Genomic DNA, 72,089 nt, shown 5'->3' on the forward strand with positions numbered 1-72,089 from the left:
ATATACAAATAAATTACATTTTGAACCCTCTGTTTTTTGTGTTGGTGGTCATTTCCTTGTCAATATTTCATTTAGCTGCTTCACATTAAGGGTTGTAGTATTGTGCATGTTGGCTCACACTGTCATAGCTCACTGGGACACTTGAATCAAATGGTGCCATTGTTAATGTTTATAGTAAGACCTGTGCTTTAAATGACTCCATTATATCCATTATAGGGCTCATGAACTGGGAGTGATCCTGTACTGTGCTCCGCCACCATTGTTCCTCATCAATATGTTGCAGACCGAGAGAAAACCAGATTGAAAAATAGATAAAGATTCGGTGTCGGGAAATCTATTTGTAAGACATGTTGAGTCAGGAAGGAGCTTTTTTTGTAAACCACATAGCTGTCTTGAACAACATACGTCAACCTTACTTTATTTTTACCCCTTGTTCCCCTTCACTCAACAAAGTCTGAACTTTGCCACTGTACCTGATATCTTCATTATTTTGTATCAGTCATCACCAGTGCCTCCAGTGTTCCCAAAATGAGGTTGCCAGATATTATGGAGAATATCCACTCACCAGATAGTAGATGGATGGAGTACTTACTGTGTACAATGTTTACTGATAATAACAGGAACAAGATACCATGTGACGACATGCAATATTTACTTCATCAGCCAACTTGTGTGATACAACTGCCTTGCTTAAGAGGAGGCAAGATTGTAACAGTTGCTATTGCATATTAACTAAGATATAGGTGGTAGAGTGCTGTACAGAAGTCTGCCAGTGTCATTGGTTCATGTTGTTTTGTCTGACATTATAAACATATTATATTTCATAAATTCTGGACATATATAATTTAACATACAAAACATTGGGTATGAATAGCTAAAACACGAAAATCATCAGAAGGAACAATACAAACAGTGTATTTGTTGAAATGTTGTATTTCTTCTTGTTTCTTGCAAATGGATTTCTAACATTTCTGTTCGATAAAATACAAGTGGTTATATTGTGCTTGTGGATTTCTATTAAGAGAATACAGTAACCATATGAAATGCTAAATATATTAATAGAGTTGGATATTTAATCGTCTTATTCCACCAAGTGCAGCTGAATAAAACAGTTTGAAATCCATCAAAATCCATCTGTTTCATATATGTCCCTCACCCAGAGGTTATATCCTAAAAGTGATGTGGACGTGATGCACAGCTCTGTGGTTACCATAAAGCAAAAAACTGTTCAACGGGTAAATATTAAAAAAAGAAAATTTTGCTTCCTGTATTTCAGTTATTTCAAAAATGTTACTTCTGTACTTTCTAAATAATTTTGCTCTCATTTAAGATCTTTTCTTTTAAATGTATTTACTGGACTTCATACCCAGTCTACAGTAAAATATATTAGGGAAGTATGCTCTAGTTGCATAGATATGTATTTAGATAATGTAACTAACCAATGAAAGGCAACTTCCTTACAGAGGAAGACAGAATTGAACTGTTGCATTTGCATTTGTGAAATGTGGGAAGTAGACAATCAGTCTTGCAGTGCGCTGGTTCATGTTGATTTGCCTGATCACTCACCAACATGGCTGTTCATCTTAGCTTTCTTCTCATCCTCACTGGACTCACAGGTCAGTGACTGGAATCATTTTATAATTGAATGTATATTGTATTCTTCTAATGGTGATGTCAGAAGATGATAAGAATGATAACTGTCAGTTAGACAAGTAATAATCTCCAGTTTTGCATTTGATTGATTTTTAAGATATAAATGACCTAATATGTAAAACAATAGATCATTTTAACATCTACAACATGCAGGTCATATGAAGGAAGATTATTGTCAGTAAATACAACCATTACAATGCTTTGTTTGTTCTTGTTGCAGGAATTCACAGCATAACTACAGTCAGTAGAGTGTCAGTGAAGGCTGGACATTCAATCTCCATCCCATGTCTCTATGGCTCACAATATGTAAACCATGTGAAATACTTGTGTAAAGGAAGGTATTGGTACAACTGTGATTATGCAATTAAAACAAAACCCAAAGAATCTTCACTGTGACTGTAAATGATCTGACGGATAAAGACACTCATTACTGGTGTATTGTGGAGATTAATTCAGGGGGAGATGACGGAGTGCTTTTTCACCTGTCAGTCACCAGAGGTAAGAGTCCATAAAGTCTTTTCAGCACATTTCCAATCCTTTACACTTAAACTTAGAGGGGAAAAAATAAGCAGGGTCTCACTGTTTGCTTTGGAGACTGATTGTTATGAGGCTACCCACAATTTTCTATCGATTTCCCTTAAGGTACACCCAGTCTCACTGTGGCTCATCAGGAGATTACAGGCTTTAAAGGACACAATATGACCATCAATTGCAACTACAGTAACACTGGAGAAATGAAGTGGTGCAGGCTGGGCAGGCCTTGTGTGACAACATCTTCTGGATCAATCGATGGAACAACCATCAATGCAAGTGGCCCCAATGTTTTCACTGTGACTATGAGTGGACTGAAGATAGAGAGCAGCGGCTGGTATCAGTGTGTTAAGGGAGACGTACAGATGCCTGTGCATGTACCGGTAACTGTTACTGAGCAATCTATGACCGTATCTTTCTCAGGTAAGTCATTTGTCATTTTTCTTTAGTTAATATTCTTTATTTAGAAGAGATATTTGGATTCATTAATGTAATTTTACTCGAGTATTAATTATCTTGTTTTGGGTTGTATTCATAATTACAACAAAAAGCAATTAATTACCTTATCACTCACTCATGAGCCTGTGCATCTTTTTGCAGAAAGAACACCGACCACAGTTCAGGGTGAACAGCACAGGGAAAGTCTTATTTTGAATTCCTGCATCATGTGCTTTAAATGTATGCTGCAGTGTTTCAGTTGACCGAAAGGGCACCATCATCCGTGTGAGTTTGCTGATCTTTGTTGTGATGGTGACATTGTTCATCTGGTTTATGTTCAAAAGACACAGTAAGTTCATGCAGCATTTTGAAGAATCCAATTTATGCCAAAACTGTTTTATTATTTGTAAATAGTTTACCCTAATTGTAGAATATTGTGCATTATTGTCATTTAGCATTGATAGTCTTCATTGGATTTTTCATTGCTTCACTTTTAGAACAGAACAAAGCAGAGGCATCAGCCACAACAATGGTACAGTAAGATATGTTGATTCATTTCCCAGTACAATTCTTTTACAAAGAAGGAGACACACTATCATGGCCATTTGCTTAATTTAACACTGCAGTGATACCAAGTGCAATAAATAGTGGACATTGTAGAGACAATACTGCATTGTTTGATAGGAGAGCATTGAGAGAAACTTAATTGAGCACATTTGTGATCACAAATATAGTAATAGGTTTAATGAAGAAACCAATTGTGATTATTGGTTCGTACTTGCCATGAATGTTATGTCCTCTGCTCCTCAAACACAGACTAAAGAGGAAGTAGCATACTGTACTATTAAGAAAAAGAGAAAAACTGTGTATGTTCCTTTTTTCTTTTTAGCAAGATCCTCCTCAAGATTATTAATATTTATTTTACTGTGACTATTTATAGAATACGGTTTTAGTAAACTCTTCTGGTAATTCGTCTGATCATGTGTTTCCCTTAAAAAGGAATTATTTATATAAATGGTTCTATTTAAAAAAAGATCATGTTGAAGTTATCGAATCTGATCTAGTCATAAAAAATGATGTATTGCCTTTATTTAAGTAACATTTGGTTTGTTCTTTCATCAGGTTGAAGAGGAGGTGACGTAATGCAATGCACATCAGAAAAACTTCAGATGAGGTAGCCGTGAACCAAGTAGACCACAAGTACCCTCAAATAGCATTTATTTTTTTCATTATATACACTTGTATTTGAATGAAGCAAAAATAGCAAAAAAAAGTTTGTTCAATTGATCTGTTTCACGTTTGTCTCTTCTCTCTTACCCAGTGATGTCGATGTGATGTACAACTCTGTGGTCACTGTAGAACGGCAAACTTTACAAAGGGTCAAATTTAAGAGATCCAAAACCAGCCTCACATTGTTTCTCACATACACACAGTGATGCTTTTTCCCACATTTTATGGATGTCAATGTCTGTCTGACAGTCGCACCACCACTTTATCAGAACAGCTATTGGATTGAATATTACAATATTTAGTACAGACATGGTGTCCAGAGGATGTACCCAAACAACAGTTGTTGATCCCTTTACTTTCAATCTAGCGCCATTATCATGTTAAACATTATTTGTTTTTATGACCAAACACCTGCAAAGTTTATCTTTGATCATTTTTCCTAATTGCCATTTTTTCTTCTGTTCTGCAACAGCTTGAAGTTGAAGGAGATTTCATTGTTTTTATTCATTTAAGTTTGCATTTGTATCATGAACGTTTATGATGTTTAAGTGACTTTTAATGGAAAATAAATGATATTGTTTCAATTCCAAAATAAGAAAATCTAATTAAGCTAACACACACAAATACATTTAACAATCTATCTTTGCATATCTTTTGTTATTATCCTCCTTCCCTGTCTTATATTCATCTCTCCTGGCTGAAATGCCACTTTCTTGATGTTATTTTTGCAGGTTCCATATCTTCTCTTTCTTCATATTTATGGTGCCACAGCATGCGCATAGGTTTGATATAGAACGTGTGCATTCAGGAAGACGACAGTCAATGTGTAATTTAGGGTTTAATATGTGTTTAAGAGTGACGTCTGCCTGGAGCAGCAGGTAAACCGTGTGTCTCCTCTGTGGTTATTGAAAGCACTTTTGAGTAGTGCAGAGATGGCATACTGTGTGACATTAGTTTCCAAATGAATACGCTTCAAATTGCTGATATAACCACAGATACTTTAAGCACAATTACAGCAATAAAAAAAATAACAAAAAAATGTCATTATACTCAATTTGTGTTATTCAAACATTTTCAAACTCGTCTATCATATTATTGACTTGATGGATTAGGCATACTTTAAAATGTATAAAAATAAACAAATAAATTGGGCATATATTTGGTGATTTGTGACTTGTGAACATTACAAACTATATGCTTCATGACAATCTAATGTTCATAGACACTTCAATTTTAAAGGATTGACTGAAGGCAGGAAAACATTATTATTGGCGTAGTGGCAGGAGGGTGATGTTGTGAAAGCTGTATTGTCTATTTTACTATTGAATATACCAGGGCTAAAAGTTGCAATTGTTTACTGTCATGTTTTGATAAATAAAGACATTTCAGCCTATATGCTTGAAGTTATTCAAAAATGTTGTATCCACTGCATCAGTGACATTTTTTATACTTGATCAACTCTGTAGCATCATACTTTGGCATCTAACGGCTCCCTAAACTAATTTGTATGTGTTGCTTGGCTGCTTCCAAGAAAAAACTGTTTTACCGTATGTGCAAATTCAGTGGACCCACAATTTCTAAACAAAAGACCAATTGTTTTCCAACATGTGTCAGAAGCGACACATGCACTTAATATTGTGTGCATTAAACTAGCATACAAAACAAACCTAGACTGCATTTACACAATAAGAGGTTATTTCAAGCAGTACAGCTATTTGCTCATGTCATAGTGGCAGAAATTGGCTTTCATACTTCATTACAATTGTGCACACAATAATCTTTTTTTTTCTTCACTTTAACCTAAAGACTTTTTAGAAAGAAACTTTTTCTGTCACATACATTCTTATATACTGTCCGGTTAATGCTAAATAAAAGAAATATCCCACCTTGACGTCACCATGCCGTGACGTGAACCATTTTTAGACAGGCATCTCTGCGGCCGCCCTGGGGTCCTGGGCCGGGCTGTGATAGGTCTGGATTTTATTGCAGTGCAGTCTCCTTCAGCTCGCCCTTCTACCGGTGACGCGTGTTTCTGCCGTGTGGTGTGAGGAACATCTCTAATAAAGTCACTTTAGTTCACCACTCGCTCCATCCTCTACTGGTAAGAGAGCTATATATTCCGCCTGACGCTGTTACTTAACTCCATAACAAGCAGTAAGTAGTGTTTAAGCTCGCTTTGCTCACACCGGTACTCTGCAGGCTAGCTAACGTTAAGTTAGCTAAACTAGCTGCACTCGGCATGCTGCGTCTGACACATGACAAGTTGGCTAAAGCAACGTGTTACATGCCAGGTTTGCTTTGCATTTCACGTCTCATGCTACTGATGCATTGGTGGGTGTTCTGCATAGCTACTTTATCTAAGAAAAGTTTGACAACGTACTACTTAAACTTATTCATTTCGTTAACTCTCCCTACTAGGGCCTAGTTAGCAGCAGTTAGCTGGCAGATGTCTCAAGTGAGCTGGTTAATTACCCCATCCCACTAATTGGCACCGACATGTGCCGAGCCACGCCTAGCTGTCCCTGCCAAATCCACGTGAAGGAGTAACGTTACTTTGATAAGAGCCGGGCCTGAAATAGGCGCTCCAGTGCGGCAAAATGGCTCCTCTCGCTCAGTAACCTTGTCCATCGGCTGTCAAACACTTGCACTGCTGTGACTACCTGGAGCACTGTAAAGCTGTCACTGTGCCGGGTGTGTACCTGACATTATGAAAGCGAAAGTATAAGTGTCCGCACTGGCACTCTCAACTTGGCAACTTAAAAACGTATGCTATGTTAATGACAGACAGGATATTAGCAGGATATTGGTCATGAATGCACACTAATGCAGAGCTAGCTTTCCACTCAACAGGTACAGCAACCACAGGAAGAACAGAAAGTGTAGCAATTTACATCTTCACGTGAATCAGGCTTGTTTTCTTCTGATGTAAGAACAAATGCATCTTCTATACCAGACTATTTTTGCATGACAGCTTGCTACAGCTTCATTTACAGACCTTTCATTTGCATTTTTGGCAATTGCTAAATCCATCATGGAAATTGATAATTTCATTTTTGTAGTCTATATTATTACATTGTGTTTTTGTATTGTACAAAAGCTTGTGGGTAGAACTGTGCTTTACGTTAGAAGAATAATGATGTTGCTTCTGTCCACAGATACAATGGCCGTGCCTCCCTGCTACGCTGACCTGGGCAAGTCTGCCAAGGACATCTTCAACAAAGGCTATGGTATGGTTTCTTACAGTTTGACCAAGTGGCTCTGATGATGTGACAATGTACCGCCGAAGCTGGTCGATATCATGGATAAGCGTTGAATGTTTTTCTTCAGGATTTGGCTTGGTGAAGCTGGATGTCAAGACAAAGTCAGCCAGTGGAGTGGTAAGCTCATTTATTTTTGGGTTGGGAATAGAAAACTAGAATATACTTCAGAGTAACTAAAGTGATGTAACGGCACATTCTAGTTGCAAAGGAGAAAGTAGATTTTGCAATTTGAAAGTTATTGCAGTTCACGTTTATTACACTTCTTGCTCTGGTTAAATAAGCCTTTATTGGCATTGTCGGAACAATGAAATTCAGCCAAAGTAACTGTGCCAGTCTTCATTTTCCTTCCTGCTCATCCATGTAGATTACAAAGGTTTCAATTGTCTATGAAAAATTGTTAAAACAAGGCATTTAGCACAAGGTAACATCTTCATATTGTGTTTTGTCTGTGCAACAGTCTGAAGCTGAATGGTAATTCATTTTCCTGCCATGCCAAACAGAAGTGCAAAGTCCCACGTCGAAGAAGCTGAAACTTGCGACTGTTTGTCGTGATAAGCTGTCTACTTGAACATGAAAGATACTAATTAGTTATTTCAGCTGTCTAGTTGACACACAATTATTTTAGCTTCTAACTTGGCTTTGGAAAAAATAGAGCAATAGCCAAAGTATGACTGACTGCCAAATGTAATGATCAACTTATGGCTTTCTTTTCATCCATTGTATTTCATTTGAAAGTCTCTAAATTTGTGCTTTGCAGGAATTCAAAACGACTGGTTCCTCCAACACTGATACCAGCAAAGTTGCGGGCAGCCTGGAAACTAAATACAAGAGGTCCGAATACGGCCTGACCTTCACTGAGAAGTGGAACACGGACAACACCTTGGGAACGGAAATCACTGTTGAAGATCAGGTCAGGAAAGTATTCAGACTTTTTATAAACCTGTTATTTAACCCATTGAGCATGACAGGGCAACATCCATTTATTTGAATGTTAAATGGTTTTCTATTGTTTCTCACAGATCGCCAAGGGACTGAAGTTGACTTTTGACACAACCTTCTCACCAAACACTGGGTACGATGATGGTTCTGATAAATAAATGTATAATTTATTGAAAAGTTGGTTCCATGTGGATTTTACTCTGCCTGTTGCGTCTCAACAGGAGTCATTTTGGCAACCCGATCTGTGCCGTACATGCTTCTGACAAGTGTAGTTGTCGGCCATGTGACTCCAGTTAGGGCTGGGCGATAAATCGATTTAATCGATTAATTCGAATGTGTGCTTTAAGGCGATGTGTTTTATTGAAAATCGAGAAAATCGCCCCCACCCCTTTTTCCCGTAGTAGAGTGCGCGCGCATTGTTTACAAACTAAAACAATGGCGGCCAGCAGCTTCACTGCTTCACCAACTGTACTCCGCATGAGAAGAAGAGTGCCCGGTGGAAAGCCATCACGGATGCAGTCGCGATGTATATCGCAAAAGATATGGTGCCCATATACACCGTGGAAAAGCCGGGGTTTATTCACCGTCTCAAAGCTTTGGACCCCAGGTACGTGCTACCAAGCCGTAAACATTTTTCTGACGTTGCCTTGCCTCGGCTGTACAATAGTACACGCCAAAGGATCTCTGCGGAGCTGGAGGGGATGTCATTCTACTCCGCAACAACTGACCTGTGGTCCAGCAGGTTGACCCAGACACCGATCCACTTGACTGGTGGAAGCGTCACCAACTTAACTTTCCAAGGCTAAGTACTTTAGCAAAGAAATACCTCTCTGTGCCAGCTACAAGTGCCCCCTCTGAGAGGCTTTTCAGTGTGTGGGGGGGGGCATTGTTACATGCCACCGTGCATGCCTGAAGCCAGAGGTAGTAGACAGGCTTGTCTTCCTGGCAAAAAATATTTAGAAAAAACATGCACTACTGTTTAATACTGTTGGTTATGTTGTGAATGCACTTGATTTTGTTTACATGCACTTATTTACTGTGCAAAATATGTTATGTTGATGTTAGATCAGATGTTGCACTTTTGAAAATGTGAATGTTAAAGGGTCATATACATTTTATTTCATGCTGTGTTTGTATCAGTGTATTCAGTTAGAAAAGCTTACTGTAAAAAGTTACATTTGCACAGTTGTTTACAATGGAAGGCTACTATTTAATGCCATTTAATGTTATGTTTAATTTAATTTTATATTTAAATGATTCAGGCAAACAAAAGAGTGACCAAATACTTTTTGTATACTACAGGCACCTTTCTACAATGTTCAGGTTTTGTTTGCACTTTATTTTTATCAACCTACTTGGGAAAATCATCACAAAATAAAAGAAAAAATTGTTTTCAACAGCTTCTGTCATCTGCAAAAAAATTTGGGGGAAAAAAATCGATTTAAATCGTGAATCGGATTTTTTGTAAAAAAATCGGAGATTTTTTTTTTAGGCCATATCGCCCAGCCCTAACTCCAGTCCCAATATGGAACAAGTTTGTATCACATATGTATCACATTACTGTGATCGGCTTTTTGCACATGCACAACGTTTACCAGTGTGCTCAGCTGCTCCTACAGTCCTTATGTGTTTGCTTTATTAGAGGTGTAAAATCACATACTACGGCACATGTTCCAGAGGAAGCGTTTCCTCTTTCATGCTGTGTGGGAAGGTTGATTGTAGTTGTGTTGCTACATCGAGACTGCCTGTTTTTAAGGCTACAGTGTCGTGCTCAGACTGGGAAGTAAACACCAGCACTTTAGCATTATCTCCCAAACTGGACGAGATCTAATTCAAAGCCAAGCTGGTGAAATAGTTGAAGTGGCTGATCATCATGTGGCCTTTGGGTAAAAAAAGGAAAACCCTGTTTGCTACTTGATATGTTGAGAATTATCTCTAGGAGGTCACACGTCTATGACAGTGGTCCCTAAGGTGCCTTTCATAACATCCTGGGATGCCTCGAGGACAGACCAAGGCTGCCACAAGATTTTTTTTTTTTTTATTTCAGTTTTTTGATGCTTTTATTTTTTATAAATGTTTCAACACATAAAAAAAAGGATGAAGCAACTATTGAATGTTTAATTTTTTTCTGTGTGTTTTCGTAACATGTTATGAAAGATTTTGTTTTTTATAAATTCGTGTCAAATTGGCTAAAAACATACTGCAGGAAATGTAACCTGACCCACTTATATATCATCTGATGCCTAATCTGAGTTGATTTTACTTTAAATTGTGTTTCTCACCAACAGCAAGAAGAGTGGCAAAGTTAAGACCGCCTACAAGCGCGAGTTCGTTAACATGGGCAGCGATGTGGACTTTGACTTCGCTGGGCCCACCATCCACGGAGCAGCTGTCGTCGGCTACGAGGGATGGCTCGCCGGTTACCAGATGAGCTTCGACACTGCCAAATCCAAGATGACCCAGAACAACTTCGCTATCGGCTACAAGACGGGAGACTTCCAGCTGCACACCAATGTGTATGTATTTACATGAAGGTCCATCTGTGAACCTTCAGTTCCCTTAATCTAGAATTTGGTCAGTGTTTTCAATACCTGCATCCACCTGACCAGTGACAGCCAATCTTCACTGCCCAACCCGCAAAAATACTAGTAACAAAAAAACAATATTGAAAGCATAGGAAGTGGATGTGTTTCTACCAGTCGATGGCAAAACTTCCGACACTTCTTTAGTTAGAAATTCCAGACTTTCTTTTCTGTAGCATGACATCTCTCGTACGCTTATTATCTTTAAAGCAATGACGGCGCTGAGTTCGGAGGCTCCATCTACCAGAAGGTGAGCGACAAACTGGAGACGGCAGTCAACCTGGCCTGGACCGCCGGCAGCAACAGCACACGCTTCGGAATTGCAGCCAAATACCAGCTGGACAATGATGCCTCCGTCAGCGTAAGTAGTGCAGCAGAGGCTTCCAGAAAATGAAAAATGTGACTATTGTCACAAACTGACGTTTGTTTGTTTTTCTCCATAGGCTAAAGTGAATAACAATAGCCTTGTTGGTGTTGGGTACACCCAGACTCTTAGACCAGGTGAGGTGGTTTCCTACAGGTTCATGGACATCTGGAGGATGTTTACAAAAATGTTTATAGATTTAAGAATACCTCTATTTTGAGTCCTCTCACACAACACTTCAGTTTTGAGCAAATGCATTTTGAATACCTTGACCTAGAATATAGTAATTTATAGCAACTCTTAGCAGCCTGCGTTGTCCTGTCAACCCTCTCACAACCCGTGTTTAAGAAGAGTCGTTTTGCACTTGTAAAGGCTAATGTTGGTCCTCTCACCTGTGCAGGTGTGAAACTCACCCTGTCCGGCCTGGTCGATGGCAAGAACATCAACGCTGGAGGCCACAAGCTGGGTCTGGGCTTGGAACTGGAAGCCTAAGCGTTCAACATACTGCAAGGGACTCGGGAATATCAGAAGAATCTGGCCTTAAATGTATGTCCAACTCTAACCAGCAAGGGGATATCTTGGAGAGATCGGTTCAAAGGCTACGACAACAAACTCTAACTTGTCAAGTACCTCTTTAAGTTGGTGCTTCTGTCATTGGTATATTTTACCTTTGTGGCTTTTTACTTTGTAGTTCAGGAGACAGTTGTTGGCATATTATTTATAAATCATGTCATTTTTTTCTGTCCAGCACTGGCATAATGATGAAATACAGTCCCTTTGCCTGTCATCAGCGCTGTGGCTTTATTGTGATAATTCCCAGACCGTCGACATCACTCAACTGTTTTGTGTAGGGAGCGTTGTCATACCTTCGCTCTGATTATACAATCATGACCATCTGATATTCCTTTGTCGTCTTCACCGTTTTAATTTACCAACCATGTTAAGTACACTCGTCTTTCTCTGCTATTTAAATACGGCTGCACCCTTTCTGTTCATGCACACGAGGACAAACTAAAGCTCTGTTTTCTTTAGCGTCGGCCATCGGGGTTTGTGACGTTCTGTTAAAGCTGCACATGTGACCTTCCCTTAAACTGGGCAGTTTTTGGGTTGCTTAATGTCAGGTCTGTAAGTTTGAAAGGAACCTGTACACTTGGCCGACCAAGCAGAATTAGTTTGTTTTATTTCCATTCTGTACTACCGTACAGAGGGTACACGAGTCATGTTCACAGTAATGCCAAATTATCGTTGTCCGGAAGAGATGTAACTCAAAGTTGCACTTGTGCACTCTTGGAAAGTGCTTTCCTGTACTGGGCGTGTGACAGAGCCCGCAGGAAGTCTTGGAGGGCCTTATGTGTATGTATACATTTTCAATAAAGTCTTTGAACTCCACAAATGCATTTTTAATGTGATATTACTGAACTCATTAACTAGAGGCCTGTATCACAGAGCGGGATGAGATGGGTCCTACTTTAATGTGAGCTCATGGAATTTATTAGGCAGGAGTCAATAATTCAGTTTACCAGCTTATGACATGTTTACAGGACGTATAAGCAGCCTCAACCAAATGTTCACATTGTTGTACAGTTGACTTCAAGTTGTTTTGACATCTGCTCACTCAAACAAAATGAGGAGGCATGTTAAAAAGATAATGCTATAAGCTCTTTGTATATTCAGACTGTTCTGTTCTTTAGAACAGGTGCACAGCAGTCTACTTCTGAGTTGACGCCTGAACTTTAAACATTTTTATGCCAGTCTTTCTTACAAATAAGCTCAAGTGCTGTCAAATTGAATGTGGAGTGTCAAAACTTGTCAAAACTGCCATTTCCCAGTCTTTTAAATGTGGTTGAAGTCTTGGGTGTTGTGTCAATCAAGTATTTTCAGGAACTTTACTTATAACCAAGATCCAGTGTGAAGTGTTTGAAGGGATGTTTTGGATAGCGCCACTTTGTTTTATGATTGTGTCGACACGAGTAGATGGAGGCGCTTATGTCTCGTGTGAATGCTCAAAACCTTTCGAGAGGAAACGACTTGCAGTGAAATGAAAGCAACAAAGGAAACTAAGCCAAAAGGACACCAACTGAGACATGTTCTTACAAAGCAGCACGATGAGTTAAACATGCGCAGTAACGAGACAGTTATTCCAATGTTACAGGAAATATGTTGGATGAGTCTGTTGGCCGTCTATGATTGGTGCCCCTGACTGCGGTTGCAGTTGCCTCGTCATAGCTGCCCACAGTGCTGCCTGGATATTGTGTACAGAGTACATGGCAGCAACACGTTTGGTTTACTGTCAATCTTTTGTGATTGGTGTGGAATGGCACTGCCTGTGTTAAATGATTGTTGCTATTGATCTACAGCAACCCTCTGCAGTTGGTCACAACATCTGGTGGCTGGAGGTTTCAATGGTGAAGCAGCAACACTGCAGTAAGTGGAGTGGTTTATTGCCAGAGGGGAAATCAAACAACTGTAGGTGATGAATAAAGTGGATCAATCAGAAACAGCACGTCAGTGTTAAGCCCACCCCTTGACTTGTCAATTGCAGACAGACAAGAGGTTCAGACAATAGAGTTTAGTGAGGCCAGCAAACATATTCAGTGGATTGATATTGCATTTATTTTTCAGCACAAAAGCAAATAAATAACTTTGCATATTTTACATTCATGATTGAAGTGATAAGTCAAAATATATCACATTTGAAGTCCAAAGGTGAAGCTGTTTGTAAACAGAAGAATCATGCTCTCTCCTTTTAAAATGGCCGTTCGGAAGAGAAATTACAGCCTCTTTGCTTGGCTCAGTTTATACCTTGAATTAGGATCTGCATGTATTAAGCCATTCTCTATTTTTAGCGTTGCTATCCCTGATATTCGCTTGTCAACTGCTGTCTCATTCAATTTAAGGTGGACATGTTGTAAATCCTGACTTCCCTTTACGTCAGCAGATGTTTGGCTTTTAGTGCACTTATTTCTCTGAACTACTCTCCACCTCAGTCTCACTTTGAGGATCCTTTATTTTTTCTGAACCTTCAGACAGCTTTGATTTCTCAGCCTGGCTTCCTCTTAGTGCCTCCTGATGCAACTCTTTGATTTCTGAACTGACAGTTGTCTTTTCCCCTGGCAACACAGTTTGGACTGTTTGGGTTTTATCCCCACTCTTTGGCTTCTGGTCCTCCAGTTCAGGAAGACTTTTCAGATCAGATTCAAGAGAAGACTCTTCGTCTTGATTTGTATTGCTACCATTTCTAACATCTTGAATGCCTTCTGCTACTTTATCCTCACCTTTTGCAGCTTCAGATTTACCGATTCCTTTTGGGTCTGCATGACTGTTTTCCCTTTCCTCACTCTTGGATGTTGTACTTGAATATACTTGAGCTTTTTCTGAAAGCTGCTCTGTCTTTACGGACAGAGTGCTCTTTGTCTCTGCTGTAAAACCTGCTGTTTCTGAAGCAGGAACTTGAACACTGCATAGCTCTCGAGTGGTGTCTGATTCTTTAGACAATTGGGCGGGGGTCTCGTCAACAGGCTCATTCACTTGAGCTGAGATCAAACTCTCTTTCTCAGCATCTCCTTTTGTACCATCAGTTTCTTTCAGAAGCTCATCCTCCGCAGAGACCTCTGACTTTAAATCATTTGGGTTTGAAAGAGATCTTTCTCAACTGTTGCGATTGTCTCTGCAGCTTCTTTCTCTTCTTTTGTGTTTTCAGCTACTTTTTGATGCTGCTCATTTTCTTCCTTATCAAGGCCCTCACTTAATATAACTTTGCTTTGAGTATTTTTATCTCCGTCACAATGAGAGGGACCCTCGCCGGCAACCGCTTCAGTCTCCTCTGACTCTTCTTTACTCGTTTGACCTTTTTCAACATCATCCACCTCACCAGGAGTCCCATCATCATCTCCGTTCACTAAATTCACTCCCGATGCTACTTGATTCTGCTCACTATCAGGCATCTGCTCACCTTCTTTCTCTCCACTGTCTTTATTATCCATCTCTTCCTCACTGCTCCCTCTATCTATTTTAGTAAACTCCTGCTCATCTTTTTCCACCTCTGTCTCCTCCGATCCTGTCTCTTCGAATTCCGACATCTCGATTTCCCTTGTGGTCTCCGTTATGATCTCCTCTACGAACTTGTACTGGGGCTCAGTTCGTCTGTGCGGGCCTCCCGGTCGGCTGAGGCAGGGCAGGGTGTAAACGGGGGACTGGTGATAGATGTAGGGCAGGGACATGTGGGTGTCTGACATCGTGGACAGCCGAGCCTCCTCGCCACAGAGGAGTTTCCTGCAAGATACGAGACACAGATTTTAATCTGCAATGAATACTGAATTTATTTGAATCTTCATTAATGAGCAAGATTTGAGACTGGTGCAAAAGCCTACTAAATGGTGTGGCCTTATATGTGTCATTAATTATAGTGTTGTTTAGTTATTTGACTTTTCTTCACATTTGATTTTGTTTACAAATAAAAATCAAATGGGAATTATACATTATTGACCATCTCTCTGATACCCATTGTGATTGTTTGCATCAGACACTGCACTGCAATTGTACTTAAATGCCATATTCCTAATAGAAGAGGAAGGATCGAGATTAACGAGAGAAATTATGGAAAACTGAGACATTGAATTCTCCTCATTCCCAAAACACTTGCCCATGTAATAACAATGAGTCCCTCTTTCGGTAAACCCACGTGGACTCAGTACACCTTACCTGTAAGACAGTATTTCCACATCCAAAGCCATCTTCACATTAAACAGGTCCTGGTATTCCCGCAGGTAACCAGACATGTCAAATTTGCAATTGATGAGCTCATTTTCAAGTTCTTTGATTGTGTTCTGCAGTGAGAGAGGAGAGAACACGTGAACTTGAGACCATGGGAACACTAAACATGGCTTTATTAGATCGTGCTCTTACAAAAACAGTCTAACCTGGTAATGAATCATTTCTTCCTTGTTGTGATCCTCGACGTCATGAAGTTGCTTCTCCAGCGCTTCCCTGGTGCCTTTAGCGCAGTCCAGTTCGATGTTATTGGCCTGCAGGCGCCTCCTGTACTCCCGGATCTCTTGCTGGGTCGCTTTTAACGCCTCTCTCTTGCCCTCGGCTGCCTCCGTTAATCTTGCAAACTGAGATCGGAAAGTTTCTCCCAGCTGCTGGACGTCGGACATGGTTTGACCTTCCAGTTGTGCCCTGATGTCCCGGAGTGCCGCAGTGACGCCAGGGTTGCCAAATTCCTGCGCCTCGACCGTCACTTGCGCATTCTGGATTTGGTCAAACATCTCGGACACCTCGGCCTCATGGTTTCCCTTCAGGAAGTGGATTTCATTCACGAGAGCCTGTGCTTTCTTATCCAGCTGGATTTTAGCCCGATACGCGTCGTTAATGTCCCTCTTGAGGACCACCATGTTGCTCTCGGCATCCGATCTGCCACGCGCCTCCTGTTCATGTTGTCCTCTCAAGCTGGACACCTCTTCGTCCAAATGCCGATGCTCGATTTCAATCTGGTGCTTCTGATGAGTGATATCCTGAACCAGCTGTCTCAGTTTCCTGAGCTCTGGTCCGCACTCCTCCTCAAAAATAGACGCGGGTTTGGCTTTCCCTCTGATCTCCCCAATTTCTCTCTCTAGCAGATTATTCTGGTACTCCAGATGGTGCACCTTCTCTATGAATCCCGCCAGACGATCATTCAAGCCATGCATCAAGTCTTTCTCGTTAAACTTCCCAGATAGCGGGTTGATCGAATCCATGCCCGTGGACACGACACTGGCATTCAATTCCGGACGTTTAGACCTGTCATGTGAATACACATCTGGAGTGATCCTGCGCGGTAAGAAGAATCTATTAGCCATGCTGCTGTTCAGGCTGTCGTGGTGAATCTCCAGTGTGGGGATGCGGGCTTTTTATAACCGTGGCCATCTGCTCGGTATGCAGAACGGAGCTGTCCGCGGTGCTGAAAAGGTGTAGCATCAGCTGATCTAATGAGAGCTTACACTACGTTTTGTCGCAGACAGCAGTCACGTGGACAGTAGATGTGAGTCCTAAAAGCAACAAACCCTCTGTGCATTATTATTACTGGTATAATAAGAATAGTTTTTACTCTTAGTATGTGTGTCATAACATTACAGTTGTTGTTAAACTCCTTCATTAATATATGTCAATCCACGTTTTTTCACGACCAACGTGCTTTACTGGAGGACGTCCTCCCGTCCGTTAGAGGAACTTCTAATTCACAAGCAGATTTAAACTCACACCTTTTATAGTGTTGAAATCTTAATGGCATCTAGATCCAGAGGAAAAGCCTGAAATCAAGTAATTTGGTTGCACATGTTGTTCAGATTATTTGTTTTCAGTGGTGGACTGTAACTCAGTACATGTAGCCCACTCATGTACTTAGGCACAACGTTGAGGTACTTGTTCTGATGCTGTCGAGACTTCTACTTTACTTCATTTTGAAGAGAAATATTCTATACCAACATACATTTTCCTCCACTGCATCAAGACAGACCTACATTTGATGTTACTTAAGCATTAAGAATGCAGGACTTTACTTGTAAAGGACCCTTTCTAGACCGTAGTATTTCCACTGTTTGTACATAACTATGCATGGATATACAATATATTCTCAGATGCTCAACCTTCTCATGATCTTTAGAATCTATAACCTTCCTCCCAAACTCGTGAAATAATCACATTAGGCCCATAAAAGTAAACATCAACGCTGCTATTAGTTGTCAAATGTGAAATATGATTGTTATTTGAGTTATGTTACAGTCTAACTGTTTAATGTTAATCTCATCGGGTGTTCGATGAAAGCATCAAATTGTGTTTTCATTTTCTCCTTCCGCTATTTAGCTAGTAAATCATATAAAAACACCATTAACACCTCAGGCCTTTGCAGACTTAAATAATGCCCTCCTTGTTTGTGCTCGGCAGCCATCTTTACTATTTTTCTAAGGAAAGGGAGTCCTGCCTGCGTTCAGCTAGTACTAGAGCAACAATACGTTTGAACTGTAGTGTGGTTTAAGTTTTAACATTTCAAACCCAGTAAAAAGTGTATGTAAAAACACCTAGTAGTGAAAAGACGTACACAAATAAAGGTTGCTGTGTTCATCTCACTATAAAGAGCTTAACTGTAGCTTCTTTAAAAAGATTTAGTTTGGCTTTGCATCATTTTATTTTGATGTGTGAGCTGTTTTGGTCACGGTGTAATGTAGCTACAAATAGAGCCGTTTATATCCGCCTGAAAAAAGATGTGACGTTTCATGTTGTTACAAAGAAATCCACTTTTTTTATGTTTATCTGATCTTGAGCTGTAGCACTCTGGCATATATTGATTTTGGAGTTATGTGATTTTGATGAAACAGTATATTTGTTTTATTTGTAGCTCTTTCATGATTGCTGTCCTGGTAAAGACATTAAACACAGAGATGAAGTTGTAATGTTTTATATTCTTTAGAAAGGACGTTATAGATTATTGTTGTAGCTGGCAAAAGAATACAGAAGGCAATGCACTCCTCATTTCTATTCAATACCAAAGCTAAAGCACCAATATGACAAATATTAAACTTTTGATCTCGTGATTTTAGCGTTTAATGACGATGGACAGCCCGTCGCCCACAATGAGCATGCTCAGCTCAATCCTCTGGTCGTTGTGTAGCTTCTTATTCAGAGCATCCAGAGCCTGGGAGGTGAGGTCTTCGGGCGCAGGATTCACAACCTTTCCGCTCCACAGCACCTTTCAAATAAAGCAACAGCAGTGCTGTTTTATTCTGTTCCATCATGCCGTACACCTCTCCACACCACAACATGACAGATCCTGCTTGTGTGTATTGTACGTACGTTGTCAATCGCAATGATGCCCCCTGTTCGTATGAGCTCAAGGGACTTCTCGTAGTATCTGTCATAGTTTAACTTATCGGCATCGATGAACACAAAGTCATATGTTCCAGCTTCCCCGGCTGCTATCAGGTCATCTGATGAAACAGAGATGAAAGTCATGAATGCAAAACATGACTCAGTTCATTTTTTATCAGAACTCATGACTGAGATTTATTTATTATGAAAGCACTTACTCAGTGTCTTCGTGGCTATTTGATGGCGGACGTCTATCTTATTTTCAACTCCCGCCTGAGAAAAGGTTCAAGTGTATGAGAGGTGTGCAGGGATCTTCATTTATCTTTTAAAGAGACTGTTAGGGAAGGCTTAAACAGGAATTGATTTTGCATCTCAATTTGAAACAGTTCCCTGAGAAGACACTTTTTTTACTCTCCAGCCAGCAGCATTTTGTGAAGTCTTACTGACGGAGTAGCCGTGCAGGGTGAACAGTGTGCTGTCTGCTGCACAATTTTTCTCTGACAGAAGCAAACTTCAATCTTACTCTCAAAATACCAAATGCAAGTGCCAGGTTGTGTAATGGCACATGTACCGAGTTAAGATTAAAGGTTTCGTGAACAAATCCTACCTTTTACAGTATCTTCTTTTATCTTGTAGACAATTTGAGTCATGCTGTTCAGAAAGACATTTTCTCACCTCTTTAAAAAACGGTGTGGCAATGTCCACGTAGGTGCCTTCTATTTCACAAGCTACCACTCTTCCATTCTCTGACATGGCCAAAGCCATGCTCAGTGCATTGTACCCTGTGTACATCCCTGCAGAAAAAACATCATGTTAACTCAAACAATAATTCGATTTTTTTTCTAGAAAAGAAAAGCCATGCAACCGAATGCCTATTTCTAAAATGGAATCAAAACATTACTGATGAAATATGAATACTGCAAAATTCAAAGCCGTGAGACACCTCTTTAAAATTCCCAGTAGGCAATTTCAGGTTGTGTAATTTCAAAAGCTTTTAAATACATTTTTATTTTCTGCTTTAAGCACTTGAAATACTTTATTGAAATAAATTCAACTGACATTTTTCAGACCTAAGAAAATGTATTGAAGTAAAACATCTCTGTCCTGTCAGGTTATGTTTTGTCAGTTACAATCAGATTGATGCCTTTCAGAGTAAAACATGTTGTGCTAGAAAGTAAGCAGTATTTTATTTTCAACATTATGTATTCTGCTCTGGTTTCCGTTTTTGCTTCGTCTTCTATTTGATCTCACATAATCTCACCAATTTCAATCGTTTTCGTTGCATTTATCAGTCTCATGAGATTTGCCATGAACTGGGCTTGTTCACTGGCAACCATCATGATACTCCATTGGTCTTCAAGAGTTCTCTGAAATAACAAGATCAAAAAAATGCACACATCAATAAATATTCTGATTTAATGAATCGACAAGATATCTTGGTACTCCTCATTTGCTGTGTATTCTTTTAAAATGTATTGTTTTATAGAAAGGGAAGATAATATAATCTAGATGGGACACAAAATACAACTGAAAATATGCAATTCTAAGCAAGTATGTCTGCAGCTATACTTTTAAAAAGTATCCAGTCCCAAAGTTTGATGCAAAGTTTAGAAGCAACAACTTCAAAGCCACAATCATCTTTAGTTTTTAGCCTGGAGCTCCAGATGACCAACCGGCCTTCGTCTGACCTAAATAACCTGCTGGTGGCTCTTCAGCATGTTGATTCATGTTGGCAGGCACCTGCCCATGCTAAGCTAAAGAGGTGATCAAAAGAATCCTGAACTGAATTTCATAGGGAAAAAATGTAAAGACATCAACTTGGATGTAACAAGGGGGGCTTGACTCAGAGGCCCGAGCAGCATCATACTGAAACACCTCTCAACAATGCAGGAGCGTCTCACTAAAACAAGCGACAAAATAATTACAATGCAAGTTATGAAATGAGTGCTTGATTTATTTTCTCCATCTCAGCATGAGGCACTAGCATGCGAGTACTCGCTGGTTCTCTTACCAGTCTGAGTTTGGTGAGAACAGGGTGCTCCCTCAGAGAGTTGTTGACAACGTACTGCAGCACAGGATCGTCCTTCCCTCCGCTGTGGCTCTTCCCTATCAAGGCAGACTTTCCCACACCTGACCGACAAGAAACAGAACAGCAACCACCACTTAACTACCAATCCAATAAATCCCTGTCATCTGCCAGATTATACACAAAACCATCATATCATACCTGTTAGCACAACAGCAAGTCCAATGCAACAAATCATTTTGATACCTGTAGCCATTTTGGGGGGTTGGCTCAGTGCTTTGTTAAAGAAAGGTTGAACAGCTCAAGAGTAAAGCCACTGAATCTCTGTGTCTGTCCTATTTGTACAATACTGTCTGTTTGTTTTGCTTCACCTTTGAGTGGGAGTCTCAACTTATTGATTTTTCAGGTATATTGTGAAAGTAGGAACGTTTCTGTAAGATAGACAACAATATGTTTGTATCAAAAAGTTAGTCTTAACGTATTACTGAAAAAAATACAAGATTAAATCACTGCATATTACAGCAGAGTCCCAAGACAAAGCTCCTCTTTTATTAAAAAGTACAAACACTGACTTCTTTTTGTATCCTGAAGCTGTGAAACTCAAAATACTGCCGATCAATCAGTTACTTTCTAATTCAAACAAACACACTTTGGACTGTTTCATCTGTGTTTGTTGTTCAGTCTGCCTGAATGTGCACTATTACTCAGCACTGTGTATCACTGCAATTCATTTGTAAAAATTTGTACTTTTGTGTATTTCACAAGATAAAATCCTCACTGTGTAAATTCCGGTGTGAGTAGTTTTAAATTGCTGTCAGCTGAAGGAATCAAGACTCTCTTTTAGCGTTCATAAAAGCTTTCGAGTATCCAACAAGAGTCCCATGATTCTGAAGGCAACATTTACCCTGGCAGACCGTTGAGTACAAGTCTAGGGCACAGACAGAACTGAGGTTATGTCACTGAACAGTTTTCCCACTGTCGTACAGTACTGCCTCTTAGTGGTAGAAGGGTTGATTGCTTTATTTCCTTGTTCAATGATGAGAGTGAATTTACAGGAGTTTTGTCCAGTATTTTTCTGAACTCCGTTTGTAATTAAATGTGCTCGCACAAAGACCTCCTTACTCTGACAGTTTGTGGCGTTCCACAGCAAAGCATATCGAGCAATAAAGAAGAATGCAGTCCGTTTCAGAGCTCATATGATCCCTGTGCTCCCAGACATCACAGTTTTTGTTTGTGAGTGATCAAGAAGCAAAGAAAGACTTGTTATTAATAAACAAGCTAAGTAATAGTGTTTGATTTCAATTCAAACCAGATTTGTAGCGTATGATTTAAATTGTACAAATGTATTCTCATTATACACTCAAGATCTTCATCATCGCTATTATGTTTTGCTTATTTTGTAAAAGTTTGTAAAAAAAAAAGGTTTGATGAAATCTTAGGTGAAGAGGTAACAATTTGGCACCAAAATATGGTTTGTGCTACCTTGTCATTTGCTGGTGCTTTCATTATTTCAAGTGTTCACTGTTGAAATGATTTTAGTGTTCAAATACAAAAAGAGGCCTTAAAGAGAGACTACGACCGGTAGGTAGCATGACGTGGCTAACGTTAGCTGCTGTGTAGCTGACATCCATTGATTAGCTGACTTGATGAGTATTCTCTGCTTGTGATTATACTGTTTGACAAATTCATGGTACCATTTATGGTGCCAGCTATGCTTTCATAGACACTGCTTATGTTTGATATATATATATATATATAGAAACTGGACACACAGCTGCAGAGGGAGAGGTCAACGTGGGCACTTTATCTTGTCAAATTGCCAGCAACAGTGGCAATGAAGAGCCAGCGAAGTGAGCGGAGTGGCCATACTGACCTAAAAGCAGAACTTAGCAACTCAAATGTGAGTGTGGCAGACTTTAAAATAATAATTATTTAAGAATTGAATCATGTTTTTCGGTGGTTTACAGGAAGCACTTCCTTCTTTCAAAAGTGATCTTTTAAAAATAAAAAAAAATAAAAATGTTCTTTGAGCTTATCTGTAAAGTAGGCAAAGCTTAATGAGCACAATGTTTTGCAGAGCAAGACTGCTGGAGTGTTTTCATGAGCCACACTTTAGATCATGTCGTCTCGCAACTTCAAAACGGGAACAGGGAGAGACGGTAGCCAGGAATGTTCAAAAAGGGATTTTGGGGATGTGAGTGGGATGTGAGGTCTCTCCAAGGACACAGAGCTTCCTCTGTCTTTTCTCGAATTAAGAATGCACAGATGCAAACAAAAACATGCCGCCAACAACAACGCCTCAATTAAATTAGCTGTGACATGGACTGTCTTTAAAAGAAAATGTTGAAGTTGTGATGAGGAAAGGAAGGGGATCTCTCAGAGTCTGCACACAGGACCTGGCGGTGAAAATGAGATGCCGTGTTTTCCCACCCACCCCTCTCTCTCCCGTTCTCCCACTCTCTCCAGCTGCTTCAGGCCTCTGCTTATGTGACGCTAATTGTTTCTGCTACTTGTGCCAAGTACCTACTCTTCCCCAGCACATTCTACAGACAGGCCCGGGTCCCTCAGCTGCTTTTTGTGTCTGTTTAAGGAATGAAAAAATGTGTGCTGATGGTGAGCGAGCACACCACTGTTCTTTCCCCCCCCCCCCGGCCGTGACTGTCAGAGTGCCACAATGATACACATTCACAAACTCTCAGAGGTAGAAAAAAAAGTATGTGGTAGGGACACATACAACTGCTAATATGAAACAAAATAATTCAAGAGGTTCCTGTTTTGATGCATTTAGCGCGTGGGAGGAAAGACATCTGAAAAAAGCCTTTGCAAACCATGCACAGAAGATATATATCTATGGAGTAGATTTAAAACCAGGCCTGTCTTAAAACTCATGTGACGGTCTATATTTTGTTTTTCAAGCATTATCTAGAAAGAAAAAAAACTCCTGAGACAAGTCCACAGAAAGTGTTTAGGCCTTTTAGCACTTGTGAGTTCATTCAAACTGCATGTCAATGTATTTAGTTGTTTAGTACCTAAACGTGAACAGCAAGTGGCAGTGTTGTTTAGCTAATCCACAGTCTTTTTCTATGCACACACAGGCTGGTGGCACAAAGAGAGCCGGGCCTTCACTCCGCTGTCTGCGAAGTAATATCACTTTCCTCTTGTTGAATTGACCTGTGACACCGTCACAGAGTACAGAGAGCGGCACATATTGACATGCTTGTAATGCCACATGGCTGTTACATCCTCCGTTTGTTTATGACGGGGAGGCTGCTTGTGATGCACTCTAATAACAGCAGTCAGTTCGGCACCGTGTCAGCAGGCAGATAAGCGCGCATGAATATTAAGTGATGCTAATCACAATGGAGAGACCCACGTCAAAACGACTGGCAGACGTTTCTCGGCATTCAATTGACGTCCTCAGATTTGTCCTCCGTTTGACAGCAGCGTCTCCCAACATGACATGCCTGTTTAAAGCTTCCGGAGGAGGCTCGCACAACGTGCACACGCACCAGCACCCACCATTAGAGATGCACTGACACTGATTTTACTCAAACTGGGCCACCGTGCTGCTGTGCAAGACCCGAACGAGTGTTTCTCGACATACACGCACACACACAGACAAAGAGCATGGGTTTATGTAGGCCACTTGGAGAGTTGCAGAATGAGGATATAGCAAAAATATTCCCCCAAACTGCTTTTCAATCATGGAAATCTGGATTTATTGCTGCAGTATTAAACTACAATGTATTTTGGAGCATGAATGTCGAGGATAAGTCCTTCAATTCATTATCCTCCTCTCTTTGTGTATTCAAGCCGTACAGAACAAAACAGAGGATCTGCTTCAGAAAAAAAAAGAGAAATGAATGGCAGGTGTGGTTGTTTGACTTTCAAATCACCTAGGCATCTTTTCTATTAACCTGGCGTGTAAATAAATACATAATTCAATTTCCATGGAGTCACACAATAAGTTGACAGTCCTCAAAAAGATCAAACAGGCTGCTTCAGGGCACGTGAGCCACAGTGAAAAAAAAACCTTGGCTATATGAAAGGTGTTGACACCGTGAGCAAGCCACAAGAAGAGACAAATGTCATATCCTCAGAAACAATTACCACTGGTTCTTAAGCCAGCAGGTCTGCTAGCTATATCATTGTGTACACGGTAGAGCTGCTCCCACAACACCTCACAGTGGTTGTCAGTCAGTTTCACAGGAAAAAATGCTTCGTCTTTGTGGCAGTACTGAATACTCATATATGTAACTGCCCTATTCCCCTTTAACAATGTACTTCCTCCAGTCTTTCGTGTGCGGAAAGTCACATTTTTATTTGCTCATCTCCACAAAGACAAACTCAATCTCTGCCTGAGTTCGTGTCCAGAGTCACTTCATCCTCCCTTCCTATTAGTCTCACTCTCATCTGACTGCCGTGTCCCATTGTGATCGCACTTGAGGCTCTAATGATAATGTTATAACCCAGACCAATTTGCCATGGCAATCAGACTCGCTTAATTGAGTTGATTAGAAGCCCTCTGTCTGAGATGACCCCTCCGGACTTGGTAAAAGGGAACAGAGAGAGACGGAGGATGCGGTTGCAGGGATGGCCGGTTTCTTCAGGCATCCCATCACTGTGCAGGAGACACATGGGATATGACTGTTTGGAGGCATGAGCAGACACGTGTGTGTGTGTGTGTGTGTGTGTGTGTGTGTGTGTGTGTGTGTGTGTGTGTGTGTGTGTGTGTGTGTGTGTGTGTGTGTGTGTGTGTGTGTGTGTGGGGGGGGGGGGGGGGGGTGTGTGAGAGACAATTCTTCATGTGTGGGGTGTTGGGAGATGTCGTGTTGGGAGAACAGGCCTTCAGGGGGGTGTAAAGAAGGAGAGGGGTGGGACAGTGGCGCTGACGGGGGATGGGTGGGTGGGGGGGGGGGGGGGATCTTGGCTTGGGCTTCGAAATCACAACACTGCCTCTGTAATAGACCCGGACACAGACCACATCTGAAGTTAATCCAATCAGGGAGAAGCATGGCGCTCCCATCCGCTGAAGACACACAAACATAAGGTCAAGAGCAGCTTGTATTAGCGCGATGATGTCAGGGAGAAGTGCTGTAGTTAATTGACTTTCAGCATGTTTAAAAGGCTAAGAGAGATGGGGAGATGAAGGAAAGCAGAGGGTTTGCAGCAGGTCCAAGAAAGACAGATGTAAAACGAAGGCCAAATTAGTCGGCGCTTTATTAGCTGCTTGAAATCAACATTTCTGAGTAATTTTGACCATTTTACTGTTTGAGTGTGGCAGGTTATTTAGAGCAGTTGGCTACTCTTTTGCTTGTGACCCCTTAATGCAAACCGATGCGGCCTACTTCCAAGCCTTCATGGCTAATGCTGTATATCAAACCTCAATACTCTTGCTACCGAACAGTTTGTCTACTTAGTATTTATTTTTTTTAAAGTACCCAAAGCTTCAAATGTCTGGTCAGATTTGTTGTCGTCTTTGCTTATTCTTTGGTAATGTAGTTCTAGATCTAAATCAAAAAGTTTCTATTGAAGTAAAGTTCTTGTACAGCCACTTGTGTTTCAAACATTTGACCTTTGAGAAGTGGGGCTCCTTTCGTTAAATAAAACATCGGTTTGTATTCCTCAAAGTATAGTATCATTTTAGTATTTGTACCAAAACTCAGGTACTGTATGGGAATGGACTCATCACCATATCTCAAAAGAAATAGTAAAATATCGGAAACAAAGTCAAAAAAATGAAAAATTATTTTGTGAAGGAGAATTCTTGTGATGTGTGTGCTTGTGGAAGTTTGTAACCGCTGATTTAGAGAAATGACAACACAGAGAGACAGGAAAAAGTGTTGTATGCTCAGTCGCCTGCCCTGTTGTATTTTATTTACATAACTGAAAGTGAACAGAATAATTCAGCATATAACTGAGAGCTGCAAGCATCCATCTCACCAGTGTCATTTTGCTGAGGGTGCTTTGGTTCATTCACCTCTGCATAATCCTCATACATGCCTCATGACATCCTGCTACAACCAAAAGTACATCAACAGAGTTACCCATCTACATGTGGAAATGAGTATAACAATGGGGGACAACCGTGGCAGGGCTTCACTGAGAATTGTTTCATTTTCAGTAAAACAGGACACACTAATAAGGGACACAGAGCACAGTGCCGTAATATCTGGGGATGGAAAGCAAATGTGCTTTTGAGAGCAAAGCATACTGGTCCCTTTCATAGGCGACTTGGTTCCACCCATGATCGAATGCAACATTCTAAAAGGACTATTTACTCTTTTCATTTCCTCTTGTGTATTGCAGACGAAGGAGCGTGTGGCTTGCTGTATGAAAACAGGGCCTGGCCTAATGTTGCATGAAGACCATGGTGAATTCATATTGATGGGAAAGCAGCCTCTGAAGCCCAGCAGCCATGATTTTTTCATAAGCCACCGGGAACAAGAAGTCAGTCAGCTGACAGGTGCTAACGTCGCCAATTGTGCCGTGGATAAAAGATGGGACACGGAGAAAAGAGGGGGAGAGAGACAGAGAAAGAGAAAGCGAAGGCAACAACTGGCTCCTCTTTTCTAAGCACTTCTGTGTGTGCTGCGTTGTGTGTGCTCCCTGCACCCTGTTCCCCCTTCTATAGCTGGAGAGGATTTTACGGAAGAGACTGTGTAAACACCAGAATGCATGTCAAATATGATGAGTCTTGATAGCTGTAAAACATACCCAAGGACTGCTCCTCACTTATTATCTACAACCAGAGCCCCGGAGCTATGTCTGCATCCTTCTGCCTTCCCTCCACGCATGTCGCGCCACAAGTCCCTCTCTGGAAAGCATTGATTATTTTGGCATGAGCCAGGGAGAAAGAGAGGTGTGATTCCTTTTGTGTTTCCTCGCGGAAAAAAAAATCAGCAAAAATAAATATTTTTGTGAGCATGGTACAGCCACAAGAAAAATATGAGCACATTGGGGAAGAAATAAAGATGATGGATTTGCTAGCTGACGCGTGCGTATGCTTGTGTGCCTTGTGTGTGTGTGTGTGTGTGTGTATGTGTGTGTGTGTGTGTGTGTGTGTGTGTTACGGCTCTGCAGAGTTTTTGGCTGCTACAATTGGTGCATTGTTGTTGTTCATGTGCATGTCGTTTTCTGAACTGTACATCTACAATAGTATTATCCGTATGTAATTGTGCGTATCTGTTTGTGTGAGTGTGTGTGTGTGTGTGTGTGTGTGTGTGTGAGGGTGTGTGTGTGAAAGAAGCAGAACGAGCTTGTGCTGGAGAGAGCGACCGAAGCTGCAGGCAGTGTGAGGCTCCAGGGATCCACTTGGGATTGCAGGCAGAGGGACTGATAAGGCAGCGAACCATTCATCAGGCCAAATGAAGGCAGTAAATGTGACTGGAGGAACCCAGGCATCGCCCCAGGATGGCAGTCGGCCTCTCAGTGGAGACCTGTGACTAACACATGTGAGCAGGCATGCATGCACATACATACACACACACAAATAGCTGAAGACTGGGGAAAGACGGCAGGATGAATGACTGGGAGGAGGTGTTGTATTCAGCAGAGGAGGGGGATAGAAGTAAATCGGACCTCCAGGAGCAGAGGCCCCATCTCCTCAGAGCTACACCCAGCAACTCAGGCTTCTGTCTGGGGTACACGTGGCCCGCTCCACTCAGAAAACATCCATCAGACAGATATTACTGTAATCCAGAGGTGATACATTAGCTTGGGTGCCAGGGGGACAGTGTGTGCTGGTGATGGATACGTCTTGAGCTCCCTGCCGTCATCACAGGGGCCTCTCAGAGAGAGAACTGCTGCAGCTCAGCTCAGCCCGGCTAACACTTTCCTACTTTATGTCATTGTTTGAATTTATTCCAAAGTAATGCTCTTTGTATTTTATTCTTAATCACACTACCCAGAGGATGGAGACATATTTCCACCAAAAGAAAGTACCACGAAGTTGCACACTTATGAAAGCAATACATTACTTAAGCACTTAGGCCAGCCAAAGAGGAGCGATGAAGCTACTTTAGAGTGTTGCTGGTGTGTTTATAAGACTATATTAGTGTCTCACTGGTGCTTTGATAGAGCTTGTACCATCAATTTGCACAAAGACTCTATCTTTGCTTACATAAATCCCGCCTCGGGGTTATTATGAATCAGATTTATTTGCTCCGCTTATGTTTATTATTGTGTTTTATGGTTTATATTCTGTGTTAAACGCCATCAATAGGACTGCAGAGCATGTGCGTCTCATCCTGCAAGGGATGAAAATGGTTTATGGAGCTGTGAGTGCCAATAAACAGGCAGCCACAGCCTTTCGGATGCACATCTTTAATGTTTTATGCATGATGAACTCAATAGTTTAGCACAGGTTCAAGGCCAAATGGTAAGCGCTGACAGGACTTCCCGAAGGCAGCTACGCACTGCAGGCACAGGACGGCGATTGAGCTGTGTGCTTGAGTGGGGATCATGCCATATTTTGTTGATCTGTCTGTATGTGTACCTGCCAAATGGACAGAGTGAAGCAACCCACAAAGGAGAGGCCAACATCTCCTCCACCTCCATGTGTCCATTAGTGATCTGGTCATCTGGACACAGTCATTCTGATGTCTTCTTGGACCAATAAAGAGGTGTAGTATGGCAACTGTCTCAAACAAGATGAAAAAAGACAGTCCACCAAGGACACAGCAGGATAGATTGATGATTTCACCAAAGCAGCGTACAGTCACATGCTCTCTTCAAAATGTCCTGTAGCGGTCAACAATAGGACAATAAAGGCAACCAGTGTGGGACTTTCTTTTAATCGATCACTGATCAATTGTTCATGATATCGACCATTTGAAATAAGCGACTGTGCTGCTTGCTGTTGAAATGTTTCCCCTGCTGTTGTGCTGGATGCAGGGCTAACCGGTCAAATACGTACGGTGGAATAATTTGTCACTTGGAGCTGCTAAAATTGACCAAAGGAAAGCAAACAAAGCAGATCATTAGAACCATTGTTTGTACTGAACATTCTTGTTTTCTCCACCAATCTCACAATAACCCTGTCAACATGGTACTGATAATATTTATGTGATAGCAAAATGATAAGTAATGGTATTTATAAATGCTTTGTTATTTTCTTAAGCTGTCCACCTCAATTTAAATAAAATGTGTATAATTATAATGACATTTAATACATTTTAGAACTTCATTTCATTCACATTTCTTGGACAATTTGATTAAACGATTATGGACTAATTGTTGTAATGGAAGCATCCTTTTTGCATTTATACACTTCTGCAGACAGGATGGCTGATTATTTAGGGATTACAAAGAACCCCATGTCTCTTAGATAATGAGTAACTTACGAATAACCCATCAAGATAAATCAAAGAGCTAAAAAGACAAAGTTGTGCTAGAAAGAGAATATGCACCAATCAAATGCATATCTCAACTTTCTACTGATCAACAAAGCGTTAATATGAAAAAAATAATAATGTTTTTTTCACCATCAATAACGCTATTAGTTACAGCTCATTCATATGTTATTAAGCATGCATCATTAGAATGCCGCACCATGTAAGCAAAAGCACTAAAACAAACGAAATAAAATGTACCAATTCTCAGAATCTCAGTCGAGATCTCTTTCCAAACATTTACCAACAATCATATGTCATGCACTAACGGGACATAGCTTCAAGATGTTTATCGCTTCAAGGCCAGGTGAGAACGATCGGCTCAATCACGATTCACAGACCCAGATTTCACAAAGTTTATGTGCCAGGTGTAAATGAGAGAATGTGTGGATATCCTCGTGTTTCCACCCGAGCGCCTGTCTCTGCTGTGAGTGAGTCTTTGATAGCTGTTACACTGTGAGACAGACAGGCCTGTGCCGAGACGATGGCATCAAAAAGTCGACGATTGACAGCTACTGACAGCCATCTTCCTCCTAAACACACTTCAGGTCCCCTGCGCTCCCTCTCCTCCCCCCCCCCCCCCATCTCTGTCTTTTTTCCCTCTGTCGGGGGAAATTGAGGAGACTCAGAGATAAAGAGAGGGATGTCGTAAACTGGCACCTGTCATCATGTTTTGTTTTGGTCAGGGCACAGAGAACATTCTTAAAGTTTTAAAAGACATTTTGAAGGATTTAGTACTTTCACAGATACACTTTGAATCTCCAGGTGATGCACGCAGTCCCTCACACTGTTTTTTTTGGGCATAAGCCTACGCATAAGGTAATGGTTAACCAGATATGTATGTGTGCGAGTAGTCTTTTGAGCTCAAAGGCTGACAATTTTCCATGTGAGTAATCAAACAGTAATCCATTTTTTAACATTAATTTGGCTAAATATGCGATGACAAAGTATTTGCTGGAGATATTTAGCCCTCTTAGTTTTGTTTTCCAATACAATGTCACCTCAACGTGAACTGCTGTCACCAAGACGCCTGACATGAAACACAAAGAAACTGAGTTTTTTGGCAGATATGCACATGCACGCACGCACCACTCACACATCGTACGATGCACATTCGGTTTCACACACATTTGCGTGCCGCGCCTCTGCAAACACACAGATAAACATGCACGCACCTGGATTTCTCAGGTTGTTGCTGTGTTTCATCAGCTCCACTCGGAGCCAGTAATTCTTCGCCATATTCAACCTGTGGAGCCATTATCTCCTGGCACACTTATCCTCCTCTAAATGATTTCTCTTCATCTTCTGCAAGTCACCTAATCAAAGTTGAAAGCTTAATGCCATTCAGACGTCCCACTGCTTTCAACCGCATTCACTGTCATTGTGAAAATGAATGGCGGCAGCTGAGAACTCAGATGTTCTTTCAGATCGTGACGGAGTGTCTCTTAATGTGTCTTGTGATCTGGCTGCCTTTGACTGAAGGCCTCGGCTGGGGACTCGACTAATCACGTTACACATCTTACACATTACATTTGGTTTCTATATCTGCCCTGCGTCTCCCCTTTTTCACCTGCTCTCTGTCTCAAGAGCCGACGTGTTGCTCGTCGAGATCATTAGTGTTGAAAAGAGCACCGACAGAAGGGAAGTATAAAGTTTCACTCAACTTGACCCGGTGGCCTCTTCGTGATATGACAGAACATTGGCTCCAAGGAGGAATTGTCAGATTCCTCATTGGACAGAGGAGGAGGGGGAGGACTTGGGCTCAATATCTTTCTACGCTGGAAACCCGGCATGGATGTTCACAAATGTTTCTGGATTGTTACGTGTCAGCGTGGATCGTTTGTGTTTTTGCAGAGCTAACTCAAAAAAAGAAAAGTGTCTTTCCTTGTTTCTGGAGTGTTCCATAAATAAAATGATATTATACTGAAGCAAGTAATCTCAATATAAACTCAGTGTGACACCTAATTAGTTTTTGAGGGCGACGTTTTTTTTTGTTGGGTAGAGGTGTTGATGTTCCTCAGCACAGCTCTGTGAGTTTCTCTTTGGGTTGTCACTGCCGTAGTAACTTCTGCTCCGGGAAAATTTATTTAGAGACTTTTTATTGAAAGAACCTATCACCAGCTGTATTTTCCAGAGTTATCTTCCAGATGTGCCATCATGAGGACGGGATGACATCTCCATCGCACCCCTAATCCGCAGCCGTCTGCTGGGTGTATTTGCTGAGGTTTTATGTGTTTACAGAGAATGTAATTACCTCTTTCAGACATGCAGCTGTTAGAAAAACAGATTTTATGGATCATGGCCATTGCCAAAAAAATGTAAGCTCCCTGTGCTTAATTTGTCAATTATTAAATCATAATTACATTTTCTTTAAAGCCATTAGCAACATGGGGTTTAGCAATCATTTTGTGTTGGGCCACTAACTTTTTTTCTGTGCTTTTCACAAAGAAAAATCATTGAAACCTCAATGATGTGTCCGTAATCTTTCCCCTAATTTAGCGAACAGAGCGCAGAAATGATTCATGGCAGATGAGGGCATACTTCATAATTAGATTACAGCTTGATGGACTAGAATGTATTAATTATGAAGACACACACACACAGAGCTTTTAATGCAATTTTTCTCCACACTTCCTCTTTACCCTCCGACCTCATTGCCACATTGCTCACTCATCTGTAGTCAGCTGCTGGGTCGAGTTACCAAGTTGTGGAAACACATTGTTACATCAAATTATGCACAAGCACGGACAGGCCATCCGCTAAGTGATGGCCACAATATGCATTTGCCTTTAAAACTTAAAGGGGGAGTTTAATTTATCGAGGGTGTCACATGGCAGGAGTGAGTAATTGTTCCCAACACCCCTGTGGACCTCAGTGGTTAATGTATTCCAGGGCCCTAGGGGGAGCTGTCAGGAAGAGGACACCCTCACTGCTGCACTGCTCACTGGCCATGTTGGATGGTGCAGGATTCAAGCTTCTCAATGTACAACCACAAATCACTCTCTGAGGGTATGTAATTGTGCTAAATCCCTTCCCTGGTTTTCTTAATTTCTGCAGCTCTGCATCATTACGAAGTTGTCGATTTTGTTCTCGCTGTAGTTTCTTCGAGATACTTACTCCTGCTTGATAGGCACAACAATTTCTAGATGGTTTTACACCCCAAAATGATACACAGACAGCTGGCGAAGTTCAAGTAGTTTCTTTCAGAAAGGGAAGCTATTATAGATTTGCTGTTGGTTTTGAAGTCTGAGCCATCAAACATTTGTTTTTATCACTGGAGAAGACCATTGTTTTGTTGACTTCCTTTCTGCTGTTCAGAGTGAAGTTCTGGTAAATTGTCGTTTCTTGTCTGAGCAGCTGTTGACACCCGGGTCAAACTGTGCTTACAAGCAGGTCTGCTTTTCAGCTTGGTGCTCAACAAAGAAGTTCAGCAATGACTTCTTTATGTTTTTGCAGCTTTACCATGTTTGGCTGGCCACCAATCATTTATGATGATCAAGCGTTTTGTTATGTAGCTGTCGTTTAAAAAAAAAAAAAAAGTTCAAAGATGCTGTAATCTGTATTTTTATGTTGATGCCGTGTCACCCAGAGACAAATCCACATCGGTTTGGTAGCTGACACATTTAGCAAATTTCTGATGAACAGAGTGGATCATGTAGCTGCTTAAGATCCAGACATTTCCATCAGGAGTTTGTGGAGAGCGAAGCTAAAGCTAAAATAAGAGTGAAAGTTAGACTTACATCCAGTTTGTGACCAGAAACACAATTTCAAATTAATGTTAATGTTGCTCTGTGTGATTTGCATGCCGCATCAACTTAAAAGGTGATAATATGTCAGTGTGGTGTTGACAGCTTGTTCCACTGCCTCCAAGCAGCCAAAAAAGCAATTATTTTACAGCTATTTGACTGTTGTTTTCATTATTTTTAAGAATGTTTATGTCTATCTACAGTGGATCTGCAATGACATAGACATAGATAGTGAGAAACAAGCTTTAGTAAAAACACACATAAATCAAGCTCCATCGTGATATAGTCCTACTGCATAGGAGCTCCTTTTGAATCGCACAGTAAACATGAGGCTATGTCCATTAAGTTACTGAACGATCAGTCGTCATGAGTTGACGGAGTTTAGAACAGGGTGTGGGGGCATTTGTCTGGAAACACTGGAACCGCTCTCACAGGGTTCAAGCAAAGTGTGACTTTAATTTCCAGACTTCACAGTACCCATGAGTACAGCTTGAAGACAAATCAGAGGCCTTGCTCTTTTAAACAGCACTGATAATAACTGTGCCTTTTGCATTCATGACAAATCTCCCATTATCTAGTGACTCGGTCTCGGTGACTTACGCCTCGCTCTAATTCCCATCACCGGGAACACTGTACCCTTATTAAGGGAAACAATAAGCCACTTGTCAGCGCAGCAACAAACAAAATATGAGGAAGCATCTGCCTGGTACAGAGGAACTCATGACTTGTGGCGGAAAAAGCTCTCCTCCTCCCTCCTTCTGTCAGCCCTCCCTAGCCTCACCCCTCCCCTTGTGTCAGCCCTCCCTGTGACCTCCTGGAAGGTGTGGTGGCAGGGTGGCAGCGGTGGTGTGGAGGCAAATAAACAACAGAGTAAATCTCATCATCAGGGGATAAGTCGGAAATTGAATTTAGCTTCCTCCACAGGGGGCAGGGTTTGCACGTGCTGCAGTTTGGGGATATGTGTGAGATGCACAGTTGGGAGTTAGGAGAGAGGTGGTTGGGTGGAGGGGGACACCCACTCTTTCTTGTCTTCCACCCCCAAATAGAAGCCCTACTCCTGAGCCGTAAACCTGTCACAGAGATATGTCTCTGTCGATGATGGCATCCGAATTCTTTTTTTTTTCCCCAACCGCCCATGTGCTGGGCTGTTATCTCCTTCCTCCCTGCTATGTCTCCCTGCTCTTTAAGACAAAGGGTAATAAAGCTATAAATTCTGTGGTCGGCGGAAGGTATGGACATTCTGTCTGGGAGACGCTGTAAGAACTGCCATAAAGCACCCTCAAAGTCATAGCTGAAGATTTACAGTTATTTAACATCCTCCTCTTGCCCTAAATCACAGTGATAAGAGAATGAAGTGATGGCTATAGGTTCTTTGTCCTTAGTCTATTGATTTTCTTCGCCCCTCAGAAGGATCCTGAACATTATAATTATTGAGCCCTGCAGTTTGATGCAGGTTTACAGAGTGGGAGAGGCGCCCTCAGTTCGATTCTAACACAGTTAAAACAAAAGGCACCCGTTTTTCAATTTGGTAATGGGCTTCCAATTATGCTTCATTTACCTTGTTTGGCCAGAAAAAGGTTTATCAAGGCCTCTGTGCTATAAACAGCTTCTTTGTGCTGTGACAAAACCTAAGTAACGGCTCTCTTTATCTTTAAGGCAGGGCCCTGCTTCTTCAGCGATTCTTCAGCTGTATGAATGGGACTTTTTGTGACACATTTGTTTCATTAAGAACATGTCTCCCGTGGTTAGTCATTTTCTCGATACACTGATCTGTCACGTCTCGAAAGCATTTCTGTTAGATAACAATCAAGATCTACTGATATGTGCCACTGTTCATCCCCACATTATGAAAGCTTTATCCTCTGTTTAAACTGTTTGCTTGAACACAGAAAATATAACCGTGTGTGTGTGTGTGTGTCTGTGTGTGTGTTTCAGATACTTTGTCACCAAAAACATGGCCTTCTCCTTCTGAGGCGTGGAGGCGAGTGTCATTTGCTCTCCCAGTAGAAAAGCTCTCATCACCCACGAACAAGGCATCTGAAACAGTCGGTCGTAATCGTGTATCTTCTAGATTGATCTCAGAGCAGAATTCGGCTGCTGAATTATGTCTCCTGCGGTAATGAATAACCAAAACACGTGTACATGTGATATGACTTCATTTCAAAAACGGGTGTGAGTCTATTCAGGGGGTTTGTTTGTGCAGTATGTGAGCGTGTACTGTATGTTCATATGTATATTTGAACATGCTTGACATTAAGATGGCATTTATGTCATTTGGGACAATGGATCTACCCAAACTGACATTTTACTTTCAACATTTATTTAATTTTGTAAACATTTTTTAAACCAACCCTAATATTACCTGCTGAACAGAGTAACACATTCTCCCAGTTAGGAAGTCATGTTGACTTTGGCTTAGTAGCGAAACAAAGCAGAGGTACAGGTTTTATGTTTATTGTGATGGACGATGTGATTTATTGTCTGCTGGATGTGTAAATAAGCAACCGAGGGCTGTGTAAAATGATATCATGTAAATGTTGTTAACCGCTTGCTCTGCTATGTGAAGGTGGCTAAAAATCTGAAATCACTCAATGCAGGTTTATGGTCTGGTGAAATGTATGCAACTAAAACTACTTGATTATGGTTAGAGAAAGTCGAAGACTGTCGGTAAGAGATGAAAGGTGCAGCCTCGGGTGTCATAGTCAGACCTTTTTCTAATAGCTAACTTGATTTATTACCTCAGCAAACATTTGTAAACACGAGTTTACGGTCTCAACTGTTAGTTTCAAGTCTTCTTCAATACAGCATGATGTTCATTTCGTTAATTATGGTGCCGTTTGGAGTAAAATAGACAATAAAGCAGGATAGGGTGTGGCTACAGTACCTTGTGATTGACAGGTCACTACCACTCCACTGTCCGGTCTGGGAGTTATCCGTGTTGTCGTCTTGCAATCTTTGCCTAAAAGCCTAAAAATGTCTTCTTCAGCTTTAGGTTGTACTTAGATTCACCCCTCATTCAGTTCCAAAAAGTCAAGATGGCAGTGGCCAAAAAGAAGTGGTGAATTCTGTAGTTTTTCTGGTGTGGACACTCTCATACTGGCAAATACACTGCCACAAGTATGAACACATAGCTACACTCTCCCTTTCTTTTTCCCCACACACGCAGAAACACAAACACACACACACACTCTCCTACACACACATTCACACAAGCCCCTCAGGCGCAACAGAGGGCCACAGCCCCACTTACCACTGCCTGACAGTTGGCTTCTTAACAAAGACACAGGGAATATAATTAAATCATTTACCTTTGATACCCAGCCAGCTTTGTAATTAATTGATTCAAACAGGGTGTGCAGGAATTACCTTCACCAAGAGACGAGGAAGGAAGAAAAAAAAGTTGTTTTGTATTCTTTGTGGACAAAACCCAACGCTGTGCCCTCCCTTTCTTCCTCCCGCGTCCACCTTGCTGCAGCAGTGTCCTCAGAGACGGGGAGTAAAGGAGTTAAGTGCTTCTCTAGTTGAAATAATGACCCCCGCGCTGATGTTTAGGCCTCATCAGCCAGAGTGCCTCAGGCCAGATCAGTCTGAGGCAGGAGGACAGGCTTTGCTTACACATCCCTCTCATTTGGTCTGACCTTTGCAGTGGCTGTGATGTGGGGAGGCGATTGCTGTCAACGTCATCAGTGTCACACAGCACCAGAAATAGCCTCTGTGTAGATCAGCTACCTTTGGAAGAGCGGGGCATAATGAACACTTACACGGATACAGGTTATGATGTAAAACCCAAATAACATGTCAAATGTTGCAATTCTTTCCAGAGAGCAAACCTTAGGAATCAGACTTTGACACAAGCACTAGCGTGTTGTGATGACTCAAATAGGGCTTTGTTGGTACGAATAAGTCTTTTTTTCTCAGCGTACTTTGTGCTGTCTGTTAGTTGTTTGCCTTGGGTGTGTTTTTGCTGAAATGATTATCAACTTTTTGCACTGGATCTGAGTCAGAGTACCTCTGTAGCAAGATGCTCAGAGGGCAGCCTGAAGCTAATTCTTCAGTGTCGTCTTTTTTTGCCTCTCCAAGAACATCAAGCATTTGAATCAATGAGCCTTCATCAACGATCTAATTCTTTACCCTTCCATATCGCTTAGCTACTGCACTGCCAGTCAAGTAGAAAAAAAAAAATACAGCAGTGTTGTTCTCTTTCTCTTTTTTTCCCCTCTGGGTTAGTAAATTACTGCCAGTGCAAAGTTAAAAGCATCTGAAAACCACTTCTGTAAATTATTGACGATGAATTGTAATGAATCACACAGACGTGTGAGAAGTTTGATTTATAATTTGGGGCTGACGGCGAGAGGATATATGGCCCCGAGAGCTGCCGGGAGGATATGGTTGGCTCCATCGTTGCATTCATCATTATTTACTGAAGCCATTTTTTTTTAATCTGTACCACTATTACGTCTTGTACTGTTCTACACATAATAGGACCATGTGCTGCTTCTTGACTGTCTTTGCCATGAGAAGGTACCGAGCAGAAACAACCTAGAGATCTCTACACAAGATGTTTTTTAAAAAAATAATGATTTTCTATGTTTGATTGCAGTTGAACTTTAATAGCTACATAGAAAAGTACGCACTCTTCCACCCAAGCCTCCAATTCAAGATATTGCATTGATCAGATGGTTAAGAACTAGAGCTTTCATGTCCTGTGGCCATGAGCAGACCAAGGGAAGTCATGTGGTGACAGTATTTACATCCCTCTGAGATCTAAAGGGCATTTACCCAAACCATATGCTGCCTTGATAATGGTTAGTGATATTTCTGTGAACTCACCCAACAATTAACGAGGGAGAAATGGGGCTGGCGTTAACCTCCGGGTATCCCTCTCCCCGAGCCTCTTCTCTCCCTCTGCCTGCCCTTCTCCCTGCTCCCTTCATCCAACTCTCTCCATCCTCGCATCCCCCACCTCCATCCCTCTCCTTCCCTGTGCTTGGGGTCCAGTTGAAGTGATTTATCTCAGCGTGAGAAGACTTGCGATGACGCCGAGACAGGACGCCCCGGGCCCTTGGCATTGAACGCTTCAATGGCGTTTGCATGAAGTTCACGGCCCCGGAGCCACGATAAATGTCAAGTGCAACAAACGTCCTGTAAATAAGATAGAGCTCTGCCAAAGCCGCAGTCTGCTTATTGACTAGCAGAGCAGAATGGGGTGTCTGTGTCTGTGTGTGTGTGTGAGAGTATGCGCTTGTGTGTTAATGTAAAAACCCAACCGTATCCTCTCTCAAAATAAAAAGCAACAAATCTTGGATTTCATAGATGCAGGCTATACTCTCAGAGCAGTTATGAGCTTTCCTCTGCAGAGGTTTTATTCGACAGCTATGTAAAAGTGAGGAAATGTTGAAGGTGAAGACCATTATAGATATGTCATCACAAGTGTGTTCTGCACATTTTTACACACAAAATCTGTCTTGCTTCAATATACAGACACAGGATGTTATTTTATTTTGTATCGCATCGCATAGAAAGCTGCTGGAAGACATGTTGTCTCCTCCTTTGTCAGGGTTACCTAGTGGCCACTTCAAAACGTAATTTGCTACCTTTCACTTGATGTGCAAAAACTATATATTTGTTACAGAAACAACTCCAATTTGAGGTCATGCTCAGTGCTGCCACCCTAAGGATCCCAGTTGGATTAAATGTAAAATGATAAAATGATGTATAAAAACCCGGACATGCATTAAGATTACAAAAACATAGCGTTGTAAATAAAGAAGCTTCTGAGCTGTGCTATTTGTTGAACAATGACGTGACAAATCCAGTCCAGAACAGTCTACAAACAACAGGAGCTGTATCTGCCTCAGTATAGTTCAGGACACACATACTTGTGCCTCATGCTCATCCTTTCTACACCAGCACTCATGGCCTGAGGCCAACACACACATGTTTCTAAAACACACACCATGGCTGTTCCTTTATTCAATAATGTCTGTCCACACATCCACCCAGTGTGTGTGTGTGTGTGTGTGTGTGTGTGTGTGTGTGTGTGTGTGTGTGTGTGTGTGTGTGTGTGTGTGTGTGTGTGTGTGTGTGTGTGTGTGTGTGTGTGTGTGTGTAGGTGTAGGTGTGTGTGTGTGTGTGTGTGGATAGCAGGGCCGAGAGGATCGGTGGTTCGATCCCCAGCTCCGCTGGTCACATGTCGATGTATCCTTGAGCAATACACTTAACCCCAAAATTGCTCCTGTAGCTGTGCCTACGGTATATAAATGTGACTTACAATCTGAATTGTATTTGGATAAAAGCTTCTAAATGACTAAATGACTGTAATATAATGTGCGTGCGTGCGTGGAATACCTTAATTTTTAAAGTATAGTCTAAAAAGATGAAAAGGTGCCTTTATTTAAAATTCTAAAATGACATTTGAGGACTTGGCGAAGTCATCGTAGGACTCAAGTGTATACTTCAAAGTATCGTTTTATTTGATCAACCTCTCCTACTTCAGGAATTTCCCTGTTGGTTGAAAATGAGGAGCAGAGCAGGAACAGGGCTCCACGTTATTAGACTTATCTGGGGAAGTACAGTCCTGCATATATCTCCTCCGCCGGTGTCATCCCGAGTTGATAAATTGCATTTCCTGTCAGTGGAGGACGCTGAAGGTTACAGCTGGGATTAAAAAGAACAAAACAACCTTCCAACTGGAATGGTGACACATTCTACCTGCTGGAGCCCTTCAAGTCATTCTGATCATTCAGAAGAGCATATGAACTCTTCATGAATCCACCAGAGGTCCTTAAATATGGATGTAATGACAGCTTTTAACATGTTTGAGACTTTCCACATGAGTGAGTGCATCCAAACACGGGGACATGTGCTCACGCACTTACATCTGACATAAAGCATGCAGCAATATGCAAACATTTGCCTACATATACACTCAGCTGATTAAACAGGCGCATAAATTATTGTACCCTGTCATTTTTTCTTTTTTTTGTAATATAAAGGCACTGGGTTGTTCCTCCCTCTATTGAAGTGACTCGCAAACATCACCAGCAGCCCTCGGAGTTGGTTCGGCACAGAGAGCGCGGCCTGCTGTAAATTCAGCCCTCAGCAGTGACCATAAGCATGCGTTTGTTCACCAGCTCCATGACACACTGAGGCAATTTATGAGCCTCTGGCTGCAGGCTGATTAGAGCAGTGCTTGTAAAATGCATTTTGGCATGTATGCAGGGCTTTACTGGAGCTCCCTCTGTCACACATCACCCATTCATCACTATGAGAATAAGAGAGGCGAAACAAGAGCCGCAGAGGGTGGTGGTGTCAGTGTGGAGGGAATGCGTTAAAAGCCTCCATTTTGGAAATGCTTTCCCTTAAACTGTATCTATTATTTTCTATTAACTTCACTGTCTTTCTTGTTCAGTTTCAAATAATGTGAATACATATGTTTTATAGCCCTCCACAATATCAATATTTCCCACTCTGTATGAATCCTCTCGTTGAAATCACATCTCTTCCTCTCGCACAACAAATACTCTGCAGCTCTTTGCAACCAGACAGCACAACATGTGCAGCCATTTCCTGGCCAAAACATGTCTGAGCTTCTCAGGAAGTATCCATGAGCTCTGCTGTCACCCAACTTTCAGCATGATTTGTGAAAGCGCCGTCTGACCATAACAATTGCATTAACAAGCGCAGGAAGGCCCTGCCTGTCATGCTCTGCTGATACCAGGCGAGATCTTTATTAAATTACAATTACAAGACGGCAAATCCTCTCTTTGTTTCACCTCATGGACTGCACTTGGACACGTGCCACTGTCACATGAGCACAGGGTGAGTCATTTTTCAGGAACGGGTCTTTACCCTTCTGGCGTCGTGTCCTCCACAGCATCAAACCTGCTGGGAGAACAAGCACACGCTTTGTCGAAGACAATTTGATTTGAAAGAGAAGCAAAGTCATTTTCTCAGTCTAAACCGTATGTCTGTGATACCTTTGTCTTGTAAGCTATACTCATATTCACAGATAGTTTCACTTTTGGCCACCTTCACTGGTTAGTTAGGTAAATGTGAATGCTACAAGACACGGCAGACTTTTTGACGTATTATAGCAGGAAAAAAACGCCGCTGTAATTAAAAACATTAATGATGACTGCATTCCATTCAGGTGAGGTAATTCCAGGGTCCTGGTATCGTACACGCTGGCTCACTGGGACACTTGATGGAACCAAGGTGTCATTAATGTTATTAGTAACACCTGTGTGTTTCCTGCTGACAAGTCCAAATGTCTGCTGTGAAGAATGTTTATTTCACAAGGCTACCAGCATGCTTCTATGCCTGGTTCTTCTAAAGAGTGAAATTGTGCACATCGCACAGACAAAGGGAGGACAAATAAACCAGTGTTGTGATAAGAACCAATTAAATGTGGGCAAAATCTAGCCCTCACAATCTCCCGCTGATTAAATTATTGAACATGAATGAAAATAGGTGGTATCTGGCTGCCTTTAGGCCAGTTGCTTAAAGCTAGCTGGCTACTTATCATCTTCAGGCCTTTAAAACCGAGATATTCTGCAATGAAATAGTTTCATCAATAATGCAACATTGTACTTCTAGTATAAAGTGTTATAGGTGTTTGTTTGGTTAAATTGGGGCGTGCGTCGGAAGAGATTGGAGTGTTACTGACATAACACTGGAGGGGGCTTGACCATTTGCTTAATCCCGCCCCTTGAACGTAAACTGGCCAATCACCCGCTCTGCTCCACAGACTCTCAGGCAAGAGTTTCCGATTTTTGTCATTTTTATGCAGATTTGGTGAATTTCAAACTAATCGTGGTTGCGCGTTGTGTAATAGTGATACTCGTTACGCTGAGAGGTTGGACTGAGATATGCGTTTCTAAAATGTTATGTTTCTACATAAAAACCTGTGGACCGAACATTAGAGTACATCAGCAGATCATTAACCAACATTAGCATTTCTATGCTATGCAAGCTGCTGAAGGTGTACTGAATGTACACACATGCTGCTTCTGCTTTTAATGATTGGAACAGTGAATGAAGATACCCGGCTTTACAGGAACAGTGTTGTTTCTTTATGTCATTGTTTTCTGTCTCGATGACCAGATGATGTGGCGGTTCACTTTTACACTCTGATCTGTAGGCTTTGGCTTCTTTCTTTAGATTCTGCTGAATCAGTTTGACATCCTGGATACATCCTTAAAAGTTTGCTTCTCTCTGAAATCACTTTTGTGTTTTTCCAAAAATTTGATATTTATTCAGTGATTGCCATTAGTGACAGTGTAGGCTTCATGGTTACTCTGACAGCTTCATGGACCACCAGCGGGGGGCAGGGCATAGCAAAGGGTCACTTAGCCACTGATGCAACACATCTGTAAAGCAAACAAGACGCACTCATTAGGGACAAACAGGCAAAGCTCTTGGGTTGTGGGGATGTTAAATAGAAGCTAGGCCATGTTTTAAAATGTCCCCACAGTAGTGTAATGTCCCGCAGCATAACAGAAGTTTAAATATGTTTTACTTTGTAGGCAAAAGAAGCTAGCATCTTAATAGCTTGCTGAGAGTTTCAATATTCCTGACATATTAATATTGTTTATATTTCCGAAATGTAATTTTTAATAGCTGATTTTTTTTTCACACAAATTGATACAGATTAAAAATATATATCTAAAAAAAAATTTAATTCTCACAGCAGTGTAGTCCCTTAAAAATGTTGTTCCCTTACAACAAAACCACAGAGAAACGAAATATATTTGAGAACGTAGAGACACTCTTCCGAGCTAGACTTTGAAGTGTTCATCAGCAATATTGTCAAGCAAGTTCACTAGGAAGAAAATAAACAATTACTCTGACCAAACCACCTCAGTGCATTAGCGTTATTTATGACCCTAGTGTAAATATAAATTGAGGTGAATAGGAAATGAAGCCCTCTCTAGGGTGTCATTCTAGTCATGCTGGCAAGCAGTAATTCTCAGATGCTGAAAACAATACAGTCTGCATATGATAATGCTTCGGGGGGATAAAATATGCCTTACACTCGGCATGTGTGTGGTGGGCTGAGGCAATCACAGATGCAGAGAAGCAGAAAGCGCTCCGGAAGGATCAATAAAGTGCATAGAATTTGGGATTGATGATGACGTCGTATTGATCAATTAGGAGCTGACGGTTTAAAGCACTTAGAGGTGCCAATGGGTATTATAACTATATCAGAGCTCAGACAGAATTACTGGGCAAACTACAGCATTTCACTTTGACAATTACTGTCGCACCTTTTCAGAGGCTGATTAGTGTAGACAAAGACAAAGTGAGTGTGATGCAGCACTGTCTGTTGACGGAGAAAGTCGCTTTGCTTTCAGAAAATTTGATTTTTTTTTGTCGCTTAGTCAAATTTGTTCAAATCGTATTAGTCCATAAAATCTGTCTCTCTTTGCTACTATCTTAAACATCAAACATGCATGTCAAGTATGTAATAATAAGCCGATGTTGCGTCAAATGCCGACCTCGAATTCTGCTCTGTGATGCTTTGTACATTTCCACTCATCTTCAAGAACATACCTATGCCTGAGAGAAGGCCAGAATGAGATAGACAAAGATAAAAACCCTACTCCTGTGACTTCTCAGGGGGAATGGAGTCATTTAGTAGATTTCTCTCCATGCGCCCATCACTCAAACCGAGCTGCTTTCACCATACCGCTGATAATCATACATATTCTATGCGCCCGAGCACCATAAATCTCTGTCCCTGTTTCATCCCTCCGTCATTCATCAATCACGCAGGGAGCAGGATGAAACACCGCCTGCTGGAAAATATATCATATTAGTACCTGTGATGTTTACCAAGATAATGTGAGACAACAGCAGAGGGTGAAATATAGCACCACTGCATTCCTTAAATTAAAACCACTCCTCCTCCCCTTCAGACCACCCTCTGCCATGTGTCCGTACCCTTCTCTCACCTTGATACATCACTAACTTTTGAAACGTTTTGATGTGCAGATGATGTGCTGTCTTGAATATGCATGTGACGTATTGCCAACAAGGTTGCAAAACCTGTGCAGTACATAAAGATGAGATGATATGAAATCAATCAAAATCTGGAGAACGTTGTACTCAAAGCAACAGCAACTACTGTGTTGGTAGATGCATGACATGTGTTTGAAGCTTTAAAACACTTCTGTTCTTAAAGCACAGCAGTCAACTTCTCGAAATGTTTTTGCTCCAACTCCAGAGAATGATCGGTAACAATAAACTAAGGATCAGAAATGAATTGGGCTTCATAAAGCCAGGATTGATCAATGATACAAAGTCATGAAAAGGTTGTTTTATTTTGGTGGTCTGGTAAGTAGGGGTGCTAACTTTCAATATGCCCGCATGGCCAGGAGCTACAATAAGGGACAGGAAAAACACCTGTCCTTAAGTTCCCCTACTGAGTCGGAGATTGATGCCTTAACAAATATTTTTATATCGGTAAACAGGCACTGTGAGTAGTCAGTTAATCTGATTCATAACGAAGTAAAAATTTTGTTTCAATGGAAGTAGACTGTCAGGCCACCATGTTCGCAGTAGTTTTCTATCGACTTGAGTTGACAAATAAGTCAATAAAACTTACATCACAATGTATCTTCTCTCACATTCAACGCTTATACTATTGAATTTCCATTGGCATATGCTGATGGCATGTAGCATTCTGAAAATCATTAGCGGCAATTACCTCAGGCCAACTCTCTTATATATTATTCACTAATGGGGGAAAAATATGTATTCCAATTATATCAGCACTGTGCGTCTCAGTGCAAATGTAACATTTGCCACATATTTACCAAAATGTCAACTTACGTGTGAACAATTTAGTAATGATTTCTGAATGCAAATATAAAACACATTACACAGTCCCTCATTTCATTGGTTCTTTTGATTTTTTTTAGAATACTGGATTGTTTAGATATCTGGGTTTTTGGTTTGTCTGCACTAAAGCTTTCCCCCAGGACAGTAAGCTGCAAGCTGTGTATAGCACTGAAGGTTTTTTCCCTCTCTAGTATATCCCTTCTTAGATTAGAAATGTAATTTGGGGAGATGAATGCATTCTATTCCAGTTTGCTGTGATCAGGAGTACTGCTGTTCGGAAAACAGCATTGCGTCCCGATTATTGAATTTTTATGGCCAGGTAATTAATTGCAGATTCCCTGTTTTGTTCTATTTCTTCCTCTCTGACATTTTAATTTCGACAAAAAGCCACGGTCTCCACACGGCCCTTCTCTGGAGATCCTAATGGCCTATAAAACATGATGACTTATAGATATGGCAGGGAGTTCACTTCGCCAATGATTGTTTGAAACCTTGCTGATCACACAGAATTTAGTCCCCCTCATGCTTCCTCCCTGCCTCCATCTCATCCCTGCCTTTCCTTCCCAACCTCCTGAATTCATTTCTTGTCAATTAAACTGCAGCTACAATATCCCGTCTGAAGAATGGGAATCTATCAATGTGTCATCGACCGAGAATTCATTATTGGATGCGGCCTGGCAACTTTTCAAAAGCAGCGTTCAGCCCATTATTCCTCAAAGACGATTGTCATTACTTGACCAGGCAGGCGAGTGTCCTTGGCTTGCATGCAAGCGCTGCATTTAAGGGCAAGGGGGAATCAATCGTAGCGGAGGCTGACAGACGCCATATCTCAAGGTAGACAGGTTTGAATGCTTATATCAAATCAGAATCCTTTGCTGGCACAGGGAACATTAGTTACCCTGGTTTCAGGAGCACATGTAGGCCACAGCCAGCCATCCAGGAAGAAAGAGGGGGAAGGCGGTCTGTTATTTTATGCAGGTCCGCTAAAGTGTCTCGAGATATTGATGAGCTACTATAAAACATAGTTCTCCTCTTTGCATATTCAATGCCTTGGCTTTTGCAATTTTCATTTTATTCCTAAATAACAAAGATGCGGTATTATTTTTATTTATTTCACATGTAGTGGCTAAAACTGGCTTGCAAATAAAAAAATCTTCAACGATAAATTGGTGAAATGCTGCAAATTCAGCAAGATTATGCTGAGACTAAGGCTCTTTATATTGGCACTGAACAGACCGTATTAGCTTTTAACAATAGACTCCCTATTATAGTAAGACACAAAAGAAAGGTTGATATGAATAAGTCTAGGTCTTGGCCGAGCCACTAACCTTGCTCGTGTTCCCCTGCTACTCTAACATATGTCCACACGATATCTATCCACGTGTGTTTATTTTATTCTTTCTTCTTTTCTGCTGTCCCCTCGTCATGGTGCTTTTTTTTTCTGCTGTGTAAGCAGAAGTCCACACAGCATATCACTCCTGAAGCATACCCCCTCCTAACCTTCAAGAGTTCTCCCTGCACAATCTCCACGGCTTTGTAATGGCCGATGCAGTTACCATATTTCAGCCCTAATTGGGTGGACGCTACAGAGCCAATTTGGGAGGGTAGTTCGGAAAGAGAGTTCCTCTGTGACATTGTTAGGCGTTGAATCCTCTGTGTTGCCAGGTGTGGATCGTAATTGCCACTGAATGAAAAGAGCACCTCAGAAGTGGAGGGCCGTTGTGGTTTCATTGGGGCATGTGGGTGCTTTATCCACAACAGTGGTTTCCTCTGTTTTTGCTCAATATGTCAATACAGACAAGATGAGATTGGGTGACTTGTCTTGTTTACATCTTTTAGGTTTGTTCTTGGAGCAGTACTGTTGCCTTGGGAGAACAGCGTTTGTTCTATGCAACCAAGTTGCGCACTCATCAAAATGACATATTGTGTACCAAGCACCCACTGTATTCTATTTTCTGCCTTCATCCTATTTTCTTCTGTGTAGCAAATGTGCTATCTCGTCAAAGAAGCATTGCTCAGAGACGAAGATGCGTCTCACTGTCTGACCTTAGCTGCCGCTCCTCAGAGCCAGGATCTATGGCAGCCATTTTCTCTCTAGCCAGTCATGAAGAAGCAAGAGATGTAAATGTCAGTCTGTGTCTCCTTAACACTCAATAAAGGGCTGGGATTGGGCCCTCCACTCCGCCAGTCGATTGGCCATCTAATGAGGAGAGGCCTTACCATAACTCTACAAGATTCACTACTGTGTGTGTTTCACCAGAGGCCCTGGCACAGTAATAATTCCAAGTGGATAAATGTTTTCCCGATAACAAGCTGAAATAACCTGTCGGGTTGATGTAGAAAAGAAGAATCGCACAATTAGTGATCAGCGGAGATTTATCCTGGTAGCTGGAAACAGAAGGCTTAGTCCTGTTCTCTGTCTGGCAAATATCAAGGCTGCCTCGCTCAGATGTGCTCGTTCTTCTGTTTTTCCTGCGTGTCATCAGTCACAGGCTTTACCTTTGTGGCAGACCTCCGTGTTTTCACCTCTAAATGCCCCCTCACACTAGCATTTAGCTTGTTAATGTAATTGAAGTCACTCTGAGGGAAGATGTTGTGGATGACACTCATGCCATGAGACAATGCTAGCTAATCTCCGTTTATCTAGAGGCTACTTCCCATCTTGAAAAACAGAGGTAACGCGGAAATCCATTTAGATTTGTTGAAAAGATAATAATAAAGCTTTTAAATTAAAGACATCAGTTACTCAATCTACAACCACTTTTAACTTCATTGATTATTCAAAAGCAGACAAAATGGTCTTTTATAGCAGCCTATTTGAAATTTTGATTTCGTTTGTTAATTGGCACTTTCTCTGCAATCATTTTTAAATAAAGGGCTTATTTAAATATCCTAAAAAGATAGCGATTACATTGTGTCAGACCATTACGCCTTTCCACACCTTATAATGTTACAAGGCACTCTAAAGTTGATTAATCACAACCAATTTCGTCATAAAGAGGTAGGACTTCTGTAGCTATTGTAATTAACCTTTAAGTGTGATGGACTTTACCGTATATTGCCCATTTCTATTACTGACCCACATATATCACACCAGAATACGCAGCCGTTCCGTGCATTTGAGGCCTCCCAGGAGCCTCGGCATACGCGATGACATCATACCCCCACGGGACTGTGAATTATCTTGTTTTTGCCAGATCTTTCATGTGTATTTTCTCTGCTGTTCTTGCACAAATGTATCATTTAAACCATTAGCAGCACCTAGCTCTTTCATTAGAATGAACTATTATCATCCCCTCCCCAGAGGCCCCCGCAAGCCACCGGACTGTGAGAATACATTTCACTGAGAAGGAATATTGAAGGCGGCAACATGCCTAAAGTGTTACTTAATTTATACTGCTAATGTATAACATTGATTCTCTGTGGGGAAAATAAAGGACAACATATTTTCAGAGCCCACATCATTAAGGTTTAATAATTTAGACCCAGTTAGTGTGATAATAAATATACTGAGGGAACTTAAGTGAGGGTTTTGGTGATGAATGCAATTAGAAAACGTTGCACTTACATAGAAGAGTAATATGAATGGGGTGTAGAAATTAATTGGAGTTGGAGCAATGGTGTGGCCTGCGGTGTTTCACGGGAGGGATAAAAAACAGCCTATTTTTCCAAGAGCCCGATCCAGAATACTAACTATCCTCTGCACGCTGAGTTTCCGTATCGATATCTACACAACTAACAAATGGCTGGCCTGAAAAATGGGCTCCTGCTGCTTCTCTATTCCAAATGCATGGTTTGCACTCTGAAATTAAAAGATGGTGATAATGTGTAATGGGGATTCTTGTGAAGTGTTTCATTACATTGTTGTTCGGACGCATTGCTCTGTGCATTAGCCATCACAGTTCTAGTACATTATTCGTTGGGGAAAATATGGGATATGCAGTCACCGCTGCATGTGCAGACCCTGAGATTCATCCGCTGCATACAGTATGTATCAGCAGGACTGTGATGGCTCTTCAACACTATTCATTATATTGCACAACTCCCTGTAATGGAGGTGCATACAAAATGTAAAGCAGTGATTAAAGTCAAAGGCAAAATTCAAAGCAGGGCCTGTGTCTATTTCTTTTAATCCATAGAATTACTGTTAACATCTACTTCCCACAATTATTTATTTTGCATTTGCAAAACAAATGTTAAAGCTACAGCTCCAAAAACATTTTTTGTTATATTTGTTGAAAATGTTATTACATCCCAAGAGCAATCAATAAATGAAATGCTCTGACAAAAAAGGAGAAACTGGCTGTTGCAGGGCTGTAATAAACCCACTCAATCATTTCATTCGCCGGAGTCACCGGAGTCCTCCACAAGCTGCTAGCTTGACAGCTCTGAGTACTAACAACAGCCGTACATGTTGTTTACTTTCATTATGATACTTTATTTCACAATGAAAATTTAGGGGGAGTGGCTTTGAAAGGAGGCCTGAAGAGACGGGCTGTCTGTAACTTTCTCGTTGGCTTTAGCAATTTCTGGAGCTCGTGCTACGAGCTACATTCATTGGAAAAAAGCTGCATTCCTTATTATTTGTTTACTCATTGACTAGTTCACACCAAACAAGCCCTTCCAAGGACAAAGCATGAGGACTAATGCATTTTGTAACTTTGATAATGTTCCAGTCAAAAGACCTCTTCTGAAGAAAATGGTGGAGGTTTTTGAATAGCTTTCCCAGAGCTAGATTTTACACCCCACCAAAAGATTAATAGCACGCCGCCCTTGAAAAAATGAAATTCAAAGGTATCAAAAAGCTCCCAGGGATTAGAGCGGGGGATTCTGATATCAAGCCCAGTTTACTCTTTATGATGTCATTTTATTTTTATGGAGCGAGCAGGGGGTGAAAGCTCAAGGCAGATATGGGATCCAGGTTTGGGGGTAATCTCCCATATACCACAGTGCATAAATCTGCTCCATTGATCTTTGGAATCATGCTTTATTGACAAGAGCGAGTCTCTCCTTTTGAAAAGTGATAACTGCGCAAGGCAGTCCCACCAAACATTTATGGATGTCATTCCTGCCGTGCTCTGGGCCCCTGCTCTGTAATAGCTTTTAGCGTCATGTAACACTCCTACGTGTGAGTGAATGCACAAATGTGTCGGAGACCCTGCTGAGTAAGCTTACGCTCGCCGTTAATCATTGTCCGGGCCAGCTGGCTGTAGCCACTGGGCAGGTGGGCCTGTCAGGTTGGCAGCCTCAATCATGCAGCACCGAAACCGGAGCCCTCGGGGACGACCATGCCCCTGGTGCCTTTCAAGTCCCACGTCAACTGGTGCTTACCAAGTGCTATTTTGACTGATACTTTAGATAAGGTCCAGTATGTTGAACTTGCCCAAGAGCAGTAATTAAATCCCAATAAACAGACACATATAATTGAAAAGGAAGACGTGATGTTTATATTTTGTTTCTTGTTTCGTAACAGTGAAACTGAAGTTGTATTCATTCAGTAGCCCATGGATCTAGATATCGTTCCCCTATACGTTGAATATGGACTTGACAGAGTGCATTTCCGGTATTTGTCGACTTGGCTATTGCTCTTGTGTTTTTGTCGATAACTACTGGTCATGATGACATTTTACACCGTTAAAGAGATTTTGAAAACTCAAAGTACAGTCTCCTACAGCTTTCCAAAACAAATGGATTCAACTGGAATCTTCTCAAACACTTGTCCTTGACTGTGAAAAAACAAGTAAACAAAGAAACAGCAACATATGAAACTCCTGTAGCTGTTGTAGCGATACGTACAAGTAGATAAGTTGCAGCAAACACAAGCCAATGGTTTGTGAATGAAAGTTTCTGAATTGCAAACGTAAAAGTACAAGGAACACACCATACAGTGCTCATTGACTGCTACTCAACAATAAAGGTGTGTCTAGTTGCTGTACCGTTCAACTTTAAACCATCAACCCAACAAGATTCCTCATCTAAAGGTCTTGTTCCCAAACCACCCTGACATCTAACTAGCCCATTGATGGACAGAGGGTCAGAGGTGTTTAGCATTTTCCACTGTAAGTTAACACTGATGAGAGGGAGAGCCCTATGCAGCCTGTTCGTCCATCAATCGTGGTGAAGTGGCTTTTGACAGGCAAGCATCTGTGCCCCCAGGAGCTGACAAGTCTCCTGTGAACCAAACAGGAATGCTGGGACACCGGATTTGCAATGTGGCCCACAATGAGGATGTTCTGTGGGCAGTTTGGATCATTCAGGACTGGGTTCCGTCTGTTATAGTATGTCCCAAGCAAGGAGTTAATACACATCAGTCAAACTGATCATGTTCAGTTGCTGTTGTTGACTGTGTGCATTAGATATTGCTTGTGTGGATGCTGATTTCCCAAATTTTCTAAATCTGTGCTACGTAAAGGTCACGGTACAATAACTGTCTTGGTCTTGTCGCTCATTAGTAGCTCTTCTCTCTGTTAAGTATAAAGGATTATCTGGGTTGTGCAACTTCAGTCATTAGAAGCTCTGTGAAGTCAAGCCAGTGAGAAGGCGCAAGTGCCAAAGTCCAGGTTGCAAAATGCACAAAACTCTGTCTACGCACAGAAATATGCATAAGCATTATTTTCGTCAGATTTTATAAAGCCGCACGAACACCTGGTTCTGTTTTATGAAACTCAACCATTGTGGAATTGGGCACCATGTAGGCCTACTTACGCACGCACGCCTGTGGCTATTTGCAGCCCCGATACTACGAAATAATTGCATATACCTGTAAACCCTCGCTGTGGCAATAACTCCTATGGTTGTGGTTTCTGTCTTTGCAGCACGTTTCTGTATTTGGGTGTGGTTTCTGTGGCCCCCGTCCAATAGAAAGAAGCTCACTAATTACCACTTTATATCTTGTTTGTTTAATCAAGTATATAAACAAGTCCGGGTTTTATGTGGGGTTACATGCTGACACTATTGGCCAGGCACAATGACTTCCTGGAGTCTTGTCTTACGAGGTTGCAAGGCAACCTGCGGCAAATAAAGGCATCAATCGCGTTGTGCGCAACGGACATATTCAAAAAGTGCACGATAGCGCGGCCGAGGGTTATGACGACAGAGAGGCTCTGAGGTCCGAACCACGACAGCAAAGTTTGTTACTCTTTTTAACCTTGACAAAGGCAGTGCAGACCAGATCAACTCCTTCCATTCTTCCCTTTCACAACAATAGCCCTCGACATATTCATTGCCTAACTGTTTACTCGAGCAAATTCTCTCAGAACATTTCACTAAAAGTGAACTGAACAACATAGCTTACAGTGAATTAGGCTTTACAACAGTTTACCTCCACAGATTGCCAGACACAGCCCTGGGTCAATAGGATCCCTGTAGTTGGTCCTCTGGCTGCGCGAATGTATTCCAACTTTGTATTGAACAAGTGTTGCAACTGTCGAAAAATTTGCATTTCTGCTGGTATGAATAGTTTTGATGCAAGTATTTTGTGTTGTTTATTAGTGTCCCAGTGTGTAAGAACACTAGAAAACTCCTTGTGTTGTGACCGATCACAAGATGAGTGATTGAAGTCAGCAATGAATTAGCAGCTCCAGTGTGCTGGGAGCATGTTGGTACAGTTTATAAACGGCTTGAAAACAAACCAGCTTGGCCTTTCTTGAGTTTCACACGGCCATCAAACTGTCAGGTCCAGGATCGGGCGTCTACCCTTTAATGTCTCCTCATCCCTTGCTGTGCCAGTAAATTCTCTAAAGAGCAACGGCCTCTGTACCGCAATCTTTTAGCTTTACACTGTCAGCTATCACTGCTCTCCTCTTTCTCTAAAATTACATGCATGTAACAGCTGCTCTTGTAAATCTTTCAGAGACTTATTAATTAAACAGTCAGAGATGATGTGACACTTACATCCAGTGTATTTTGGTTGAGAATATTCTAAAAGAGACATTGATTAAAATCAAAAGTATGGACACATAGTAGTGCACATATGTATCTGCACAGAGCTTGTTCCTTCACCCTCATTACAGCATGAATTCTCTGCAACTCACAACAGTGATAAGTCACCTTGGTCTTGATATTATCTTCTGAGCCCCAAGTTTCCCTGCGAAAGTTGAAATTTGTGATTTGTGTCGTGTAATGAGAGTTGAGGGTGCCACAAGAAATCACAGTCATAAAGCTAGGCCCTGTGGATATTGTCAGCATACACACAAGCACATTGCACACATATTCACAGCTCTGTTTCCAGTTTTCTGTTTGGAGCTGCGTTTCTGTGGGCAAGAGTTATAAAAAACAAACGGTGACAACACGTCCTACTTGGCCTTTAAGACCGATAAGCGTTGCTGTGCTGAGGCCAGCTGGGTATTAATAGTTGGCATGGGAAACCGTAAATTATTGCTCTCTTACCAAAAATGTCATTCAATCCTTGTCAAGCTTGTCCTCTTGAACTGCTCGGTAAATCAAAACCATGTGTTCTACCCCAGGACATATTTCTACAGGTTCAGCAATAGCCAAGTCAACGTATCAATCAGACATCATGCCAATCAATTGGAGGAGGAGAGTAATTGTTTCTCTAAAGGGGCCTGTGTCCTCCACACCGTCCTCCATTCTGTAACTGCCATCCACTTTTCCAATTAAGACGATTTGCATCTCTAAGGCATTCACTAGCTGCTACTTCCTGTTGTCCAGCCTGTCACAACACAGGTTATAAAAAAGAGAAACCGGGGTCTATTTTGAGCAGAGAGGACCTGGGGGTCACTTGAGGATGAGGGCAAAGTGAGAAGGAAGGGACTGGTATTGTATGAAGATGAGATCACCATGCAACTAACATGGCCTCAGCTGCAGTCAGAGCTTCAGAGATTACAGTGACCAAAAGCTCAAAGTTAAAGGTATATTTTAACTTTAATCAGCCAGTTTGTAGGTTTTTATGAATCTGAACTTTAATCAGATATGTTATGAAGATGCTTTGTATACAGTGGGAGACAGATAATGCAGTTATGCAGTTAACAATTAAACAAATTTGGTTAATACTGGTGCCATGAGAGATGTAGCACATACTTTCTATCACATTGATCCACGGCAGCATTGTCGGCCTGTGCCTGATTAAAACAATTGAGTATTCACTGTAAAAAAGAAAAAAAACAGCTAAACAGCTAAAAAAACAAAAAGCTAAATCTAAAAGATAAGCTCAATTTCAGTCTTTTTAGTTTTGGTGACATTTGCGACACGATTACCGACATGTGTCTTCTCCTACCAAAGGTTCAGCACAGCCCTAAAACTGTCGTTTCACAGACTATAATGCATTTAAAAATAAAAAAAAACACTGGGAAATTGGGGTGAACCCGACCAGATTCATGCCCGAGGGAATTGTGAGAAATTACAGCCCGGCCCGAACCTAGCAGGTTAGGTCGGGCCCAATCGGGTTAGGGCAGAGAATCAATGCTTTAGTAGGTGAAGTATTAGATGACAGTCACTATGTAAAGCACTCAGTTATATAAAATCAAATTGGACACTGACAAATAAAAAAAACAGACAAAGCAAACCCTTTATAAAAGAAATTAATCCATTGTAATGTTTACTCTCAAGGGAGGGGCAATTAACCATAGGTTGCATTATTAGCATTGTCTAAAACTGGAACTGTGTCTTTAATTAGGCATAAAACACTTTTTTCTGAACTTAAAAATAACATTTTAAAAATACATGGAAAACAGCCTTTGATATCACCGTTGTGATCTTGTTGCAGGTTATATGCACTCTTAAAATCATGACACTGTCAACTAGAATGAGATCAAGAAGGTTAATATCTGGATCCCACAGGAGTTTCTGTTCCCTCCAACTGCTTTACAAAAGCCAAGCATGATCCGGTTCATGGGAAATGAGGGGTCGTTTTAAATGCCGTTAGTACTGATGACACCCAGTGGAATTGTTTACCTTTTATGATTTAATGATAAATGAACTCAAATGTGTCGTCGTCCTCTGCTCCATGTGTAAATCCTCTCGGCATCACTGCTGAAGCGGTCACGAGGACAGGAACGGATTCCCTCGCTGGCCTGTGAACATCTGCTGGGCCATTTAGCCAGTTAATAGATCAGCCTGGAAAGAGAAAGAGAGAGAGAGAGAGAGCAGAGTAGGTGCAGGTGTTCCTGGCCAGAGCCAGAAGACATCAAACCAAAAGCCAAGGCCAAATCCACAAGAGCACAAGCTGAATGACTCACAGCATCTCGCAGATAATAAAACGAGTATAAAGTTTGCGTAAGGTGCAGGTGGGGGTATTTTGCATCGTACTCGGGGGAGACCAGGCACAGGCCTGATTGGCTGCATATGCAAGGCGAGGTAAATGAAAGAATATCTGTGTGGAATACCAAATGGGGACAGGACCGAAAAGGAAATTAAAAATGATTCGAAGCAGATGGACTGTCCTTTGAGTTTTGGGAAATTTATTAGTGCTGTGAAAGAAATGTGTCTATTTATTTTGTGTTGCCATGAAATGAATGACCTGCTGACTTGTGCTTGTGTTAGTTTGTGACTGCCTTGCCATTATTCATAATTTAGAATGCATTTGTTATCGATTCATGGTTTAGTGTGATTTATTGGTGCTTGTCAGATTTCATTCAAAACTCCACCTGTTTTATTTCAGCAGCAGGCCCGGAGTTTATGAAAAATATAAACAAAGTTGGGCAACATGCGGATACCGTTCCATTTGTACCTTATGCCTCGCTGTAATGAATTTGTTCCTGTTATTTCTTTATTGCCAAAAACAATCAGATGAAATACATTACACTTGGTGAACACTTGGTGATGGAAATGTTGGAAAACGTCAAAATCCCTACAAGTTCAGACACTGTTTAAAGTTCAGTGTGGTCAGGTAGCAACATAATATTAACAATTGATCAGGAACAGCAGTTGTGCATTATGAGCCTATTCCAAGAGGATTTGTTAGGTAGCTGTTTTGTTCCTTTAGCAAAGCATCATTAAATCTACTAGCTCAGGACGTCTGGGAACATAACGGCTTGCACTGATGTTAACCCAACATGTGGTTCAAATTTGTAAGAAATATCTCAAGATTAAAAGTCTCATAATATAAAAGGGTCAGCTCAATCTGTTGCAATCGTATACATTCTGTTATGAGTTTAGCTCTACTTTAACCTTACCGTTAACCTTTCATTTCCCCAACATGGCCGTCGGAGAACGATTTTCATCATATTCTCTGTCACCTCATTTCTGCTTTGTTCCTCGTGAAGATCATCAAGAACAAACATCGTCACTGATGCAAAGCAGACAGCATCAGGCTCAGCCAATGTTATCAAATTGCAGAGCCAGTAAACTTGTAGTTTGAATCCTGCACCAGTTGTTGGCAAGAAAAGTAAAAGCGGCATCAGTTTCAGACTGTAGCTCGAGGTGTTTGTTTCTTTCTAAACGGCTGCTGTTTTTCTGTTGATCTGTCCTTTCGGGGATTCTACATTTTACACTTTGAACCTGAACAATGTTTGGTTAACTGGGTCACGGTGTTTGCTTTTATACTTTTCTGATGGCCATGCGACTAAAAAAAGCTTAAATCAATTAACAGCATTTCATGGGGCAACATACAGGATGCAGTGCATTAATATAGCTGAATCACTATCATGCTGCGCTACGATTTGTCTCTTGCTCAGTTTTTACACATCATTGTAGTTTGTATGAGAAAGTTACGGTAGTTTGTCCTCCTTGTGCAACCTTAGACTTGAACACTGGTACATGTTTCTTACTAAGGCAATATAACATGACCTGCCTCCTTATTTATGTTCTCTACCGCCTCCTAAAACTACCAGTAGCTGCATCAGTCGTGCGGACATTCCTGAAACACGCTCAGTCTTTCATGAAAATGCCTCAAAGGTTTTTGGAGCCTGATCTTCGTGTGAACTGCAGAGACATTTTAAACTCACTTATTTTATAAGAATTGAAGATTTAAAAAAAAGTCTGTTATTTGTGCTTCAGTGTGAAACTTTTACTTGGCCTGGGCTCCCTCAGAAAATAAATGAATCCTTGTATAAAGGTTAGATAACAAAAAATAAATATACATTTTAAAAAGGCATACGTCTAAGCTAAAGATTGTACCTAGAATTCGGGGGGGAAAACATACTATTCACCTTTAGTAGGACGAGATGTACTATTGGAGGTAAGAGACTCCAAAAGACTTTTCATTTCTTCACAGAGAAAAGAAAAGCACGCTCATGAAATAAACAAGAGACGGAGAGAGAGACTCAGTCTGAATCGTTCGCCTCCTCTTCATACGTGCCCCTCAGAGCTGCAGGCCAAGAAGGGAGATATGTTGTGAGAATTGTGAGAACAAAAACAATTCTCACCTTGAGATAAACAAGAGGCCTGCTCCCTTCCTGCTGTGCTCAGCGAACACGTTCCATCCAGGACAATGAGGAATTCAACCAGCACTGGAGTTCACCCATTGTCAGTATAAATACAGAGCTAGATCTAATGATATCTGACAAAGCAGTGCGTAATGGGATTTTGATGTCTGTGGGTGTAGATGAGGAGACAAAATTGGAATCAATAGAACAAATAAAACGGATACTTGAAGCAAAAATCAAAGAAAGAAAGAAATCATAAACTTGTTTGCATAGTTAGAAATGCTTTGTTCTCTTGCATCACAACAAAATCATCCAAGCATGACTTTCTTTGCTGAAGCCCTAAATGTCACACAGCCTAAAATAGTTATGCACTCCACTTAACTAATCCAATCAAAACCAAATGAATCTAGGTGAACGTAAGAGCAGGTACGGCCCGTGGTGCGATTATCAGCAGTCAGCAGACACACCGTCGCATCGCTGGACTGTGCCCGTTTCATCTGGATCTAAACCGAGCTGTACCTTTCAAGTCTTGGATCAGCACAACTGAGGGAAACAAACAAAACCCCTCCTGACAGCTCAAAAGCCTTTCTGTGTCTGTCTGAGGTTAGTGCCGCTCCACGAGCTGACACATAGTACAGGAAACAATCGCTTCATTCGTAGGAGGTGAAATAGTTTCCAAAAAGGCCGTGTTCGCTGCGCTGAGAGGGAATTAATAAGCTCCAGTTTGCTGCTTCAAGTGAAGTAAATTAAGTTCATGGCTGACAAAATCATTTGGCGATAGAGCTGCTTCGCTGTACTTTATAGGTCTTTGGCATTGCTGATGAAAAGGGCAGCGACTGTTATGTGTGGATTGACCCCCATTAGAATGGAAAATGATGAAAGTGAGTTTAATTGTGGGTAAAGCCCTGGGGAAGAGTCAAATCAAGAAGTATAAATCAGACCACATATTACTAAACTAACCGTGGAACAGTTGGAATAATGTTGTATTTACAATCTGTAACTCATGTGGAACCATCATAATATACAGATGTAATAAAAAAAAAACATGAATGTATACTATTCAATTCAAGTTATAATCCTTGTGATTTTTATCATTTTGAACCCAGATTTATTTATTTTGTCAACAATAGCAAGCTGGTTGACATATTGTATACAGATAGTTGAGTATTTGTGTGTATTCTGTCATTGTCTCAAAAAGTTGCTGCATGCACACATTTGATGGCATACGGAATACAAGCCTCAAACCGTTGAGTTCAGTACTACAGCATTGGATTACATTGTTGACGGTGTTCTTTCGTCTTTTTTGTTCAAACACCGTGACGTGATGAATCCTCTCAACCCACAGTTTGTTTGGGTGCACTGTCATCAGATACAGGAGTTGCTCTTCTCCTGTTGCATGCCTGACAGCGCAGCTGCTCAAGGCGTGTTCATGGCCTCCAGTGGTCAATGCATTTGTCATGTTGAACAGACCTCTGGGATCTGTATTATTGAAACGCTCTTTTCATTACCATCGGAAACCACCAGTGGTGGTATTGGACTTGCGTTGGACGCCAAAGCCGCTCCACATCTGTAGGTTTTGCATTTACAGCTTGTTTTGCTGCTACCAAGTGGCATAAAAACAATCAATAGGTTTATGGATCTTTACTACAAACAACAATAACGTCCTCCCATTGGTCTATAATTCCATAGGTCACTTTAAAACTTGCAACTTGAGCTAATGCAGAAGTCTTACTAAGAGGATACCAAGCATCAAGTCAAGAGTTTAAGTTCCATCAGAAAGGTTGCAATTAGTGACAGAATGGGCACAAACACAACCATCACTACCCAACCCTCCCACTATCCCACAATGAATGAGAGGCTTGCTTGAATTGAATTGGTATGTCAGCGGGAGAGCAGGGCTTTGCCGCAGCAATGGATACCAACATACTTAACCCCACCATTTTAGACATGAGCTTCCACCAGTGGAACTCCCGAGAGGGCTACTTCTGGAAACACTTTCCGTACCCACTCAGCTTATAGCCTCTCCCGCTCGCTATCCCCCAGAACGTTTGGCAGAGAGGAAGATCTTATGATCATGCTAGCCTTTGTATTCATCCTCACCGTGCCCGGATGGGTTTGGATTTCTAAGAAGTTCAAGATGTGGCAGACAGACAGAGAGAGAGAGAGAGAGAGAGTTAAGGTGAGAGAGAAAAGAAAGCAGAGTAGAGAACAAGACTGTTTGAACTGAGAGTGCAATGTACTCCGGGTGGAATCTGTCACTCAGCTTATTGCATGTTGATGACTCAGGGTAGTTTCAGCTGTAAGCAGCTCCTGATTTATGGACAGTCAGTGAACTCCTGCGGGCAGCGAGGTAGGGAGAGGAGGGAGATCACAGCCCCAAAACCGCAACAGGGCCTCCTTTTTTCGAGAGAGAGCGAGAGAGAGAGGGAGAGAGAGAGAGAGAGAGAGAGAGAGGGAGAGAGAGAGGGAGAGAGAGAGAGAGAGAGAGAGAGGCAGGGACTGCATTTTTCCCCATCATGCCAGACTGCTTTGCACGGCAATTAGCTGTGTCCTCATTTAGTTTGCCCCGTCCCAAAGGGTAATGAAAGTCATACATCATCTTCAGGGCCTGCTAATTATCCAGCTCAGTTGCAGGTAAGCTTTGTAACCATGAGAAGGCCTTGTCGCGCAGATATTTATTGCGCTTCCAATAAGCAGGTAAAAAAATACTCTCTTGAAAGGTTGCCTGCATCAGGCACCTCACATCCTTGACATACCTTTTCGCAAATGTGCTAGTCAAAGGGGAAATGTCTTCATTCCACATAAATCATCTCTTTTGGTGTGGCAACACAATTTTTTGGCCAAGGCGGTGCGCAAGTGCCTGAAACTGGAGAACGTAAACATTTTCGGGGTCAGCTTGTCTGTGTTGATTTACATGCGGATGGCTAATAGAGGAAACACAAGTGAAATACGGTGCTCAACAATGGTATGGCTGGGGGATTTGGCTGTGCCTGCTGTTTCAGTACCTGTTATTGAAAGACATGCATGTTTGGATTTTGTTGCTCAGCTCTGAAGTGCATTACAGTTTCCTTGTCACATCAAATATACTTATTTGGATAACAAAACCAAAGCATTTGCAGGTAATCTTGCTGTGATTATAATGAAGATGAAATGCTTCCATATATATTTAATTCTAACCCAATTTAGTTTGAAGGAATGAGACGTACAAATACATTTCCAACAATCATGTTTATTTGATTTTCTCCGATTGTGTTCAAAAGCAATATAAATATTAATAATGCTTCACATACAGAGTAGATCCACAGATATATACATGCATCATATCTACATTGTAAAGTCTCAAAATGTTGTCTTATTGTTTAAGAAGGCAGGAGACTGTGAATATGAGGTAAAGGGAAAGTGGCAGAAGGCACAGTGGTCACTGCCATCTTGGCTGTGATGAGACTTAGATGGCAATATGTATCCAATGTGACGCCTGACATGTTTGGATGTTTGGGCCCCACATCTTCTGTCACCTACACAGATGGAGAATTTGTCTTGGTCGGCTGATTGTGGCCCTCATTCCGATCTGCCTTGCTGCTGTCATCTTTACCCCGCCATCCTATCCGCCTTGAGCCTGGCAGCTAGTGCAGTCTGGGTATTGGAGTCTGGAGAGCGCAGGGTGAGAGCTGGAGGCAGAGAGGAGACTAATTGTCAAGGTTATGCCTCGGAAGATGATTGATGCCAGGCTGGGCTTTCCTGTCAGCCTGTCAGGAGGCAGGAATGTTTAATGTTCTCATTATTGGTTACGCTGTTGTGTATATTTCTCTGTCAGCGCCGCCGAGCCATCTGAACTGCCAAAGCACTTCAAAGGCCTGCAGGTCATTTATCTTCCCCTGACGCTCCCAATGCTCAGCCTCAGCTGAGTGCCAGTGATTTGTTATGACTTGAGAGCTGGCTGACAGACAGGTCCTCTGTACGGAGGGGGAAAAAAGGATTCCTTTTTGTCACACTGTGAAAACATCAATGTTCCCGTAATGGGCTACAACTGTCAGTGGAGGCCAGCACCTGACAGTTGTGTGGCCTCACTAATTTGCAGTCCCGGTGACTTGCACTCTTCTCGTGTTTAGAATTGGTTGTAGTGTCACATACAAACAGGCCGCCATCTGTTGTTCACCGCCATAGGGAGGGTAGAGGAGGAGAGGGAAGGCTATGCTAATTGAAGACACGTCGCCATTTCGTATTAATCATCCAGCCTACGTATCTTTTCTTTTGAAGTCAGGGCCGAGCGATGAAGAGAAAAATAACTCTGTCTCACACGAAGACAAGGGAGGAAGATATGGCTCGGGAACGCTGTCCAGAAACATGGGTGGAAATAGAGCGAAGGGGAGCAGAGGATAAGCGATCCAGGAAGGAGGTGGGGAGGAGGGAGGTCTCACAGAGGAGACGAGCGGAGGCTAGAGGGGAAGAAAAGGAAGAGGTGAGGAAAGGGGAGGGGCATGGGTGCAGCAAGAGAGAGGGAAGAGAGGAAAATCAGATCTTTGTTTCCTTTCCCAGGCCATGACATGATTAATCGTTTTCTTCTGATCTAATTTTGGAACATGAAAAACAGCACATTTGTCTTGAAGAAAAATGATGTGCCGCACAGTGCAGATGGAAATTTCAAGCCCTGAAAAAGATTAAAGTGAAATTCCACTCCTTAGACCTAATCATGAGTTGTAGATTATCCTGTCGTTTTAACCAGATGGTGGGTTTGATTCCCCGGACCCTTCCTCATATTAATGAATGCTAGACTGTTATATTTGACTTTGGTAAGTGAAATGTCTATCAGGCCTAATGGACTGCCAGCCAAACCAACACACGCTGCACCTCTCTCTGCTCCTCCTGCATTTTTCATGCCTTCGACTGGTGCTCTATGTAGAACGCTGTGCTTCCCCTTCCATCTCTCACAGTGTTGTCGCCCGCCCTGCCTGGTAAATATTTTCACATAGAGGGTGGAGGACAAGAACAAACTTGTGTCTACAGCTAATTTCCTCCCATAGGTTAGGGCCATAACTCTGGATTTACAAGTGTCACCTGGGGCAAGCAGGGAAGGGAACTCAATACTAATATGATTAAGCTTCCAGTCAATATGACTGCATACACGGCAGTATGTTAACCAACCTAATTATGAGAGGGGTGATAAAAGGAGAGGAGTGGGTGGCCGGGCATTTCATCTCAGCACACATACAGTTGCCCTGTGGCACTGTCCTTTCCCTACCAGAGACCCCCCCCCCCCCCACACACACACACACACACACACATGCACACAAACAGTCCTGTATTTCATTTAGAGTGGAGCCCATTTTTCACTTGCCACAGACAAATTGGGTTGCATGATTAGTTGTAGCAAACTACCCACTGCTCCCGTCTCTAATGTACTTTTTTTTTTTTTTAGAGGAGAAATGGATCCATCTGTTGCATAACACCTTGTTATGACATTATATTCCCATCAGAGTAGGATGATGACAGTGCACAGTATTTATTAAGTAACACTGATACTAATTTCAGTATCTGTGGAACTCTCTAAGCCCAACTGCAAAATAACTGACATCAGCTCTATTTAATGCTGCTATCCATTATTCTTTTGCTCCATCTGTTTACTTTAGGGAAATAGGCCCACCTCATGAAAATACAGAGACAAGACTTTGGACGCTTGTGTGGGTTGTTTTGGCTGCTGGAGTACTTGGAGGCCTTTTCTTCCTTTTCATGCCTAAGCTGACTCTGCTTACATTTCGTCTCATAAGGCAAATCCAGTGTAATGCGTTCCACTTCCTGGCCCAGCTTTAGCTCTCCTGTCTGTTTCTGGACAGCCAGAACTGTAAAATCTGGTAGTTGACGAACTCTCGTGGGCAGGCTGCCACTCTCCTTGTTCGCTATTATAGAAAATGCAAATGTTTGGAGGAAAATGTATGAACGGGGGGGAACGAGGGGGAGCAAAGAGAAGGAGCCAGCACAGAACTTTATTCATGAAACTGCCAAGCGCAGACTCAAAACAACAGCCCCCTGAAACTTGGACGCCATCGCAAACCACGAACATGAACGGGGGGAGACAGAGAGAGCACAATGCCAATATGTCACACGCTAAATAGTTTTAAATTAGAGCCTGTATACGCCTGTTGGAGACTACATTCATCATACTCAACGTTGGTCTGTTTCTTGCAACCCTGGCAGTAAGAGCTTCCACATGCCAGTGTCGGCGCTGGGGAGAAACAGAATCGGGTTATCAGCAGAAGTTTACTTGTCTTTAATCAGCCTGTAGCTAATTACCAGGCTTCCACACAGCGTGGCCATAAGTCATTAATCATACAGGGCGTCTGGGAGCTCTCAGCTTTGTCCCGGACCGCTGCAGCAGACAGGAGCTCCCTTTTCCATGATGGAGCTCTTTCCCTCTCTCTCTTTTTCTCTACCAGTCTCCCTCGGAGCAGCGAAGCCTCTAGCGGCGATGCCGTCGGCCATCAGGGTGTAACTTTCACAGGCCTTGGCGTAGATACCCAAACAAAAGTCCGTCTGTTGTACTTCCTCTTTCTATTCCAAGCGGCCGTCTTCATGCTTCTCTTCTTAAAGATAAACTCACAGTGAAATGCATATGCGCACACCAAAATGTGCTGCTTGTCTGTGCTTCTTGGCATGTATTGTCACTCGACAAATCGGCGCAAGAGGATGATGTCAGCGTCTTAGTGGCAAAATCACTTGCTAGTTAACTTGATGGACGTAAGGTTCAATCAAGTTGCCACGGAGAGAAGTGCGCTGGTAATATTTCGCAGTGAAAGTGAAGGTGAGAAATAAAATTGTCACTTAGCCAGACCCGGTGATACATCATTCTGTCTGTGCTGCAATGCCCTCGCTCACCAGTGACTAAATGGGCCTGGACTGTTTTCAAATTACAACACCGAGGTGCTGAGAACTCCACAAGGGTCTATCCATGGCGCTATGACGGCAACGTGTTTAATCTGCCTTCCATACAGCTAAAAGGTTCATCTACGTGACACTCTGAGGCAGATTATTCAGTTGAAATTTCCAATGGTTACATCCAACCAGCCGACGGCATGTGTAAAATAGCAGGACAACAAGAATGAGGGGGAGAAGGAGACGAAGGACATGGGCAGAGAGATAGAGAGAGAGCAGACAGGATGTCTTCTTCCATCACTCTGATGCCTCCGACAGCTCCGTTCACCGTCCTCCGTCACTCTTTGACAGGGGATATTTCCTGCCACCCAACTCTGTTTCCGTGCTACTGAAATTCCATGGTCAAATGTACAAATACCAGCATCGTTCCAAAGGAAAATATCTTTGAAAGGCACTGGCAACTGCAGAGTGAAGCTTTCGGCTGCTTTTCATGCTACTGCATGACAAACTCCCATGTCTGGCTGAACGTGTCCATCGACCAGCTTGAACAAAACATCCCTTTGAGCACCTTGGAGGTCAACCTGTTTCCCATCACGGATAACACACACATGTAACGTGTGTGCTGTTAAATGAAATTCTTAATGTTGGATGTGCAGCCTTTTTGTCAGGAAAAAAGGGAAGGTTGCCATTTCCTCCTTACTCTTCAACTATTTGAGCACAAGGTTGTGAAGACAGACGGTGCGTCATGTAAAAGTAAAATACCGGCATCAAATGAAAGATTGTTTAAAGTCACAACTGCCAAAGCTTTATGCCCATCATTTATCTTGTTACCAATAGATCAAATCCACTTCATGGCAGAGTCATAAAAATGTATGAGAATGTAAATGACTGAGTGACTCATTCATCTTGTTCAAAGTGGCAAATGTAACATGCTTCTCATCCTGAGTGATAAACTCATGCTTCACTCTTTTATGAAGGATTCATTGTTGATGGTGAAACATCCTGAATTTCATTACGGCGGCAGGTAGACAGGCTCTGCCAAGGTACTCCTGCTGCAGTACAGTATGTGTAAATCACTCAAGCTGTCTTCTGTTAAGGACAGAGCAGGATGTCGTTTTTTTTATTTTGCAATAAGCTAAAATCTGACCAACATTTTCTGCAGCCGTTTTCTTAAAGCTCACAGTGTTTCAACCAAAAGTAAAACTGAATGCTCGCTATTTTTAAAGCCAGTTCACCCTTGAAAAAACACGTTCGTTTTCACATTTTCACTTCACGTGTTTTTCTTTGATGCCGTTTCCTGAAAAATATCATCAATCACTCCGATTTCCTCATGAGAAGAAAAAGTACATATGAGTGACTCCCATTTGGCTTCCTCAACCTGAAAAGTTGCATTTCGAAAATCTCAGCGGACGAACAAAATGCAATCATGCCACTAAAACTCAATATTTCTGCTGGACACGGTGAGTGGCGAGTGAATCAAAGGGGCAGGTTTTCCCCTCACAACACACACACACACACATTCAAAGTGCTCACATACGCTCAAATACGCATGCACAGAAACATACACACATTAGTCGACAGGGCAGTACACTGAGGTGGTTTATGCTTCTTGTCAGTTGGAGGGCGTGATGAAGTAATGATTAAGTGTTTTGAAATGTAAATCTGTGCCGCAGCACAAATAAACCAGGGGGGTTTCTGGGGATGATTAAATGGACATTTCACAGTTGATTGAGCATGCAAAAAGTCATCCATTTCCCCCTAACTCTGTAAACAGCAATGGCTACCCCCTTTCCTGCGAAAGTATATGATAGTCGTTGTGGTTTTATATGCACACACAGGCCATTGAAGACGAATGAGTGGCTCAATTTATATAACCACTGGGATCTCCTGATTAGGTAATTTATATGGAGGACAGGTTTATAACTGCTAACTCACCGTCATGTCCCGCAACAATTACTTCGGAAATCTGGCTGTAAAAGCAGACAGTAAATTCTGCATTTTTTTTTTCGCTGTCATCAGGGCCCATAACCTGAGATCTGATTTTCAATAAATCTTTTTTTTTTTTTTATGAAATAGAGGGCAATTATATCAAGAGAGAGACTTTCAGAATTGATCCAAGTAGTGAGGAGTGGAATGTACAGTGTCTATCTTGAGATTGCCCTCAGTGGCCCCTGTGAATCTAAAAAGCTTCCAATTTTCAGTATGTGTCGTACATATTTTAGAAAAAATGTTTCGTCTCTTAATGGGTCAGGAACTCATCTACCGAGGGTGAAAGTAACAAGACACGTTCACACAGAATGACATAAATTCACATTAGTACTGGATGAAGACTAGAGCCTCAGGAATCGGATCAATAGATGACAAATAGAGTGAAAGAATGACAAAGAACTCAAACAGTAGGAGTAAAGAAAATCAAGATTAAATTATATCATGTAAACGTCTGCTACCACACTTTGCATATACCGAAACACCCATTACAGTTGTAAGCTACAACACTGATCACAAAGCCAAATATATTCACTGAAAGTGCACATGAAGGGCAGTTTATTTTGCTGTTGACCCAGATAGCTTCACTGTCATTGTCTCCAGAAAGGATATTACAGTTGCAGCTGCATAAAGAGATATTAAAAAAACTAATAAAAATAGATGTGGAAGTGTGGAATACTACAACTGACATAATGTAACAGCAGTTTAAAATTACAAAGTCAGAAGGTCATCCGTTACTTTTCTGTTTTTATCGGTAACAATGAAAATACTTTTGACATTTGACAGGAAATAAACAGTGAAGGAAGCTCATTTGGGCTACTGTCTTAAAGACCCAGAGGCGTTTGGCTGAAGCTCAACGGCCTTAAAATGTTGTGTTTTTGACATGGCGGACTAAAACTCAGAGACAAGCTGGTCAGGTTGGTCAGCAGACCAATTGGCCATTTTAATTTGTATGATTTCAGATGATGTGATTAGATTAAAGCCTAAAGAGATTATTCATCTGAACCAAATGTTCAAAGCTGCCAACACTATCTCTGACCTGTCTGCCGTATTACTTATTTACAAAAAGAACATAACATGGTGTAATTCTCCTTTGTCATAACTGCTAAATAATTATGAGCAGTTACACTTCTCAGTTACTTTGTAGTTTCCTGAATTGTGGCGTCAGATGGAAAATGCAAAAAAAAAAAACATGCAAGTTACATTAAAACTTATTTAAAGTTGAACACTGTGGTCCAGCGTTCATAGAAAATTGGTCTCGACATCTCTCTCGGTATATGTTGGTTTCTTCTGGACAGCATCTGGTGAGAAGTGGATGTGTGCTATTAACAAGTCCTCTGGTTGGAGTCCCACCCCAGCATGGCTGCTTGTAAATGGTACTCTCTTATGGAGACAAATCACCCACTGGTTAGGGTTTCAATGAAAGGGGATACAGTTAGAGTACATAAATACAGCCGTAGGAAACACCACTAACCATGTGATACTCAAACGATAGACTTTTTGTGGCCACGGTCCAGGTTTCAGTCCGAAGAGACTCGGCCACCAGACTAGCTAAAAGCTCACAGTGTACAGTGTATATGGAAATGAAGTCTGTGGCAGAGCCTGGGCTCAGATAGTTTTCAACAAGCACATTTAGCTGAACAGATGAGACGGATGAACCGTGGAATAGCCCTCAGAAAATACAGGGACAATCGGGCGTGTATTCTGCGATTATGTAGAAAGGCTGCACTTGGATTTGAATGTGTATTTCAGCCAAATAGAGCCAACGAGATATCTGTAGAGGAACTACACAATCGGGAAATATAGGACTAGAAAGATCCCTGTGAGTGCTTATTAAATCATGACGTGCAAAATTGTGTTTGTGTGTAATTAGTACAGAAACACTGTAATCACAGTAAACAATACAACTTAACATACACAATAACTGGATGTTAGTATTCATGTTATGCACAGGGATAAAGAGTGTGTTTCCCCATTAGTGACTGTTTATGATTAAATGGGTGATTGAGTGTTTTAATGATATTTGTAATTGATTAAAAGCAGTTTACTGATTGTCTTCATAGCTGAAAAGATGCCGACAATGAAAACAGTAGTCTCTGTCCTCCGATGTGAACATCTTGAACTCCTGACAGACAGCGGAGCACTTTATCATGAGACAGCGTATCTCACAGCTGATGGATCAAATTAACAATTAAAGCTTTGAAGATTTGACTTCCCCATCATCTTCATATTCGTTCACAGCTGTCACATTGGTTCCCTTTCTTTTCGCCAGGAACAAGGGGATATTGTTCTATCGCTTCAGAGTGAAAGCATGCAGGCACTCAACCTGTCGAAACCATGCTGGGCTGTGTTGAGCTCTGAACTGGAAAATGCTGGCGGCCTCCCTGCCGTTTTGGACTGTCTGAAGCATTGGTTCTCAAACATTTTCATGTCACAGAACCCGGGATAGACACACATTGGGCCAAAGTCTGCAGCCAATAAGATTACATCCCCATGACTCCCAAATGATAAAATATTTGCTTTAATGTTGAATTGTATAACCATCTCTGTGCAACAATCATCGTGCCAACACACATGAGAAAAGTTCTAATCGTTTAAAATACTCTTTTTGCGCTTTCTCGAAAACAAACCACTGCTACGAGTACACTAGTACTAGTACCACGAGTATTTCATTCACTAAAGGTGAATGAAATGAATGTCATTAGCAATTGACCCTTTTGCGTAGCGTAGTATCAACCAGCTCTGACCACTAAAGACCTGTGGAGCTAAGTAGCTGAGTAGGTTACCACATCATTAACTAGTGTTCGCACATCATTGCTACACGATCTACTGGAGGTATACTCAATGTATAGACATGCTGCTTTTGCTTTTTAATGATTATAACAATAAAGACCTACCTGGCGTTAGAAGGACACTGCCGTTCCTTAATTTCAGTGTCGCCAGGTGATGTGGTGGTTTACTTTTACACTTTTTAACCTGTGTATGCTGTTAAACATCCTGGATATATCCTTCTGTCTGCTTCTCTCTGAAATCACAACCGGTATTTAGTTTTTCCAGAAATCTGATAATATTTATTCTGGGAGTGCCGTTAGTGACAGTGTGGGCTCCATTGTAGCTCCGACAGCTTGACCGAGTAGCAGCTAAGGGCGGGGCTTCTCAAAGGCTGAATTGTGAGTTGAGCAAGTGTACATTCGTCAAGCAAATGGGTGGCTCAAACATTATCGGAGAGCATAATCAACAGGTCTTCCAAAGTAAACACTTGGATGATTAATCGTTTGCGTATCGAGCCTCCTTTGAACAATGCCTTTTGATTGGCGGCATCCATGAAATGAAGTTTGAATGTCTTTGTAATGAATAATATTCTTTGGCTTTGTTTGCAAACCAATAGATTGGCCTCCCACAAAGAACCGGCGGTGTGTTCCTTTGAACTAGCATTTAGACCGACAAACCCGAATATTTGCCAAAAAAACAAATCCATTCAATATTCATAATAGGGCTCCCATGTGAGGCTAAATCAAACATCTAAATTGAAAACAGGTCTATTTTTTATAAGCACATATATCAGATCACTCGTATTACCTGTGGAGCCCTGGACTGAGGCCTATTCACAAATGCACACAAAGCACACAACGCATTCAGCTGCGCCTCGGCTGCTCCTGGTTATGCAGTGTTTCACGACACGCTGTTTGCAGTGAAGTACTGAGCAGCTTATTAATCAGTGCTGAGAGGTCTCCCATCCATCTAGGCATATGGCTACTTGCCTGTGGAACATTTTAAAGGCAAGCAGGTCTATACAACAACCATTAAAAGCACAGAGAGCCATATCCCTGTAAATTATTTAGCTGGGAGAGGGTAGTAAATCAGTGTGAGTGTCATATACTGAACATGGCACATGCTGGAGTGAAAAATGCATACAGAGCGACTATTCACACTTGGCTCTGAGCATGGCATTTAAAACCCTGTGCCGTCCGCCATCTCTCCACAGCCCTGTCAACTTCAGTCACAACTAATTCATTGAAGTTGATTATGAATGATCCATTTTGTGAATTTGTACAGTTGCACTCTGCCGAGTATTGAGCTGGTGTACACTGGAAGCGGTGGCTTTTGTTTTGTTTCAAATCAATGCTTTTTGTTTTTCACATTGTTATTTCAAAACAGGAGGCAAGCACTCTCCAGTGCACCGTACATGGAAAAGTATCTTCAGTATTAAACATATGATAAACAGAATACTGACATGAAGCATTTTGTGGCACTAATTGTTATGCAAGGAAAGCCTTGCTGAAATTTTTTATTTTCAGAAATGCTAAAGCCTCAACACCCCCAAACTAAACATTTTGTATTTTAGCAATAATCAGTTTTCCTTCACACAGCTATTCAAATATTCCATTTGTAATTTTTGAGGCAAGAGTTATTCCTGAACGTCGGTGCTTGAGATCTGGCTTGTCGAAAGACTTCACTGTGACTGACACACTCATCAAAATGAGAATCCTTCTAGCCTGGGGGAACTGTGATACCTGCCAAATGGTGGATATCTTTTAATGTTCCTCTCTCAAATGCATGTCAGAGCAAATGCCAAGTCATAACATCAGTTATTACCTGGATGTTCAACGCCTCATTCCTCTTATTTACCTTCGGTTTCAAAAGATCCCTTCACTTGTCTTTCCCGCTTTCTTTGTGGTGAGAATCATCCCAGTGACAGTTTTCTATCTTGACATTTTCAGTAGATTTCATCTGTTTATTGTTTGATTGACTCCTTGTGTGCGGCGGTGTGTGTGTGTGTGTGTGTGTGTGCATGTGTAAGTTATGTGTGCTTCGTCTCTCTTAATGTTTAACCTAAAGGTTGATAGCTTGCATCTTGAAGAAAATGAACTATTACTGACTGCAACACCAGGCTCCGGTGCGACCTCCGGCTTACTCATATACTGCCTGTCTATAAGGGGGGGGGGGGGCAGTTCAGCATTTGACTGTCAACACTTTCGGCTTTCAAAAAGCTCTGTAAGGTCATGTCACATTGTAGGGAGACAAGACAAAACAGACAAAAACCGTTGCACTCAATTCAAACTCTA

The 72,089-nt window shown here is 41.6% G+C and overlaps 3 protein-coding genes across 4 annotated transcripts; 1 reads left to right on the forward strand and 2 right to left on the reverse strand.

Moving 5' to 3' along the window:
• Positions 1-5,819: 5,819 nt before the first annotated feature.
• Positions 5,820-12,390, forward strand: vdac2 (voltage-dependent anion channel 2). Of its 2 annotated transcripts, none has more exons than XM_079280994.1 (9): positions 5,820-5,953; positions 7,008-7,079; positions 7,180-7,229; positions 7,870-8,022; positions 8,132-8,184; positions 10,340-10,567; positions 10,844-10,994; positions 11,077-11,134; positions 11,398-12,390. In XM_079280994.1, exons 2-9 carry the CDS (start codon positions 7,013-7,015, stop codon positions 11,487-11,489), a joined length of 852 nt encoding a protein of 283 aa, XP_079137120.1. In that variant the 5' UTR covers positions 5,820-5,953; positions 7,008-7,012; the 3' UTR covers positions 11,490-12,390. The 2 variants fall into 2 exon arrangements, with proteins under 2 accessions (XP_079137120.1, XP_079137121.1); XM_079280995.1 differs by having other exon boundaries at positions 5,866-6,006.
• Positions 12,391-13,868: 1,478 nt separating this feature from the next.
• LOC306785675 (uncharacterized protein) lies at positions 13,869-16,732 on the reverse strand (the record flags this gene model as incomplete). Its single annotated transcript, XM_079280130.1, is given in 4 exon segments — positions 13,869-14,636; positions 14,639-15,269; positions 15,699-15,823; positions 15,917-16,732. Coding segments are annotated over 4 exon segments (2,253 nt in total). The 3' UTR covers positions 13,869-13,955.
• A 1,687-nt stretch (positions 16,733-18,419) lies between these two features.
• Positions 18,420-44,968, reverse strand: comtd1 (catechol-O-methyltransferase domain containing 1; the record flags this gene model as incomplete). The annotated part of the gene is made up of 8 exons (XM_079280131.1): positions 18,420-18,720; positions 18,825-18,958; positions 19,058-19,112; positions 19,515-19,633; positions 20,101-20,206; positions 20,851-20,969; positions 41,855-41,887; positions 44,959-44,968. 8 exons carry the CDS (start codon positions 44,966-44,968, stop codon positions 18,568-18,570), a joined length of 729 nt encoding a protein of 242 aa, XP_079136257.1. The 3' UTR covers positions 18,420-18,567.
• Positions 44,969-72,089: the final 27,121 nt, after the last annotated feature.

This window comes from Melanostigma gelatinosum (assembly GCF_949748355.1).
Source record: "Melanostigma gelatinosum genome assembly, chromosome: 12".
Taxonomy (NCBI): Eukaryota; Metazoa; Chordata; class Actinopteri; order Perciformes; family Zoarcidae; genus Melanostigma; species Melanostigma gelatinosum.

Bases quoted from the DNA above. Each gene is read 5' to 3' on its own strand.
- vdac2 (XM_079280994.1), top strand. From the start codon at position 7,013: ATGGCCGTGCCTCCCTGCTACGCTGACCTGGGCAAGTCTGCCAAGGAC. The intron at 7,080-7,179 runs GTATGGTTTCTT...GTTTTTCTTCAG, and splicing joins CATCTTCAACAAAGGCTATG to GATTTGGCTTGGTGAAGCTG. The intron at 8,023-8,131 runs GTCAGGAAAGTA...TGTTTCTCACAG, and splicing joins AAATCACTGTTGAAGATCAG to ATCGCCAAGGGACTGAAGTT.